Source organism: Salmo salar, chromosome ssa27 (assembly GCF_905237065.1).
Source record: "Salmo salar chromosome ssa27, Ssal_v3.1, whole genome shotgun sequence".
Lineage (NCBI taxonomy): Eukaryota > Metazoa > Chordata > Actinopteri > Salmoniformes > Salmonidae > Salmo > Salmo salar.
Window position 1 is genome coordinate 10,494,545 of NC_059468.1, and position 70,830 is coordinate 10,565,374.

The window sequence follows — 70,830 nt, forward strand, 5'->3', positions numbered from 1 at the left end:
GTGGGTAAAATGAAGAGAGAAGTAGTTCATGTCTAGTTAATGAGGATATTGAGTGATTTTGTTTGTAGGTAAAATGAAGAGAGAAGTAGTTCATGTCTAGTTAATGAGGATATTGAGTGATTTTGTTTGTGGGTAAAATGAAGAGAGAAGTAGTTCATGTCTAGTTAATGAGGATATTGAGTGATTTTGTTTGTGGGTAAAATGAAGAGAGAAGTAGTTCATGTCTAGTTAATGAGGATATTGAGTGATTTTGTTTGTGGGTAAAATGAAGAGAGAAGTAGTTCATGTCTAGTTAATGAGGATATTGAGTGATTTTGTTTGTGGGTAAAATGAAGAGAGAAGTAGTTCATGTCTAGTTAATGAGGATATTGAGTGATTTTGTTTGTGGGTAAAATGAAGAGAGAAGTAGTTCATGTCTAGTTAATGAGGATATTGAGTGATTTTGTTTGTGGGTAAAATGAAGAGAGAAGTAGTTCATGTCTAGTTAATGAGGATATTGAGTGATTTTGTTTGTAGGTAAAATGAAGAGAGAAGTAGTTCATGTCTAGTTAATGAGGATATTGAGTGATTTTGTTTGTGGGTAAAATGAAGAGAGAAGTAGTTCATGTCTAGTTAATGAGGATATTGAGTGATTTTGTTTGTGGGTAAAATGAAGAGAGAAGTAGTTCATGTCTAGTTAATGAGGATATTGAGTGATTTTGTTTGTGGGTAAAATGAAGAGAGAAGTAGTTCATGTCTAGTTAATGAGGATATTGAGTGATTTTGTTTGTGGGTAAAATGAAGAGAGAAGTAGTTCATGTCTAGTTAATGAGGATATTGAGTGATTTTGTTTGTAGGTAAAATGAAGAGAGAAGTAGTTCATGTCTAGTTAATGAGGATATTGAGTGATTTTGTTTGTAGGTAAAATGAAGAGAGAAGTAGTTCATGTCTAGTTAATGAGGATATTGAGTGATTTTGTTTGTAGGTAAAATGAAGAGAGAAGTAGTTCATGTCTAGTTAATGAGGATATTGCTGTACCATCAGGTTGTTAAAAGAACTCCAGCACAGAGAAGAGAAAAGGAGCCTTGAATAATGAAACGATAAATAAACCGCAACATGTCGGCTAAAGCAACTGAATTCAACTGTTATTAATCTTGGCTTTACTAAAGACTTTTAAACCATTTTTTGTTAGAATAGACCATATGGGATTGATTCTAATTTGTTAGTAAGTTATTCTTGTGTTTGTTGCGTTTCCGCTGTTAGAAATGGTCAGAGAAAAGATGATTCAGGCGCACTGTAATAAGCAGGCAGAGCTTGCTCCTCCTACCCTCCCTGATCTCCGTCTTCACGTCATTATCATTAGTAGATAAACATCCATTAAACATCATTAAACAACCATTAATACATTTCAAGTCCCTAAAAATAGAATAGTCTATTGTCCTGCTAATAGCCCGTCATGGGTGGATGGATTGTTGACTCTGCCTGTCGGAGGTGGAGTTCCAGAGCTCGCTGGTGTGCCTGGCATGGATTGTGACTCCCATCTCGTTCCTCGCCCTCTTCAACGCCTCATTCTCCGCCTGGCTCTCCGTCAGTACCGCCTGGCTCTGGACCAATGCATCAGCTGTCGCTCGTATCTCTGCCCTCAGAGAATGTTTCTCTTTCTGCTGGTCTGCCTTCAGTGACTCCATCTCCGTCTTCAAAGTTTGAATCTGATCCGTGAGCACCTTCATCAGAGGAGCGGAATGGTACCGCCCAGAGCCCCCATCCATTACAGTGGGCTATGATAGAAACAGCAGGTAAATGATGAATTACAAGTGACTCCTACACACAAATGCTGAGTACAGAAACACATTTTAACACTCTAGCAAAACGCATCTCTTTGTTGGGAACCATGCGTTTTTCCGGGTGTGCCCCGTTGTCCAGCCCTTTGTCCACTGATCTCCACGGATGGTTGTCGGCATGGTTGTATGCTCTGCAAACACACGTTCACGTTTTCAGTGCACAATTATCGATTTTATTACACAGTATGCCTACACATTGATGGGCTATTTTCTTGTATAGAAAATGCACTGAAACCAAAATACCTTTAGTTTCAGTGATCCTCTCAGCCCCGTCTCGTTTTCAAGTCCTCTGGTGGTTCCAGTCCTAACCCTGGAGCGGGTAGCACCATAGAAAGAAGCTGGTGGTTCCAGTCCTAACCCTGGAACGGGTAGCACCATAGAAAGAAGCTGGTGGTTACAGTCCTAACCCTGGAACGGGTAGCACCATAGAAAGAAGCTGGTGGTTCCAGTCCTAACCCTGGAACGGGTAGCACCATAGAAAGAAGCTGGTGGTTCCAGTCCTAACCCTGGAACGGGTAGCACCATAGAAAGAAGCTGGTGGTTACAGTCCTAACCCTGGAACGGGTAGCACCATAGAAAGAAGCTGGTGGTTACAGTCCTAACCCTGGAGCGGGTAGCACCATAGAAAGAAGCTGGTGGTTACAGTCCTAACCCTGGAACGGGTAGCACCATAGAAAGAAGCTGGTGGTTCCAGTCCTAACCCTGGAACGGGTAGCACCATAGAAAGAAGCTGGTGGTTACAGTCCTAACCCTGGAACGGGTAGCACCATAGAAAGAAGCTGGTGGTTACAGTCCTAACCCTGGAACGGGTAGCACCATAGAAAGAAGCTGGCTCGCTGAAAACTATGTCCATTCGGGCTGTTCTCTTTGGTCTCAATGAAACAATTCTGAGATAAACAGATGCTTTTTGAATGGTAACTGTGTTAAGGGCGGAGTTTGAGGCGGGGTGAGGAGTCCTGGAAAGGTGTGACTCCAGGTTACAATAGGCCATCAGTCTACAGCAGACCTCCCACTGTCCTCACTGGGATTATGCAGTAACACATAATGTAGCATCAGGACCAGGATCTCTATTCAGTTAAGTCAGCAGGGCTTTCAGGAGGAATGGAAACGTTTCCAAAATACTATTAGACTTGGGGGGGATTACGGTCACGGACAGTGATCTTCTCACAAACACTATCGTCAGACTCCTGTGTTACATAGTCCAGTTACAGCTTCTTCTGACAAAGTAGAAACCAAAAAAATGTGTCTTTTTTTTTGAGTGTGAGCGCGGGACAGAGGAAGAGCGATTCTTACGCTGTTGTTTTAAATTCAATCACTCTCTTCTTCTTCCTCCTCATCATTCAGTTCATTCAAATTCAATTGGAATACATTTTGTCTCTCCCGTTCAACAACTCCAAATCGCTTCTGCGTGTGCTCCAAAGGGATAACTTTCACATAACATGATATAGGTTGGTGAAATAATCAACCCTCTACACACTCACCTGTCACCCTCAGGACCTGGGGATCACACCCACGTATAGCTCCAGCAGGCTGACGTTAGAGCCTATTCCCCTGAGAGAGAGTGAAAGAAGACCCGGCTCTACGTATTTGACTAGTTTGTGACTCACTGACTCCGTCCCCCGGTTAGAGGGGACTAGGGGACAGCCGAGGGTGACGGGGGAGTGTGTAGAGAGTTCCCCTGAGAGGCCTGATCAGCTCCAGCAGCAGATCCCACAGGGAGTCACGGGAACTACATCCACACACAGGAGAACATGAACGTGGGGATGAAAAGTGGGAAAGGTAGTGGTTCTGTAATGGACAGAAACAGAGGGAATGAATACACACATACCCAATGACTACAGCAGGGCACAAAGGCACAGATACAGAATGTTCCAGAATACAGCAGTAATGACTGTATAGATTACATATGCCACCTGCAGAGTATTACACCACACAGTAAACTCAGAGGGGCCACATGCAATAGACAACAGTAGTAACGAACTATGAAGAACAATATACACACGTCACACAACTCACTTTGGGCAGCACTCCAACCCTTCCAGAGAAATGAGTGAGTCCAGTTGTTGACGGGCAGAGACAGAGATGTTGCTCTCTGCCACTGCTTGAGGGAGACTGACAGTATTGTTAGAGACAGAGATGTTGCTCTCTGCCACTGCTTGAGGGAGACTGACAGTATTGTTAGAGACAGAGATGTTGCTCTCTGCCACTGCTTGAGGGAGACTGACAGTATTGTTAGAGACAGAGATGTTGCTCTCTGCCACTGCTTGAGGGAGACTGACAGTATTGTTAGAGACAGAGATGTTGCTCTCTGCCACTGCTTGAGGGAGACTGACAGTATTGTTAGAGACAGAGATGTTGCTCTCTGCCACTGCTTGAGGGAGACTGACAGTATTGTTAGAGACAGATGTTGCTCTCTGCCACTGCTTGAGGGAGACTGACAGTATTGTTAGAGACAGAGATGTTGCTCTCTGCCACTGCTTGAGGGAGACTGACAGTATTGTTAGAGACAGAGATGTTGCTCTCTGCCACTGCTTGAGGGAGACTGACAGTATTGTTAGAGACAGAGATGTTGCTCTCTGCCACTGCTTGAGGGAGACTGACAGTATTGTTAGAGACAGATGATGTTGCTCTCTGCCACTGCTTGAGGGAGACTGACAGTATTGTTAGAAACAGAGATGTTGCTCTCTGCCACTGCTTGAGGGAGACTGACAGTATTGTTAGAGACAGAGATGTTGCTCTCTGCCACTGCTTGAGGGAGACTGACAGTATTGTTAGAGACAGAGATGTTGCTCTCTGCCACTGCTTGAGGGAGACTGACAGTATTGTTAGAGACAGATGATGTTGCTCTCTGCCACTGCTTGAGGGAGACTGACAGTATTGTTAGAGACAGAGATGTTGCTCTCTGCCACTGCTTGAGGGAGACTGACAGTATTGTTAGAGACAGAATGTTGCTCTCTGCCACTGCTTGAGGGAGACTGACAGTATTGTTAGAGACAGATGATGCTCTCTGCCACTGCTTGAGGGAGACTGACAGTATTGTTAGAGACAGATGATGTTGCTCTCTGCCACTGCTTGAGGGAGACTGACAGTATTGTTAGAGACAGATGATGTTGCTCTCTGCCACTGCTTGAGGGAGACTGACAGTATTGTTAGAGACAGAGATGTTGCTCTCTGCCACTGCTTGAGGGAGACTGACAGTATTGTGTGACCTGCAGAGTCAAGAGGACGGGGAGATGTCCAGCCCACTAGTAACCTCCCTAGCAACCTATCAGAGCACAGGTCATTCAGATCAGAGAGAGTTTGAGAGGCAGGGTTATGGTACCCTCTAGATCAGTGTTTCTCAGCTGGTTTTGCCCGGGGACCCAAATTTGACAATGACGAGTCGCGACCCAATATTATGGACTGTCGACGATTACCTTTTGTAATGTTGTATTGCAGCTGCCTTCTTGGGCAGGTTTCACTTGCAAAATAGACTGTCTCACATTCTGGTGGTAAAGCAAGTCATTACTCAGCCATATTAACTGAGAAAACATTTATCAGGTCAGGAGAATGAGCCATTTAATTAGGAGACCAGGTCAGGAGTGGCTGTAATACATGATCAGAATCAGAACATCAAAACCAGTCCAATAATGTTAATGAACAGTAACACACCAGTCCTATAATGTTAATGAACAGTAACACACCAGTCCTATAATGTTAATGAACAGTAACACACCAGTCCTATAATGTTAATGAACAGTAACACACCAGTCCTATAATGTTAATGAACAGTAACACACACCAGTCCTATAATGTTAATGAACAGTAACACACCAGTCCTATAATGTTAATGAACAGTAACACACCCAGTCCTATAATGTTAATGAACAGTAACACACCAGTCCTATAATGTTAATGAACAGTAACACACCAGTCCTATAATGTTAATGAACAGTAACACACACCAGTCCTATAATGTTAATGAACAGTAACACACACCAGTCCTATAATGTTAATGAACAGTAACACACCAGTCCTATAATGTTAATGAACAGTAACACACCAGTCCTATAATGTTAATGAACAGTAACACACCAGTCCTATAATGTTAATGAACAGTAACACACCAGTCCTATAATGTTAATGAACAGTAACACACCAGTCCTATAATGTTAATGAACAGTAACACACACCAGTCCTATAATGTTAATGAACAGTAACACACCAGTCCTATAATGTTAATGAACAGTAACACACCAGTCCTATAATGTTAATGAACAGTAACACACCAGTCCTATAATGTTAATGAACAGTAACACACACCAGTCCTATAATGTTAATGAACAGTAACACACCAGTCCTATAATGTTAATGAACAGTAACACACACCAGTCCTATAATGTTAATGAACAGTAACACACCAGTCCTATAATGTTAATGAACAGTAACACACCAGTCCTATAATGTTAATGAACAGTAACACACCAGTCCTATAATGTTAATGAACAGTAACACACCAGTCCTATAATGTTAATGAACAGTAACACACCAGTCCTATAATGTTAATGAACAGTAACACACCAGTCCTATAATGTTAATGAACAGTAACACACACCAGTCCTATAATGTTAATGAACAGTAACACACCAGTCCTATAATGTTAATGAACAGTAACACACCAGTCCTATAATGTTAATGAACAGTAACACACACCAGTCCTATAATGTTAATGAACAGTAACACACCAGTCCTATAATGTTAATGAACAGTAACACACCAGTCCTATAATGTTAATGAACAGTAACACACACCAGTCCTATAATGTTAATGAACAGTAACACACCAGTCCTATAATGTTAATGAACAGTAACACACCAGTCCTATAATGTTAATGAACAGTAACACACCAGTCCTATAATGTTAATGAACAGTAACACACACCAGTCCTATAATGTTAATGAACAGTAACACACCAGTCCAATAATGTTAATGAACAGTAACACACCAGTCCTATAATGTTAATGAACAGTAACACACACCAGTCCTATAATGTTAATGAACAGTAACACACACCAGTCCTATAATGTTAATGAACAGTAACACACACCAGTCCTATAATGTTAATGAACAGTAACACACCAGTCCTATAATGTTAATGAACAGTAACACACCAGTCCTATAATGTTAATGAACAGTAACACACCAGTCCTATAATGTTAATGAACAGTAACACACCAGTCCTATAATGTTAATGAACAGTAACACACACCAGTCCTATAATGTTAATGAACAGTAACACACACCAGTCCTATAATGTTAATGAACAGTAACACACCAGTCCTATAATGTTAATGAACAGTAACACACCAGTCCTATAATGTTAATGAACAGTAACACACCAGTCCTATAATGTTAATGAACAGTAACACACCAGTCCTATAATGTTAATGAACAGTAACACACACCAGTCCTATAATGTTAATGAACAGTAACACACCAGTCCTATAATGTTAATGAACAGTAACACACACCAGTCCTATAATGTTAATGAACAGTAACACACACCAGTCCTATAATGTTAATGAACAGTAACACACCAGTCCTATAATGTTAATGAACAGTAACACACCAGTCCTATAATGTTAATGAACAGTAACAGACACCAGTCCTATAATGTTAATGAACAGTAACACACCAGTCCTATAATGTTAATGAACAGTAACACACCAGTCCTATAATGTTAATGAACAGTAACACACCAGTCCAATAATGTTAATGAACAGTAACACACCAGTCCTATAATGTTAATGAACAGTAACACACCAGTCCTATAATGTTAATGAACAGTAACACACCAGTCCTATAATGTTAATGAACAGTAACACACACCAGTCCTATAATGGTAATGAACAGTAACACACCAGTCCTATAATGTTAATGAACAGTAACACACCAGTCCTATAATGTTAATGAACAGTAACACACCAGTCCTATAATGTTAATGAACAGTAACACACCAGTCCTATAATGTTAATGAACAGTAACACACACCAGTCCTATAATGTTAATGAACAGTAACACACCAGTCCTATAATGTTAATGAACAGTAACACACCAGTCCTATAATGTTAATGAACAGTAACAGACACCAGTCCTATAATGTTAATGAACAGTAACACACCAGTCCTATAATGTTAATGAACAGTAACACACCAGTCCTATAATGTTAATGAACAGTAACACACACCAGTCCTGTAATGTTAATGAACAGTAACACACCAGTCCTATAATGTTAATGAACAGTAACACACCAGTCCTATAATGTTAATGAACAGTAACACACCAGTCCTATAATGTTAATGAACAGTAACACACCAGTCCTATAATGTTAATGAACAGTAACACACACCAGTCCTATAATGTTAATGAACAGTAACACACCAGTCCTATAATGTTAATGAACAGTAACACACCAGTCCTATAATGTTAATGAACAGTAACACACCAGTCCTATAATGTTAATGAACAGTAACACACACCAGTCCTATAATGTTAATGAACAGTAACACACCAGTCCTATAATGTTAATGAACAGTAACACACCAGTCCTATAATGTTAATGAACAGTAACACACCAGTCCTATAATGTTAATGAACAGTAACACACCAGTCCTATAATGTTAATGAACAGTAACACACCAGTCCTATAATGTTAATGAACAGTAACACACCAGTCCTATAATGTTAATGAACAGTAACACACCAGTCCTATAATGTTAATGAACAGTAACACACCAGTCCTATAATGTTAATGAACAGTAACACAAACCAGTGTTTATAATTGAGAAAACAACAGTCATTAGGAATTCTTAATCATCAGTTACCATGTGAATAGTTTCACCACCTTGAAATGTTTTTTAAAGGTGTACGTTTTTAACCAGTACAATCAAATATAATATGAATGTATGAACTAATTAACCATAATAATTAACATAGTGAACAACAACTAATTAACCTGTTTATTTATTGTGTGTGTGTGTGTGTGTGTGTGTGTGTGTGTGTGTGTGTGTGTGTGTGTGTGTGTGTGTGTGTGTGTGTGTGTGTGTGTGTGTGTGTGTGTGTGTGTGTGTGACCTATCAGTGTGAAAACTGGATGGGGTTTCTGTAGTTTGATGAGTTCACTGAAGTCTGGGGAGATGGTTGACAGGGCAACTTGGAGGTCATGCTGGCTGTCCAGTTTGTTTCTGCTTTTAGTTTTCAGCAGGGCCATAGCAGAGAAGCCACTTCCACACAGACAGGTAGTGCTGAACGGCAGCATGGTTCATGACAGGCGAGAGCAGGATACTCTCCCATTACGCTGCAGCACAACTGTGGCAGTGTCATTTCCCGGGAAGCGCATGCTCAGTCCGCCATCAAATGACAGCTCCACCAGCAGATCCTTTTCGTTGCTTGGCAACGGGACGCTTCCTGTCTCCACTCGAAAGGGGTCACGTGTCCAGTCATCTAGTCCCCTGTTCTCCTACGGGAAGTAGTCGCTCTCCTCCGAAAAGTAGTCGCAAAACTTTCCCTGCAGCTCGACCAGATGATGTTTAAGGGTTTTTCTTCAGTGTGTCGCGGTGCGCTATGTTGATCAGATTCTGAGTCTCGAAATCAGCGTTGGGAAACATTGTCAATCCTCCCATTAGAAACATGATTTCCCCAAACAGTAAGCTTCAGCTTGAAGGCATCCACTTTGTCCCTCTGTTCAAATCGATTGTGCCCCCTCCTTTGCATCACATTGAGAGAATTCAGATGATCAGAAATATCCGAGCCATTCCTCACAATGGAAATGTTCATAAAAGCTGCCCAACAGTTTACCCCTGGAGAGCCAGCGGACCTCTGCATGATAAAGCCCCTGCTGGTGCTCGTTCCTCATATCCCCGCAGAAGGCCTGGAAACACCCGCTTAAGAGCTTTTTTTTGATATAGTTGACTCGCTTGATCACATCCTGGAGAGTGGTGTGGAGCTCAGGCACCATGTCCTTCGCTGCCAAAGCCTCCCTGTGTAGGAAGCAGTGGTTCCAGGTCGCACTCGGTGCTCTGTCCAGGATCCTCTTTACTACCTCGGAGTGCTTTCCCGTCACGGCCGCTGCCCTATCAGTGGTCACACCCATCCCAGGCCAGTCCCACGGAGCCCAGGTACATATCCACTGTGTTAAAGACAGCCTCTGCAGTGGTGGTGGTGGGCAAATCACCACTAAAAAAGGAACTGCTCCTCCAAGTTACTATCCCAGACGTGTCTGACATAGACCATTAGAACGGCATGGTTAGCCTCATCTGTGGATTCATCAGGCTGCAGTGCGTAATGGCCATTCGTACCGATGCTCTCTGATGTCTGGCGCGTTATGACCTCAGACAACGTCCTGGATTCTCCTCCTCGCCGTGTCATTGGATAGGGGTGTGGTTTGAAGTGTGTTGGCGGCTGACTCTCCCACGGGTTCAGTGCACATATCGATCACAGCAGGGAGTATGACATCCTCTGCACTGGTGGGGGCTTTTTTTGCACTTAGCAATACGCTGGGAGACAAGGTATGATGCGCAAAGCGCCTTTTCTCCTACCGTTCATACGTTGTTCAGTGAATCTTGTGAGGCCTCCAGACGCTGACATTTCCTTTTAAATAAAAGTCAGCCGTCTTATCTTTGTGGCTTGTATCTTGGTGCCCAGATGCCTTTTCAGTTTGGAGGGTTTCATGCTCTCATTAGCTACCAGCTGGCTGCATAGGACCCACTGCGGTCTACACTCACCCTGACTCTCTTCTATATATGTAAAACCGTATTGGATGGGCGGTGTTCTCTGTTCTGACGGGGACCGGTGTTGTCTGTTCTGACGGGGACCGGTGTTGTCTGTTCTGACGGGGACCGGTGTTCTCTGTTCTGACCGGGACCGGTGTTGTCTGTTCTGACGGGGACCGGTGTTGTCTGTTCTGACGGGGACCGGTGTTCTCTGTTCTGACCGGGACCGGTGTTGTCTGTTCTGACGGGGACCGGTGTTGTCTGTTCTGACGGGGACCGGTGTTGTCTGTTCTGACGGGGACCGGTGTTGTCTGTTCTGACGGGGACCGGTGTTGTCTGTTCTGACGGGGACCGGTGTTGTCTGTTCTGACGGGGACCGGTGTTGTCTGTTCTGACGGGGACCGGTGTTGTCTGTTCTGACAGGGACCGGTGTTGTCTGCCTTGTTGTTGACATTGGAAGCAGCAGTAGATGAAGAGGGAGCCGCCCGTTTTCAAAATGTTACTCTGACAGCTGGCCTACATGAGTTGAATGACAGCTAACTATCCACATGTGCAATGCCTGCAGAACACATCTGCATAGTTATCTGTCAATCAGAGGAAGATCTGTATTATCTGATTGGACGGGTCACATTTAAAACTAAACAATGTTGCAGAATGACATTTTTGTTGGATCAGTGTGTCAAATCAAATGTTTATTGGTCACATACACACGTTTAGCAGATGTTATTGTGGGTGTAGCGAAATGCTTGTGTGTGTGTGTGTGTGTGTGTGTGTCGAGAAATCTGTAATTTCATTGGATCAGTGTGTGTGGGGCGAGAACGATACTGTATTGGTCAGTGAGTGAGCGCAGCGAGAAAACCCTCCGAGTCTGAACGTAGCTAAACATTTCACCTCTGCGGACGCACTGCATCTGTTAAGTCAGCAACAATAAGCGATGCAGCGGTATCCTGTCAAAATAAAGGGTTTGGTGCGGCGGTTAGCTTTCAAAATAATGTTTTTATATTTTTTATATTCTTGCATAATAAGTCTCGTGACCCCTTAAAATCCTCCCATGGGGGTCACAACCCCCCAGTTGAGAATCACTGCTCTAGACTGTCGGGCTGCGGTCCTGGGGGGATGGGGTCCTGGGGGGATGCGGTCCTGGGGGGATGGGGTCCTGGGGGGATGGGGAGTGGGGTGTACAGCTCCAGGCTGTGAGGTGCTGATAACAGTCACCAGCAGGGAATTAGTAACAGATCATCTTCCTCATGTTAGTCTCTCCATCTCTCTCTCCTGTTGTTCCTGACTGAACAGAGGATCCTCTCTCACTTCCTCAATTTATCACTGACATCATCACTAGAGGACAGTCTTCATTTATCAACAGTGTTTTATTCATTGACACACCTGAAAACGACAGTCTTACACAACATCCATTAGTTAGAATAACACTACTGTACTGAACACAGTGTGTATCTTCAACACAGTAGATAGAACCAAGCCAACATCAGCTGGTGTAGAATAGATCCACACTGTCTGAGTCTCCTCATCAACTCTCTGTCTCTGTGGTGAAGGTGTGACATCATCATCACACTGTAGAGGTCTGATCTCTGTTTTATTCCAGTCTGGTTGAACAACTAACACATGATGATATAGATCCCACTGGCAGACTGAATCTGGAGGACAGATGGAGCTGTTGATTTACTGTGTGTGTGTGTGTGTGTGTGTGTGTGTGTGTGTGTGTGTGTGTGTGTGTTATCCACACTGCCCAGCTATATGTTCCCCCTCTGTCCCCACAGTAGAGCTGTAGTCTCCTCAGCCTCCCCGAGTGTCTCTCTGATCTGATGGGACTGTAGAGCTGTAGTCTCCTCAGCCTCCCTGAGTGTCTCTGATCTGATGGGACAGTAGAGCTGTAGTCTCCTCAGCCTCCCTGAGTGTCTCTGATCTGATGGGACTGTAGAGCTGTAGTCTCCTCAGCCTCCCTGAGTGTCTCTGATCTGATGGGACTGTAGAGCTGTAGTCTCCTCAGCCTCCCTGAGTGTCTCTCTGATCTGATGGGACTGTAGAGCTGTAGTCTCCTCAGCCTCCCTGAGTGTCTCTGATCTGATGGGACAGTAGAGCTGTAGTCTCCTCAGCCTCCCTGAGTGTCTCTCTGATCTGATGGGACTGTAGAGCTGTAGTCTCCTCAGCCTCACTGAGTGTCTCTGATCTGATGGGACTGTAGAGCTGTAGTCTCCTCAGCCTCCCTGAGTGTCTCTCTGATCTGATGGGACTGTAGAGCTGTAGTCTCCTCAGCCTCCCTGAGTGTCTCTGATCTGATGGGACAGTAGAGCTGTAGTCTCCTCAGCCTCCCTGAGTGTCTCTGATCTGATGGGACTGTAGAGCTGTAGTCTCCTCAGCCTCCCTGAGTGTCTCTGATCTGATGGGACTGTAGAGCTGTAGTCTCCTCAGCCTCCCTGAGTGTCTCTGATCTGATGGGACTGTAGAGCTGTAGTCTCCTCAGCCTCCCTGAGTGTCTCTCTGATCTGATGGGACTGTAGAGCTGTAGTCTCCTCAGCCTCCCTGAGTGTCTCTCTGATCTGATGGGACTGTAGAGCTGTAGTCTCCTCAGCCTCCCTGAGTGTCTCTCTGATCTGATGGGACTGTAGAGCTGTAGTCTCCTCAGCCTCCCTGAGTGTCTCTCTGATCTGATGGGACTGTAGAGAGAAGCAGAGGAACAGAACATGATGATGATGATGATGAGGATAGTGATGATGATATTGATGATGGTGATGTGTGTTTGATCTTCTCTGCTCTAATGGACCAAAGCTCCCAGTGACTCCCTGTGGACTCTGCTGCTGGAGCTGATCAGTCCTCTATGGGGAACTCTACACACTCACCTGTCACCCTCAGGATCTGGGATCACACCCACGTATAGCTCCAGTAGACTGACATTGTTGAGAGATCATCTTCCTCATGTTAGTCTCTCCGTCTCTCTCTCCTGTTGTTCCTGACTGAACAGAGGATCCTCTCTCACTTCCTCAATTTATCTCTGACATCATCACTAGAGGACAGTCTGAGGCGCCACTGCAGCCTGGGGTTCGATCCCAGGCTGTATCGCAACCGGCCGTGACCGGGAGCCCCATAGGACAGCGCACAATTGGCCCAGTGCAAGCTGACTTCCTGTGTCAGTCGAACAGCGCTTCCTCCGACACATTGGTGCGGCTGACATCCGGGGTAAGAAGTAGGCGTGTCATGTTTTCTGAGGGTGCATGACTCAACCTTTGCCTCTTCCAAGCCCTCTGTTGAGGGTCGGGCCTGGTTAGTACTGGGACGGGAGACCACCTGGGAATACCAGGTGGCGTAAGCTAAAAAAGATATATTTTTAAACTAGTGTTACACAACCCAACATAAGCTGGTGTAGACTAGATACACACACTGTCTCCACATTAAAAGGTCTAATGGGGTGCTTATATTTGTGTAGTGTGAAATGGAGATGTGTTTTTTACACTCCCCCTGAGCCAGAGCCGTTGACAGCTACCCGGGAGAAATTAGGGTTAAGTGTCTTGCTCAAGAGGAGACAGACAGATTTTTCACCCAGTCAGCTCAGGGTTTTGAACAAGCAATCTTTCGTTACTGGCCCAACACTCTTAACCTGCCGCACTGTAGGCGATCTGCCACCCATTACTGTAACTTCCTCTGTCTCTGTGGGGAAGGTGTGACTTCATCACACACTAGGGTTCTGAGCTGGTTCTCGTTCTGTTTTATTACAGTCTGGTTAAATCCTTTTGTTTTCTGTTTAAATAACTATAAATGATAACGGAGATCTTACTGGCAGACTGAATCTGGAGAGCAGCCAGAAGAACGCACAGAGTTGATCATTCTCTGTCTCTCTCGCTCTCTTCCACTCTCTTTCTCTCAGGTGTGCACGTTAACCAGTGGATGTATGGATGTGAGTGGGATGATGAGGCTGGAGCCACAGAGGGGTTTGAACAGTGGGGATATGATGGAGAGGACTTCATAGCATTTGACCTGAAGACAAAGTCATGGATCGCCCCAACGCCACAGTCAGTCATCACCAAACTCAAGTGGGACAGTGACACAGCTCACAATGAGCACGAAAAAACTACTACACCCAGATCTGCATTGAGTGGCTGAAGAAGTATGTGGACTATGGGAAGAGCACTCTGATGAGGACAGGTACAGAGACACATGACATGATCTTACTCTGTGATGTTGCAGGATATAATATCATAATGTATTGGATTTAAGTCATATAAAATTCTACTTTTGAAGAACAAAATTATTATCTTAATCGTTTTTGTAACTGAATCGTTTTTTTGTCATTAACCTTGCGTCCACAATGCTCTCTGTTATTTTCTCTCCCATCTCTATCTCTGTATGTCTGTCTGTCTGTCTATTCCTCCTCTCTATTTCCTACTCTACGTTCTCTCTCTTTCTCTTCCACCCTCTTCTTTTTAACTCCCTTGTTCTCTTTTTCTGCCACCCGCTGTCATTTTCTCTCTCTATCTCCGTGTGTCTGATTATTCCCTCTATTTATTCCCTTCCCGCCCCTTCTCTCCAGTCCCTCCGTCAGTGTCTCTGCTCCAGAAGACCCCCTCCTCTCCAGTGACCTGCCACGCGACAGGTTTCTACCCCAGTGGAGTCATGGTGTCCTGGCAGAAAGACGGACAAGATCACCATGAAGATGTGGAGTACGGAGAGACTCTCCAGAACGATGACGGAACCTTCCAGAAAAGCTCCCACCTGACAGTGACACCTGAGGAGTGGAAGAACAACAAGTATCAGTGTGTGGTTCAAGTCACGGGTGTCAAGGAGGACTTCATCAAGGTTCTGACTGAGTCTGAGATCAAGACCAACTGGAGTAAGAAGCAGAGATTCAAATATACACTATACTCAACCCTCCTACTGAATGTGCCCAATATTCTTAATTTCTAAGTTCACTCATCTGCTTAGTGACGCAACCATTCGGACTGCATGTTCTCCTTAACCTCCTGACCTTTTATTGACATTGACAGAGATGCTGCTTAGAGTACATTTTCGACAGAAGTGTACCATCTAGTACTAATGTCTGAATGCTCTGTTCTGATGATTACAGATGACCCCAACATTGTCCTCATCATTGTAGTGGTGGTAGCTCTCCTCCTGCTCGTCGTTGCTGTTGTTGTTGGGGTCGTCATTTGGAAGAAGAAGAGCAAGAAAGGTGAGTGAGGAGAGAAAGATTATTTTCCTATGTAGGCTACACTGTCACCTCAGGTATTATCAGCAGTGTTTTAGTTAGTTTAGAAGTAGTTTACAATCGAGTGTTGTAGTTAGTGATGGTAGAGGAATGTTTGATTGACTCTGATTCATGTAAATAAAGAGTAATGTTGTATGTGACGTATGCAGCAGGATATGCAGTAGGAATACAGGATTCAGAATACTTTCAAACTGATGTTCTCTTGTAATATTCCAGCAAACCAATAATAACATCACGTTCATCTCTGTGTTTCAGGCTTTGTTCCGGCCAGCAGTAAGTGTTTACCTTCATGTTGTTCTCTATTCTGAAAAGATCACTGATTTGTGATGTGTTGGACTGAATCCATTTTAGAATGAGGCTGTGTCTCTTTTCCTTGTAGATTCTGGTGCTGGTTCCAACTAAGATGTTAACTGATGTAGCTACTTAGTTAATATGGAAGGCTGCATTTACTGTGAACCATGTGTTAGGAACTTGTGAATTAACCTGAACTCATGGATGATCTTTCAATCAGTCTTTTTTTCTAATATTGGGGTTTCATTTCTGTTTTAGCTTCCGACACTGACTCTGACAACTCTGGGAGAGCTGCCCAGATGACTTGAGAGACCTCTCTGCTCTTCTGTAGCATCAGAGTAAGTCACTGAAGGTGTCCTCATATTAATGAGCAAACTGATACAACCATTTCCACACTAGTACACAGTCTGACTGTCTGTACTGTGTTTATGTGTGTGTAACCTCTCTTCTTATGTGTTTTAGGAAGGTGCTGAAGAGGAACGTCTCAAGAACATAACACACGTATACTTGCACACACACACACACACACACACACACACACACACAACACAGGAGGTTGGTGCCACCTTAATTGGGTCGAGCGGGCTTGTGGTAATTGCTAGAGCGGAATGGTACCAAATACATCAACATGGTTTGATCTACTCCGTTCCAGCCATTATTATGATCTGTCCTCCCCTCAGCAGCCTCCTGTGACACACACACACTGTAAACACAGATCCATACATCAACAAAAAAAATCTGCTGTCAAAAATATTATTTGGTGATTTTCATTTGAACAGTTTTACTTTCATTTAATCTATAGTTTGGCTTTTTAAAGTGTTGTAATGTGTTTTGAATTGTTAAATGTTATATTGCCACTGTGTGAGGTTTATCTCGTTCTTACAGGTATACTAGAATCAATGGAAAGGATTAGATTGTTGTGAGATGTTAAATTAAGATTTTAACTTAGATTATTCTACAAATAAAACATAAATTTGCTTGATTTTCTCTTAACTGAAGCCATCAAAACAACCACATTTAAAAGATATTGCTGTAAACCGGAAAAACAACATTATTTTGTGTAGTGTAGCTGCACATGTGTAGGTTTTAGTGGGATAACAGAGTAATTGTGTGACATGTTCGATCTTTGCTCACTGTCTTGTTTAACTGTATGGCCATAAACCTGACAAGGCCCATCATTCACATGTTCCATTTGTAAATATTTCTCTTTTAATGAAAGTGGCTTTATTGCTCTAGTTTTTATGATACGTTTGATTTCTGATATTTTTGGGGGTAGTAGGATGTGTAAAAATAAGTTGGTGATGGGGCAAGTTGAACAATTATTTTATTGCAACTGTTTGCGCTTTTTAATATTATCTAATACAAGTCCAGAAAACAGCATAGTAAAAGTGATCCATTTAAGAGATACATAATGAAGCAGCGAAACAACAAATTAGAGACCAAATTCATGCCTTCTGTCATAATGTTCTTACACTTTCAATAAAGTCTACAAAATTTGAATCAAAGTGTCGTACTGGGCCTTTTAATAATGTTTGCAGTAAGATATGTTTTAAACCGCAAAGGATTTGAAGTGAAACAATATCATTTTGTATATGGGTTTAAGAAGAAGTAATATATATTTTGATGATCTGTATGAAATATGATGGGGTGGCAGGTAGGCTATTGGGAGTGTTGGGCCAGTAGCCGACTAGGTAAAAATCTGTCTGTGCCCTTGAGCATGACACTTAACCCTTATTGCTCCTGTAAATTGCTCTGGGTAATAGCATCTGATGACTAAAATGTCAAATATAAATGTTTGAATAAAATACTTCTTTAAAAAGGGGGATAATCTCTACACTGTTTATTTTGTCCTGAACATTATCATATGGTACAGATTAGGATAAATCACCGCTGGTTTTCATTCTCCATTATCTTCTAATCAGGGACTGATTCAGACCTGGAAAACCAGGTGAGTGACCTCTGGCCAATGAATCAGTGATATGTATTGATCAATAAACAGCCAGACAGAAAAGCTGAAGCAGTACATCTGCCTTCTAGGGCTGAAATGAATAGTGCTATAAAAACCTGTTGTACAGAATCCTGCCTGGCAACATGATATCAACATTGGGTTCATTTTAAAACGGGCTACTGTTGAAATGTAAGACTTTTATGGAATGGTGTTGCTATAAGGGACGCAATTCTCTATAATAACACTGGGACCTATACTACACTCCCCATGTAACTACTGAATAACACACTGAGACCTATACTATACTCCCCATGTAACTACTGAATAACACACTGGGACCTATACTATACTCCCCATGTAACTACTGTATAACACACTGGGACCTATACTATACTCCCCATGTAACTACTGAATAACACACTGGGACCTATACTATACTCCCCATGTAACTACTGTATAACACACTGGGACCTATACTATACTCCCCATGTAACTACTGAATAACACACTGGGACCTATACTATACTCCCCATGTAACTACTGTATAACACACTGGGACCTATACTATACTCCCCATGTAACTACTGAATAACACACTGGGACCTATACTATACTCCCCATGTAACTACTGTATAACACACTGGGACCTATACTATACTCCCCATGTAACTACTGAATAACACACTGGGACCTATACTACACTCCCCATGTAACTACTGAATAACACACTGGGACCTATACTATACTCCCCATGTAACTACTGAATAACACACTGGGACCTATACTACACTCCCCATGTAACTACTGTATAACACACTGGGACCTATACTATACTCCCCATGTAACTACTGTATAACACACTGGGACCTATACTACACTCCCCATGTAACTACTGTATAACACACTGGGACCTATACTATACTCCCCATGTAACTACTGAATAACACACTGGGACCTATACTATACTCCCCATGTAACTACTGTATAACACACTGGGACCTATACTATACTCCCCATGTAACTACTGAATAACACACTGGGACCTATACTATACTCCCCATGTAACTACTGAATAACACACTGGGACCTATACTATACTCCCCATGTAACTACTGTATAACACACTGGGACCTATACTATACTCCCCATGTAACTACTGTATAACACACTGTGACCTATACTACACTCCCCATGTAACTACTGTATAACACACTGGGACCTATACTATACTCCCCATGTAACTACTGTATAACACACTGGGACCTATACTATACTCCCCATGTAACTACTGTATAACACACTGGACCTATACTATACTCCCCATGTAACTACTGTATAACACACTGGGACCTATACTATACTCCCCATGTAACTACTAAATAACACACTGTGACCTATACTATACTCCCCATGTAACTACTGTATAACACACTGTATTTCATACAGGGCAACAAAATATCTAGAATGTTATTTATTCAAAAGCCTATTACATTGTTACCAGAGTATTGTGGAACTCCTACACCTAAATGTAAACAGTACCGGCACATATTCCAGTCCAAGTGAAGCACTTGCTGTAAACAACAAAGGGCATACTGAAATACAGTTGAAGTCGGAAGTTTACATACACTTTAGCCAAATACATTTAAACTCAGTTTTTCACAATTCCTGACATTTGATCAGAGTAAAAATTCCCTGTCTTAGGTCAGTTAGGATCACCACTTTATTTTAAGAATGTAAAAAGTCAGAATAATAGTAGAGAGAATGATATATTTCAGCTTTTATTTCTTTCATCACATTCCCAGTGGGTCAGAAGTTTACATACCCTCAATTAGTATTTGGTAGCATTGCCTTTAAATTGTTTAACTTGGGTCAAACGTTTCAGGTAGCCTTCCACAAGCTTCCCACAATAAATTGGGTGAATTTTGGCCCATTCCTCCTGACAGAGCTGGTGTAACTGAGTCAGGTTTGTAGGTCTGCTTGCTCTCACACGCTTTTTCAGTTCTGCCCACAAATTTTCTGTAGGATTGAGGTCAGGGCTTTGTAATGGCCACTCCAATATCTTGACTTTGTTGTCCTTAAGCCATTTTGCCACAACTTTGGAAGTATGCTTGGGGTCATTGTCCATTTGGAAGACCCATTTTATTATTATACCTTTATTTTAACAAGGAACACAGACTGAGACCAAGGCCTCTTTTACAGCTGGGCCCTGCGTACACATACAGTTTAGGTACAACGATTAAGAAACTACAGAAGACAAACAAAACGATCACAAATAACACAAAAAATACAGCAGCAGATTGTTACATTTACACATAGGTTATTCCCCTAACAGCACAAGAACCTGTATTACCCGAAACAGTTACAAGCAATACAAAAATAAAAATCCTCCAATAAATGTTCAAAAATGGGCAAGGGAGACAAGAGTCTCAAGTTTAAGTTTAGTCTGCAGGCTATTCCATAAGCAAGGAGCGTAACAGGAAAAGGCAGCCATACCCAACTCTGTGGAAATCACATGGGCCTCAAGTGTAATCCATGCTTGAGACCTGGTTTTAGGAATTATAATTCTAATGTTGATGAGTGATGATAAATAAGAAGGTAGTTTATTCAGAAGTACTTTATAGACAAACACGAGAGCATGTTGTTCTCGTCTCATGGACAGCGAAGTCCAACCCACATTTTGATATAAAACACAGTGGTGAGTTCTGTAGCTAGCACCCGTAATAAACTTAAGTGCGTAATGATAAGTAGCATCCAGCGATTTAAGTGTTGATGCCGTAGCATGCATGTAGATAATATCCCCATAATCTATAACAGACATAAAAGTAGCTTGCACAATTTTGTCTTCTATTTGTAGAGGACAAACATGTCCTGTTTCTATAGAGGAAGCCTAGCTTGATTTTTAGCTTTTTACAAAGTTCGTCAACATGCATTACATTTGCGACCAAGCTTTAACTTCCTGACCTGCTGTCTTGAGATGTTGCTTCAATATATCCACATCATTTTCCTCCCTCATGATGCCATCTATTTTGTGAAGTGCACCAGTCCCTCCTGCAGCAAAGCACCCCCACAAAATGATGCTGCCACCCCCGTGCTTCACGGTTGGGATGGTGTTCTTCGGGTTGCAAGCCTCCCCCTTTTTCCTCCGAACATAACTATGGTCATTATGGCCAAACAGGTCTACTTTAATTTCATCAGACTAGAGGACATTTCTCCAAAAAGTACGATCTTTGTCCCCATGTGCAGTTGCAAACTGTAGTCTTTCTTTTTTTATGGCGGTTTTGGAGCAGTGGCTTATTGTGGGAAGCTTGTGGAAGGCTACCCGAAACATTTGACCGAAGTTAAACCATTTTAAAGGCAATGCTACCAAATACTAATTGAGTGTATGTAAACTTCTGACCCACTGGGAATGTGATGAAAGAAATAAAAGCTGAAATAAATCATTCTCTCTACTATTATTCTGACATTTCACATTCTTAAAGTGGTGATCCTTTTATTCGGATTAAATGTCAGGAATTGTGAAAAACTGAGTTTAAATGTATTTGCTAAGGTTTATGTAAACTTCCGACTTCAACTGTAAGTGAACTCTGGCCAATGAATCAATGATATTTATTGATCAATAAACTGCCAAGGAGAACAGAGCAGCTGTAGCAGTACTTCTGTCCTCTTCCATGCTGAAATTGAATAGCCTATCATAGGGTATTCACCAAGACCTGTCGCACAGAATCCTGCCTGGCAACAGATGACATCAACGTTGGTAGACTTGTATGGAATGTAGTTGCTATAAGGGATGTAATTCATTTTTTATCATGAAATGTTGGGACCTACAGTATACTCCCCATGTAACGACTGCACACACTATTCCACTATTCATTTCCACAGTGACTCGTTTATCAAGCTGAGAAAATGAACATAATATGGGAGAAATAGGCTACTTCTGGTGTTATGGCAAATTCATTCCATTAATTAAAAACTTCCTTTGGTAGCACATTTTGCTTGTAATGTTTGATTTGTACAGTGAACTCCTACACTAAGGTGGACATTTACAGAATGGTGCCAACCAAAAGAAACTGGGCGAACACATCCGACTGGTTTGGGACATGTACTGTACTTGTGTTTCAGGAAACAGTTTGTTACGCTTGATAGGACGATAAGGACTTTACTTACTCCTTCAATTGTTGGTTATGAGGTTGTTATTTGACCCTTTTGTATGCTAAAATATTTGACTTAACCTCTTCAAGTCACAAAGTTGTCAAGTCACAATTTATTTAACGTGTATTTCACAAGTCTCAACAGACTACAGAGAAAATAAAAAGCCAGGTTTGTATGACTGGCACTGGGAAATAACTGGTCGATTCTCGTATACCAGGGTTCCCCAACTGGTGGCCCGAGGGTGATTTTTGGACATAAAATACTTGAAAAACACCAGCAAATCAGCTCCAAGTGATTTTAATTTGGGTAATATGTTCCAAAGTATTCCCACGCATAATATAGATACACTGAGTGTACAAAAATCTAGGAACACCTTCCTAAAAACAAATCTATTCATCGGGGAATGGACTCTACAAGGTGTCGAAAGCGTTCCACAAGGATGCTGGCCCATGTTGACTCCAACGCTTCCCACAGTTGTGTCAAGTTGCCTGGATGTCCTTTGGGTGGTATAGACCTACTTGATACAAACGGGAAACAAGAACAACCCAGCGGCATTGCAGTTGACACAAACAGGTGTGCCTTGCACCTACTACCATACCCCATTCAAAGGCAACTAAATATTTTGTCTTGCCCATTCACCCTATGAATGGCACGTACACAATCCATGTCTCAATTGTTTTAAGGCTTAAAAATGATTATTTAACCTGTCTCCTCCCCTTCATCTACACTGGATCTACAGTGATCCACACTGAAGTGGATTTAACACATGACATCAATAAGTGATCATAGCTTTCACCTGGTCAGTCTATGTCATGGAAAGAGCAGGCGTTATGATGTTTTCCAAACTCAGTGTATGTGGTCTGAAATGATTATGTTTTAGTCAAATATACAGTATGTCTGGTCAATTTGCGATTTGTAATTATGTTCTGGCCCCCTTAAGAAAAAATCTAGTCATATACTGTACATTCAACTCAGACTGGTAACAGATGCAGCAAGTTGTGCCAAATGTTTTTTTAAACCTTTTTTCTCCCCAATCGGTAGTTACAGTCTTGTCCCATCACTGCAACTCCCGTACGGACTCAGGAGAGGCGAAGGTCGAGAGCTGTGCGTCCTCCGAAACACAACCAAGCCACACTGCTTCTTGACACAATGCCTGCTTAACCCAGAAGCCAGCCACACCAATGTGTCAGAGCAAACACTGTACATCTGGCAACCGTGTCAGCACCCAGCCCGCCACAGGACTCGCTAGAGTGCGATGGGACAAGGACATCCTGTCCTGCCAAACCCTCCCCTAACCCAGATGACGCTGGGCCAATAGTGCACCACCTCATGGGTTTCCCGGTCACGGCCAGCTGCGACAGAGCCTGGACTCGAACCCAGAATCTCTAGTGGCACTGCTAGCACTGCGATGCAGATGCAGTACCTTAGACCACTGCACCACTCGGGAGGCCCGTGACAATTCATTTGACATAAACATTGTTAGGCATGTTGGATCTCCAGGTTAAACAATAGAGGCCAGAGTATACAGTTTGAAAACAGTCTTTATTTGGAGCAGTGTTGGGATCAGTTGAGAGAGAACACAGTGTGTCTGTGGAAACTGATCTGGGATCAGAACATGCCTTTCCTGTAGCGGTGGATCAGCTCTGAAACGTCCTCCTTACACACCTTTATCCAGCCGTCCTCCTGCATGTGGTACACTGGACAAACACACAGACACAGTTACACATACATGTATTTAAAATACATCAATTAATGTAAAGGTATTGTTTACATTTTAATTTTCCTATGGCTTCAGCATATAATAAATCCTAACGAGATACGATTATAATTCAATATTTAGTTATAACCTCTTACATGGAATTCACACCTGGAATTTACACAGCAAACACCTATCTGTGATTCACATGGTCACACAAGAAATGACGTAGTCAAGTCAAATCAAATCAAAATAGTCACAGAACGAGTATAGGTTTAGAACAAGGTCACTCACGGTTGACCACTCCTCCGGAGTAGGCGTCTCTGTGTGTGGCGTGGGTGATGCCGCGGCGGCCCAGCTCGTACGCCTCCTCAACCGTCATGTCCTCACGGTAGCCGCTGTCAATCACTCCGTACGCATAGCTGCTACCACAACCAGTAGAGAACATACGACCGGAGAGGCGTGTGGCGTTGTCATCCACGTAGTACAAACCAGGGCCCTGGACAGCAAGACACAAATCAATTAAAACTCATCAACAGACGTGACAATTGGAGGCACTCCAACAGTACTCAAACATATTGTGTACGATAAGGATGAAAATGTAGGCTTTCAAATAAACATGCACACTCGTGCACATATCACACACACACATACCACACATACACATCACACACACGCACATTCCACTCCTCACTCTCACCCACCCTGTACCTTATTGTCCCAGCCAACGATCATGCTGCCCATAGACAGCCCCATGCCCCTGTATCCCAGCATCATGTTACACAGCAGCTTAGAGGCTGCAGACACTGAGATCCTCTGCTTGTTCCTCAGTTTGTACAGCCTGAGACACAAAGAGATGGTCAGTCACTGTATGAGACTAGGCAGTCAGAGTGCTAACACACTGGTTTACCTCCTGATACATTTTAACACCCCAGATACCTAAAGGGTCAAGGCATTAATATGGCTTAGTAGCAGACCAAGAAGACCAAGAAAGGGAGAAGGTCTAGATAAGCATTATGGACTAAACGTTAAGTAGATGGTAACCACAAAGTCACTGGTTGATACTGATATGGTTGTGAGGTGATTACTTTATGTCCCATGCATTTGTTATGAGTGTAAGGAAATTGATTGGTACATGTTCTCTTCATCCAACCCATGCCTATAAACCTGACTTACACAGGCAGGCATTGATGACTGTGATATTAACACCATGTAACTGTATAGTGGGACTCAATCCCAAAGACATGCTCCAACAGACCTGCACTCCTTAGCCAGCAGTCTCTCCCAGTACTGGCAGTCAGCAGCACTGCCGGACATGGTCCCCAGCAGGTAAGGGTTGATCTCTATCACCTTGTTAGCCTCCTTCGACGCTACAGGGAAAGACAAATACATGGCAACAGGGTTAGAGAATGTTTACTTTACGTTTGGTTATAGATCTCTGGGGAACTGAGATACATTCTGCATCTGGCGGTGTGGGACGTGTCTACGACTGCTTCTGGAACAGAAATCTAACGGACCAACTCAAAGCTGATCACATCAACCTTCCCAAGGTAAATCACATCAAAATGGATGATCTTACAATCACCACTTGTAGATTTGGTTTAGTACTCACAATACAGTAGGCAGTTATAGAAGAAACAGTAGTATGTAATAGATCCTTTATAGCTTAGATGGTAGAGCACGGTGCTTGTAACACCAGGGTAGTGGGTTCTACTCCCGGGACCACCCATATGTAAAATGTATGCACGCATTACTGTAAATCGCTTTGGATAAAAGTGTCTGCTAAATGACATATATGCAGTATGTATGCTATTACTGGTTTATTACTGTGTATAGGTGTTGTCGGACCAAGACTCTGCGAGGCTGATGGGGTGAAGTGGTTTTGGTTATCAAGGAAAGCTAATCCTTATGGAATGTGATGTTTACCAATGTAGCTGCCAGCTGAGGCCCTGGAGTCCACAGCCACAATGACACCATGGCGGAATGTGAAAGCCAGGGTAGTAGTACCATGGTTCAGATCAATGGACACACCACCTTCACGGCTGCATGACTTGAGGAACCCTGAGGGCTAGAGAGAAAGAGAGCAATATACAGGGGAACTGAGAAATAGATTGATCCACTCGTTTAAAAATGAGTGAGACAGCAGCTTTAGTCAGCATCTTTTCTGGAGTGTGTGTGCGCACATGTATGGTTGTGCGTGGCGTGCGTACAAATGTGCTTGAGGTGAGTTGTGCTTCTTCATTGAACCATGCGTAATTCTATAGTTCACTTCACATCATCATCATCAATGCAAATTGAAAGAAGCTTAAATTTGATTTTGGCACATACCCAAGATCACGCTCTCCTTTAACAATCTAATATGAAGACTAATTGGAGCATTGGCATTTTTTCATTGAATATCATGAATACATTTTCCAATATTTCTTATTAAAAAAAGAATAGGATACTCACATCCACTCCAACGGGAACAGAAAATTGCTTATTCGGTCGGTCGATAAAATGCCCTACTCCTGTTCCAATAATCTGCCCACGAAGTTCCGAGTAGGATTTATAACCACTTACATCGAAAAGGGCCATACTGATTCAATCACATATACGAATGTAGACTCAAATATAACAATATAGGCTATCTCTTCATTAAATTTGAAAGCAAAAATACAGCCTTAGTTTGCTCGGTTGCATCAAGGAAATGTCTTTCCTTACAATGCATACGAAACCGAAAGGGTTTTTAAGGTAACTTCTCATTCGTGATCGTAAAAGTTACCAACACAGTATCTATAGGCTAATGTGTATTTGACATTAGCCTAGCCAAGCCTATAGTCATACTGATAAACATGTGTTAATAGTCTTGGAAGTTTTGCCATAATATATCACAACAATATACAGTAAATTGAGTGTAAATGTATCACATTTGGCCAATCGCAGAGCATTATTTGTGGTATCGTCATCAGTAAATATGGAGACGTACCTGTTAATAGGTTTCATGTGGTAAACATTATGGTGTATTACGTTTCACAATTTGTTCACTATTTGAAACATTTAAAATATCTAAATCCCCTGGAAGGTAGTAGCAGTTATATTCTTCATTGGTGAACCATGGCAAGATTATTAAAAACATACATAAAAATTAAGATGATGTGAGAACTGTGCTAAAAGGGAAAGCTAAAAGTGAGGGAAAACTCAAACACTTTGTTCATGAAAAAGAATGTAGACTTTTTATTCAATCAATCACTTTACAATATTTCACCCACTAGCCTAGGCCTATTACCTGTTCAAAATGTATCGCTGACTACAGTTCATTCAACTAAGATCTTTATGTCACAATGATTTTAAGGCTTTGCATTGTAGTGTCACCTAGTAGTCAAGTCTTGTCATTATCAGGTGTCTTGTATTCATTTATTTTATGTCTGAATATTGTGATTAGCCTCTGTGTGACTGTCTCCAGCCTCTCTGTCGTTTCAGAGTGGTCAGGTTCAGGCAGTATCCATCCGCTGGACTGTCTTCTGCACCACCTCCAGCTCCAGAGGGACTATTTTCTCTGTCAAAATAGACGTTGTACCTGTGCCATACTTGTATCTCTTCCGCCTGAATGAGAGAGGGCGAGAGAGAGAGTGTGAGAGAGAGTGGGAATGAGAGAGAAGAGAGAGAAATGAACCACTGTTTTGACAAACAACAATAAAAAAAAAATCGCAAATATGCTGTCTAGACTAATACTTGAAGCACAATCTGAGGATGGTGACATCATTTACCTCTTGTCTTTGTACTCTGACTCCTGGTACGGCCTGATGTAGTCCACCCCCTGTTTAGTGATGACACAGATATCTATGTTGTTTCCTGAGCCCAGGTCACTCATGATTCCAGAGTGGATGGCATCCCGGACCAGCTCCTTAGCCTCCTCCATCTAGTAGGACACAGGGATTGGGAGTGAGTGAATGGACTGGGATTGGGGAGGTAAGACTACAATACATCCAGCTTAATGTAAACAAATCGAATGCGTTCTTCATGGCGAGTCCAATGACTTAACTCTTGAGACTTGAACTCTATCGACGCGATAGCATATGAACTAAATGTATGACAACTTCTAGGCTGCCTAAGGAAAAGTCACAAACCTCCATATTAGGTTTGAACCTGTCCTCCAGAATCCCCAAAGCAGCCAAGTCGCCAGACCCTACACAAAAACACAATTCAAAGTAAAACACGTATGAATCAACTAAATGTAATTATTTATAGATTATTCATGACTAGTCGATTAATCAACTAATAATGGCCCAAACTAAAACAATATATGGGTGGATGCTTATGTATGCTTGACACAGCAGCAGTCACTCACCCATTGCAAGGTATTGCACATTGTCTATGCTCCCATAGGGCCCCACTGTGTAGAGGTGATTACCGGTACAGTCCACCCCTCCTAGGATTAGACTGGCCCCTATCTGGCCCCGGTACCTATGAGAGAATGATGAGATAGATTATTAACAAACAAGAATTGCAGAATGTATTTCAACAGAATGTAATGTTTAAATGGGCAATCTGCGATTGCTACATCAATTTTTGGACTTTTAAATGAATGATATATACCCATTGATTCTTGAAGAATGTAACTTATAAATGCCTCATGAGCTTATTAGTTCAACTGTCGTACCCCTATCAGAACCCAAAATAGAAGCATTTTTTACTCCAATGTTTATAAACAATGTAATTGTAAACAAACACTGAATAGCCTCAAAACATGGGCCTAGATTCAGTCAGTTCAGCTTTAACCAGCGATAACCGAAAACAGCAAAGCATAGCATAGCTTTTGTTTAGGCGATGTCGGAGGTGTAACTGCGTTGGAGCGGTCAAATCCACAAGTGGTTCGCCGGCGTTATACCCATCGCGAACATTGCCATAGGATGCACAGAGTCGCATTAGTAGAAATCCCATGCAGCCGTGTTACAAGTTCGAACACCGGAATGTGTGACGTAATCTACACCTCGATCAGGCTGACAGGAATCCTTATTATTTGGTTTTATGTTTTTCAATTTGAGCGTCATTATTTCTATAGAGCCTACACTTTCTCGTTCTGAACTTGTAACAGAAATGGTGTGGCTTTGTGACAATAGCCACACGAGCAGCCGCTCACCGAATCGTCAGCTCCAACGCCGTTAAACTTCTGACACCGCCTGAATAGAAACAATGAAATGCGATTGTTGGTTATCACAGGTTAACACTGAACTTATTCAATCTAGGCCATGGTAAAAAAAAGTATAATAATTGACCTCACAGATGGTCAGTCCTTTCATCCACAGCTTTGTCGATTCATTTGAGAGTGGTTACATTTCTCCAGCCACATCCCTCAGCTGTTTACCAAAGCAGTGGCTGGGTAACCGCTTTGTTGTTTTTTAAACTGCAGATTGCCCCTTAAATGCTCTAACGAAGTGTAATGTTTAATACTCCAATGCAACGATTCCCAACTCTGTTCCCCGAGTATCCCCAACAGTACATATTTCTGTTGTGGCCCCGGACAAGCACACCTGACTCCACTTGTCAACTAATCAGCAACCCATTTACAAGTTAAATTAGGTGTGTTTGTCTGGGGCGTCGACAAAAATGTGTGCTGTTGGGGTTACTCGAGGACCGGAGTTGGGAACCACTGCTTTAATGGAGAGTGGTAAAGATACACACACACCTGAATAGCATGTCCTGCAGTATGTTTACTGCCATCACGACACGTGGGTTCCTGCCGCTGTTCATAGAAAAGATGGTGAGGTTGGAGGAGAGCAGGTCGGTGGTCTTCTCTGTATCCGCTGCAGTCCCTGCACCACAGCAGCTGACAGAGGGAGTAGGCAGGAGAGAGGGGAGAGGAGAACAATGGATGTGCGGGCATGGATATCTCAAATAAAAGGGACAACCTCCATTTTTTCACTACTCTTCCACTTCTCTCCTACACACGACAATCAATTCCATTCTAAACATAAGTCACACATTGACTACCCCTTAAAACAGGTGTAGGCCTACTCACTATATATTGGGGGAGATGTAGTGGATCTTGGCACACATCTTATCAGCCACCACTTCACCGGAGGTGGCCCGCGTGTCTGCTCCCAGTACCACTCCCTCCTGCACAAACAAGGCCCCAAAGAACACTCCATTTAATACATAATTAATTTCAATACATTTTGTCCATCATTATTGTCTTTTTTAAGTCAAATATAGATAGGCAAGGATCATGATAAGGTACAGGGAACAAAAATGTAAACACAACATGCAACAATTTCAAAGATTGTACTGAGTCACAGTTCATATAAGGAAACCAGTCCATGTAAATAAATTCATTAGGCCCTAATCTATGGATTGCACATGACTGGGAATATAGATATGCATCTGTTGGTCACAGATACTTTAAAGAAAAAGTAGGGGCATGGATCAGAAAACCAGTCAGTATTTGGTGTGACAATAATTTGCCTCATGCAAATTTGCCTCATGCAGCGTCTCCTTCACATAGAGTTGATCAGGCTGTTGATTTTGGCCTGTGGAAGGTTGTCCCACTCTTTTTCAATGGCTGTGCGAAGTTGCTGGATATTGGCGGGAACTGGAACATGCTGTGGTACACATCAATCCAGAGCATCCCAAACATGCTCAGTGGGTGACATGTCTGTGAGTATGCAGGCCATGGAAGAACTGGGACATTTTCAGCTTCCAGGAATTGTGTACAGATCCTTGCGACATGGGGCTGTGCATTATCATGCTGAAACATGAGGTGATGGTGGTAGATGAATGGCATGACGATGGTCCTCAGGATCTCGTCACGGTATCTCTGTGCATTCAAATTGCCATCGATAAAATGCAATTGTGTTCGTTGTCCGTAGTTTATGCCTGGCTATACCATAATCCCACCGCCACCCTGGGGCACTCTGTTCACAACGTTGACATCAGCAAATTGCTCCCCCACACAACGCCATAAACGCTGTTTGCCATCTGCCCAGTACAGTTGAAACCGGGATTCATCCGTGAAGAGCACACTTCTCCAGTGTGCCAGTGGCCATTGAAGGTGAGCATTTGCCCACTGAAGTCGGTTACGATGCCAAACTAAAGTCAAGTCAAGACCCTAGTGAGGACGACGAGCACACAGATGAGCTTCCCTGAGATGGCTTCTGACAGTTTGTGCAGAAACTCTTTGGTTGTGCAAACCCACAGTTTCATCAGCTGTCAGGGTTGGCTGGTCTTAGACGATGCCGTAGGTGAAGAAGCTGGATGTGGAGGTCCTGTGCTGACATGGTTACAAGTTGTCTGCGGTTGTGAGGCTGTTTGGACGTACTGACAAATTCTCTAAAACGAGGAGGCTTATGGTAGAGAAATTAATATTAAATTATCTGGCAACAGCTCTGGTGGACATTCCTGCAGTCAGCATGCCAATTGCACGCTCCCTCAAAACTTGAGACATCTGTGGCATTGTGTTGTGTGACAAAACTGCACATTTTAGAGTGGCCTTTTCTTGTCCCCAGCATAAGGTGCACTGTGTAATGATCATGCTGTTTAATCAGCTTCTTGATATGCCACATCTGTCAGGTGGATGAAAATGTTCACTAACCGGGATGTAAAACATTTGTGCAGGAAATTTGAGAGAAATAGTTGTTTTGTGCATATGGAACATTAATGGGATCTTTAATTTCAGCTTATGAAACATGGGACCAACACTTTACATGTTATATTTTTGTTCAGTACAGTGCTTGACTTGGGCTTGTGCTCACCGGAGCTGAGTACAAGCACCTCAAATGTTCTACTGCTTGAGCTCCTGTTCCTCTTATAGAATATTATCTCAAAAGTATTGTGGAGCTCCTGCACCTAAATATAAAGAGTACCTACAGTATGTCAGTCCAAATCAAGCACAGGTTCATTATATTATGTTAAATGAACTTAAAATATATGAAATGGGACCAAAATGAAATTCGGCCCACTATATGTATCTCCACTTATTAGAGATGCCTTCCCATTTCAGTGGACATCACGCTCACCTTGCACACTAGTCCAGCTATGGTGGTCCCAGTCTTCATAGGCTTAAGTGTCTTGGTATGTCCTCCCTCAAGCAGGCCCTCCAGAGCAACATTTCTGTTTGATGAAGATATAGACCAATCAAATACACAATACCAATACAGTGTACCACAAAATCATACAAAGAAAAGCCCTATCTAATGATGACCAGATCAATAACATTGCAATCATCTGATTAACACATAGAAGTATGACTTTCATTAAAAGAAAATGCAGAAAGAGTCAAATGCAGCCTTTAAAATGATTTAGTCTTGCGGGTCTTTTTATAAAACATATTTTCATAGATTATACGAGTTATTACTTTCACTTTTGATATAGCCTTGGTATGAGAATAGATCAATAATTACGATTTACAAAACAAACTCAATATTATTATCTTTAAAAATAAAAGGGAAATCATACCTGGCGACGTTCTCGAAATTAAATCCCGATGTAGGTATTTCGAGAACATTTGATAGCGCCATACCTGAAAAGGGTTATTTTGCACTCAATTGTAAGATTCTGACTTCCCTACAACCCTTTGCACGTCGCACGAGGTCGCAATATTCTCGATCTGATGTGACCCTACAGTATGTGACTAAGGAACGCAGTTTTATCCCTCTTTTTCATCGGCGTTAATAATGGAAAGACACTTAATGGACTCTCAAATCAAAGGAGTTAGCACAGGCGTAAGTAAATTGTTTTTTTAAATATATTTTGTATCTGATAATGTTATACATTTTCCTAAATTGAAACAGCGATATACAGTAGCCTACATTTTGGGACCAATTTACCCTCAGGATTTTAGTTCTAGGTTGCCTTGTTGATTTTGTCATTAATTCATCTCGGTACACTAAAGCTGAAATTCATCTAAAACGTTTATACATTTAACTTAATAATAATAATAACTTCATATTTTCTGAAGAACAAAGGGCTGAATTTACTTTCGTTTTCGAGTCATTCATCTGCAACTCAAGCTCAGGGTAGAAATTAACCTACGTACACGCTCCCAAAATCCCAACTACAGCCCATCCATTGACTGTATAGACCAAGGGTGTCAAACTCATTTTGCTCTGGGGGCCGCGTTCAGATTTTAACAAGGTCGGGAGGGCTGCACTGAAAATTGGTTATATTTCTATTGGTTATAAAAAATAGTCCTCTAGCCATCGAATTTCGCATGCTCCCTGTATGAAAGTGTATGAATGTAAGTCATTTCTACACAGTTTCGATTTGGTTTTAGTCATTTTAAAGTATATTGACTTTTTAAACACAAACCACCCGGATTGGACCCTCTCACCAGCTGGATGTTTAACACCCCTGGTAAAGACCATATTCACAAGGAGGAAAATAACCTTAGATCAGATATAATAAATGTCATAAATATACAGTGAGGGAAAAAAGTATTTGATCCCCTGCTGATTTTGTACGTTTTCCCACTGACAAAGAAATGATCAGTCTATAATTTTAATGGTAGGTTTATTTGAACAGTGAGAGACAGAATAACAACAAAAAAATCCTGAAAAACTCATGTCTAAAATGTTATAAATTGATTTGCATTTTAATGAGGGAAATAAGTATTTGACCCCTCTGCAAAACATGACTTAGTACTTGGTGGCAAAACCCTTGTTGGCAATCACAGAGGTCATGCGTTTCTTGTAGTTGGCCACCAGGTTTGCACACATCTCAGGAGGGATTTTGTCCCACTCCTCTTTGCAGATCTTCTCCAAGTCATTAAGGTTTCGAGGCTGACGTTTGGCTACTCGAACCTTCAGCTCCCTCCACAGATTTTCTATGGGATTAAGGTCTGGAGACTGGCTAGGCCACTCCAGGACCTTAATGTGCTTCTTCTTGAGCTACTCCTTTGTTGCTTTGGCCTTCTGTTTTGGGTCATTGTCATGCTGGAATACCCATCCACGACCCATTTTCAATGCCCTGGCTGAGGGAAGGAGGTTCTCACCCAAGATTTGACGGTACATGGCCCCGTCCATCGTCCCTTTGATGCGGTGAAGATGTCCTGTCCCCTTAGCAGAAAAACACCCCCAAAGCATAATGTTTCCACCTCCATGTTTGACGGTGGGGATGGTGTTCTTGGGGTCATAGGCAGCATTCCTCCTCCTCCAAACACGGCGAGTTGAGTTGATACCAAAGAGCTCCATTTTGGTCTCATCTGACCACAACACTTTCACCCAGTTGTCCTCTGAATCATTCAGATGTTCATTGGCAAACTTCAGACGGGCATGTATATGTGCTTTCTTGAGCAGGGGGACCTTGCGGGCGCTGCAGGATTTCAGTCCTTCACGGCGTAATGTGTTACCAATTGTTTTCTTGGTGACTATGGTCCCAACTGCCTTGAGATCATTGACAAGATCCTCCCGTGTAGTTCTGGGCTGATTCCTCACCGTTCTCATGATAATTGCAACTCCACGAGGTGAGATCTTGCATGGAACCCCAGGCCGAGGGAGATTGACAGTTCTTTTGTGTTTCTTCCATTTGCGAATAATCACACCAACTGTTGTCACCCTCTCAACAAGCTGCTTGGCGATGGTCTTGTAGCCCATTCCAGCCTTGTGTAGGTCTACAATCTTGTCCCTGGCATCCTTGGAGCGCTCTTTGGTCTTGGCCATGGTGGAGAGTTTGGAATCTAATTGATTGATTGCTTCTGTGGACAGGTGTCTTTTATACAGGTAACAAACTGAGATTAGGAGCACTCCCTTTAAGAGTGTGCTCCTAATCTCAGCTCGTTACCTGTATAAAAGACACCTGGGAGCCAGAAATCTTTCTGATTGAGAGGGGGTCAAATACTTATTTCCCTCATTAATATGCAAATCAATTTATAACGTTTTTGACATCTGGATTTTTTTGTTGTTATTTTGTCTCTCACTGTTCAAATAAACCTACCATTAAAATTATAGACTGATCATTTCTTTGTCAGTGGGCAAACGTACAAAATCAGCAGGGGATCAAATACTTTTTTCCCTCACTGTATGATCATACAAATATATAATTTTTATTATATCTTATATATATATCTTACATCTAACTGATTATACATGCTCTGCATTTGATCTCCTACAGACCACCATCTTGGCGGTGACGTTCAATGGAGGGGTTATCATCGGCTCAGATTCCAGGGCGTCCATTGGAGGGTAACATGCTGACCACACCGCTCATGTTACATGCGCGAGCGACGCAAAATAAATGTACACATACATGTTATTCAATGATTGCATCCAAACTGCTCACGCACGTCAACAAACGTCTGCGTAGCCAGGCGCTAAAATAGAGCTTGGTTCTATTTGTGATACTTGACCTGCTGCAAGTCCCGCCTCTCCCATCTCCTCATTGGTTTTTAGGAGCATATACCCACGTGGGTGATTGAAAGATGAACTGAGGTCCACACTCCAGTCCAGTCGGTGCTGGTAATGCACCAAGTTGGTTGCCAACCGCCACAAAAAGTCTAATGAAAAAGAAGAAGACTGAAGGAGGAGAGATTACTAGAAACTAAGTCAGTTTACCCTTTTATCTGTGGATTAATTGTCGGAGTAGAGGACCTTGTGCATTTCAGGTAAAATAACAACCCAATGTTTATATCCCAGGACAAATTAGCTAACAACAGCAAGCCAGCCATGAATGTTTAATGCTTTTCAAGCTGGCCCCAAATGAATATAGTTGGTTCAGAATTAGTTTTGATATTTCAACCTGCATTGTCCTGATCGCGTCTGGTGCGGATGAACAAAATCAAGACGCACGCGTGCGCCCTGTCTAGTCTGCATGTAAGGAGGATCTTCAACACCTATTAACACCTACACCCAAGTTAATCATATTGCCCCTCCTTTCCTCAAGACATGTCTTTATGATCAAATACGTCTGTGACACGCAACATATTAAATAAATCAGCCATCATTTATAGCAATATATACATTGGAATGTGTCACCAGGAGTCTATCTAATGTGTCTCTGTCTCCACTTCACTCACAGGAGCTACGTGTCCTCTAAGACCATCAACAAGCTGATCCAGGTCCATGACAGGATATTCTGCTGCATCGCCGGCTCCCTGGCAGACGCTCAGGCCGTCACCAAGGCTGCCAAGTTCCAGATCTCCTTCCACAGGTATAGACCACCCTGTCCCTTTCCCTTCTCTGTCCCTGGCCTTGTCTGGATCGACATAGCTCATGATGATTGATGTCAAACTATTGAAGCTTGACTGATGTGTGATTGATTTGTATTATTATCAGCAACAGGGAGACCTCCATTTTAGAGGTGGTCTTAGTAGTAATGTGCAGCCTACGTTTACATTTTAGTCATTTAGCAGACACTCTTATCCTGAGCAATTTACAGTACCAATTAGGGTTAAGTGCCATGCTCAAGGGCACATTGACAGATTTATTTTGACCTAGTCAACTCGGGGATCAAACCAGCGACCTTTCGGTTACTGGTCCGAAGCTCTTAACCGCTAGGCTACTGCCTCTTGAACTACAATAGACATAGAAACAAACTGTGGAATAATCTTGATGCTGAATGATGACACCCATGTCTTTTCTGTGTCTGCCCTGTGTGGTAAGTATCCAGATGGAGTCCCCTCCTCTGGTGAAGGCCGCAGCGTCCGTGTTGAAGGAGCTGTGCTACAACAACAAGGAGGAGCTGCAGGCCGGCTTCATCACTGCAGGCTGGGACAGGAAGAAAGGGCCACAGGTGAAGCCCTGGGGCATAACAAACAGTCAAACAGACATATAGAATAGAACACAATAGAATAGAACACACATGATTTCTGACTGTTATCTCACCTGTAGGTTTACACAGTGGCCCTGGGTGGTATGTTACTCAGTCAGCCGTTCACCATCGGAGGATCAGGCAGTACATACATCTACGGTTACGCCGACGCCAAATACAAACCTGACATGAGCAAAGAGGAGTGCCTACAGTTTGCTAAAAATGGTAAAAGTTGATTTTCCCTTTAGGCTTCCTTGTTTTATCCAAATTACACTGTTTTTATATAGGATAAAAGATGTCAGATTATGAATAATTTTTTATATTTTTTATTGAAAACATCTTCCAGTGGGACAAGAGAGTGATTGTAGGATGGGTTTGCGATGGGATTATTGGCACTGGAACACAACAGATCTGTTTCCCGAAAATGTGGAAGGATATGGTTCCATACCCATCTCTGCCTGCCATCTGACCTATTTTCCTCTCTTTCCTCCCTCCCCCTTCTTTTTCTCCTCTTCACCCCACCTAGCTCTTGCCCTGGCTATGGGCAGAGACAATGTCAGCGGGGGCGTGGCACACCTGGTAGTGATCACGGAAGAGGGGGTGGAGCATGTTGTCATCCCTGGAGACAAGCTGCCCAAGTTCCATGACGAGTAGTGACACTTCAATCAGCCAATCAGCTGTGACACTCTGTGAGAGGAATTTGGAACCTTCACCCAACCATTCACTGTTGTTCATACTGTACATGCAGCATTTGGTGTTCATAGGCCTAACTATTCACATCGGTTTTGGGACTGTGGTTAGAAATAAACACTACTGATTTCCAAGAGTACAATGTGAGAATCTTCTCTGCTCCTGCCTATGTGTTTTCTAATCCACACTGTGTTCATTTTGTTTCTGTGCTTTATATATTTGTTCATCTAATGACCTTTGTATGGAATCAATAAAATCAAAGTAAAAATATCTTTACACTGCGTGTAAGTGTGTTTGATTAGAAATTTGTCAATCTGACAGTCCCCACTATAATTGATTAGGCTATTACTGAGGGAATACGCCCTATTTACTTTGAGGCATCACTAGCAATAGATTAGTAAATATGTTCAAATCAAATTTTATTTGTCACATGCGCTGAATACAACAGGTGTAGTAGACCTTACAGTGAAATGCTTACTTACAAGCCCTTAACCAACAATGCAGTTTTAAGAAAAATAACAGTTAAGAAAATATTTACTAAATAAACATGTGTAAAAAATGTCAATAAAAGAGCAACAATACAATAGCAATAACGAGGCTATATACAGGGGGTACCAGTACCGAGTCATTGTACAGGGCTACAGGTTAGTCGAGGTAATTGAGGTAATATGTACATGTTGGTAGGGGTAAAGTGAGCCTGTTATAACTAATTCGTACTTAAACCTGTGTTTACATGACAACAACATACAAATCATTACAATTAGTAAATATTGGTACAATTTAAAACTGTTATATGATGAGTGAGAAAGTTACAGGCGCACAAATATGATACCCCCAAGACATGCTAACCTCTCACCATTACAACAACGGGAGATTATCGTTTTATATTTATGCCTCTGTAACTTTCTCACTCATCATTATTCACAATTAATTCAGGACTATCAGTAATCATGATAGCATCCACATTAATGTAGAAGTGTTTAGAAACATATTCTATTCTTATTTACAATAAAAGTGACTCCAAAATGACACAAAACATTATTTACCATTAATTTCTATTGGGCACTAAATCATCTGTAACACATCCAAAACAAACACCAAATGCATCCAAACAACAAGTTTGTAGAGTGACAACTTGATGTAGTCATTGCGTGCTAGAAATATGGGATCACACTACTTAATTTTAGACTACTCTACTACACATATAACTTAATCTGTCCCAATACTTCTGGTCCCCTAAAATGGGGGGACTACGTACACAAAGTGCTGTAATTTCTAAACGGTTCACCCGATATGGATGAAAATACCTTTAAATTAAAGCGGAAAGTCTACACTTTAACCTCATAGCCATAGTACCATTTCAATTCCAAAGTGTTGGAGTACAGAGCCAAAACAAGAACTAAATATTGTCCCTGACCCTAAACTTTTGGAGCTCTGTATGTTTTTTGTGAAATGATTTCAGCCTCTCACTGACAATCTAACTTTCACTTTCATTTTCTTCTGGAAAATGGTGGACCAGACAGAAAGGTATGACGGGTCCTTTCTCAAATATCTTTAGTAGTTGATTCTAAACACAACATTCTAGTTTAATAGCAATCGTTCGCGTATGTCCTAAATGAGGCGTCCTTTGGTTTTAAATTGCATGTTTTCTTTTTCTTTCCATTTCGCATTGAATCAAAAGGCTTCTCACACACCGTGCTCACTGAACAGGTATCAACGCGACCAGCCACTTATTATCTATCGTGCGCAAAAATAAAGTGCTTCAAGATGTTAGAAGAATCATCAGAGCCAGGGTGGCTATCTGAAGAAGTAAAAACCGGGGTGAGTATGATTTGATGACATGTATGGAGGTGGAAATGATATCAGCCTATAATGTTGGGGTGTTCATTCTGTTTTTTCTTATTTATTTGTATTCATGTATAAATATCATCTATTGCCTTTTCCAAATGTGAGTCAGTCTCAAAGTGAATTCACTTGTGTTGAGTCATTCAATTGAGTCATTTAATTATGCCCTCAAGACAGTTTGGAAAGCGCTTAATCAAAATTGTGTCTGTGCTTTCCTTTCAGACCACCATCATTGCTATTGAGTTTGATGGAGGGGTGGTGCTGGGCTCTGACTCTCGTGTGTCTGCTGGGTAAATCGCTGTTCCAAGTCTTTGAAAGCCAATAATTTACTATGAACATTCAATAAGTGATGGTCCTCCCTCAACCCTCCATTTTTCCTCCATCCATCCTCCTTCTTCTCTCCATCCCTCACAGGGAGACTGTGGTGAACCGGGTGATGAACAAGCTCTCTCTCCTCCATGACAAGATCTACTGCGCCCTGTCAGGCTCGGCTGCGGACGCCCAGACCATCGCTGAGATGGTTAACTACCAGCTGGATGTGCACAGGTATTACCCGTGTTACCCGCTGCATGGCTATTTATTGTGGTCGACAATAGCTCTAGTGCTATGTAAACACATTTGGTTGAGTTAAATGTATGGAAAAAGTTAACAGGCCTTCACTGCGCATTTTCTCATGTTCTCATGCCTTTATACAGTAGATTCAGTTAAAGAATTCTGCTATTAAGCTGTGGCTTATGTGACTTGTGACCTCTTTAACTCAGCATTGAGGTTGGAGAGGATCCTCAAGTTCGTTCAGCTGCCACTCTGGTGAAAAACATCTCGTACAAGTACAAAGAAGAGCTGTCAGCACATCTCATTGTTGCCGGGTGGGACAAGCGAGGAGGGGGACAGGTCAGTCATTAAATAGAAATGCCATGTCTAAAAAAGCTACTGGTGCAGTGGTCTAAGCTACTGCATTTCAGTGCAAAAGGTGCCACTGTAGTCCCTGGTTCAAATCCAGGCTGCATCACATCCGGATGTAATAGGGTGGCGCACAATTGGCCCAATGTTGTCCGGGGTAGGCCGTCTTTTTAAATAATATTTTTTTCTTAACTGGCTTGCCTAGTTAAATAAATGTTCAATTTAAAGAAATCTGTATTTATTTCTTTAATGTGTTTATTTCAGAAAATGTTCTTGCATCTGGAACATTTTAACTGATCCCTGAAGGTCAGAAGAGGTCATTTTGAATTCAATTGACCATTTTGTAATAGTTTTGAGTGTATGCTCAAATGAACTTTTAGTACAATTAGTACAGAATCAAACTCACAGTTGCATCAAACTCACAGTTGTTCACTAATCTGCATAATATTTTACTTACTTCAGAGTTTGCTAGGTTGTTGTGCTTCCCTACTCATTGTCCCCTCCCAGGTGTATGTGACCCTGAATGGCCTGTTGTCCAGACAACCCTTTGCGGTTGGCGGCTCCGGAAGTGCTTATGTCTATGGGTTTGTTGATGCAGAGTACCGGAAGGCCATGAGCAAAGAGGACTGCCAACAGTTTGTTGTCAACAGTGAGTGACCAAAAGTATACTTTTAAAATACTCATATGTATTGATATACCGGTATGACCTAAACAGCATGAATTAGACGCTATTAAGATATTATGTCATTTGTCAATAACATACTCTCCCTCTTTCGTCATACCTCCTCTCGCTTAGCACTTTCATTGGCTATGAGTCGAGATGGTTCCAGCGGAGGCGTGGCCTACCTTGTCACTATCGATGAAAAGGGTGCGGAGGAGAAATGCATTCTGGGCAATGAGTTGCCCACTTTTTATGATCAGTGAAAACTGAGTTGTGAAAACAGTAACACTCAAGTTGATGTAGTTATGAAACAGTGAATGAACATATGGCCACCTTACGAACAAACAGTACTATTCAATCTACACAGGAAATAGAATGTTTGCATAGGGGTATATATCATGCTGGCACAATGTTAAATATTCTCATCCCCACATCACTACACATACCATTTTTAAATGATTTATAATAGTTAAGCCCTCTGTTGAAGACACTGATTTTATTTTGGGTACCTGGGGACCTCATGCTGGACTGTGTCTTTGGGTGGTTCACAAGTCAATAAACCATCTCTCAATTAAACTTTCCTTGGATATTTCTCTGTAGGTTTTTTTCAACCCCAAAACAACTATTCAAGAAGTGTTCTGCCGGCATCAAAAGTTATGGTAATTTTTGTTATTACCCGTATATAAGCCATGCACTGGTAAGGCCATGGAAATATTCGTAGCAAATTGTATTCAGTTTAGGTAATCATGAGTCATCAGTTACCAAGTGGATATGAAGTCAGAAGGTTTCATTTATCAACTCATTGTTGACTTTTGTGTTCATTAAAATTGGACATTTATAGGCTAGCCTATGACAGACCTACATTAGCCTACTTAGGTTCTCCTAGTTAGTGGTCAAGATCAAATAATAGACAATATATCAACCATATCTATGGTTTTAATGAGGTCACAGACATGGCCAAGTATATCTGTAAACTGTGGGAACTGTTACCTCACATGAACTCCAAATTGTGCCAAAGTGGGGCACGCTCAAGAGCCCACATGTATACACTCTTAGAAAAAAAGGCTTCCAAATGGGTTCTTCGGTTGTTCCATTTACATTTACATTTTAGTCATTTAGCAGACGCTCTTATCCAGAGCGACCTACAGTAGTGAATGCATACATTTCATTTCATACATTTTTTTTTCTTCCTGTTTTTCCTGTGCTTTTTGGTTCCAGTTATAACCTTTTTTAGTTCCAGGAAGAACTCTCTTGGGTTCCATGTAGAACCCTCTGGAAAGAAATCTACATGGAACCCAAAATGGTTTTACCTGGAACCAAAAAAGGTTCTTAGAAGGGTTCTCCTATGGGGAGAGCCCTTTTAGATTCTAGATCACACTTTTTTTAAAGAGTGTAGGATAAAGCTAAGTGTGCGAGCATTATTGTCTAGCATTTATTATGGCACAGAATACAAGCTAAATGGAAAAGTGCATAATATTGTGGACTAGAATTCCCCCTCTGGTTAGGGCATATCGGAAATTGAAACTGAAACTAAAACGTAGCCTCTGAAAACAACTGAGAAATTTATTTCAGTGGAAAGGTTCTTCACGAATTCGGGGACTTGCCATCTCTCACCTTTAAATTCATAGATTATAGATTAAAACAAATTTTAGACTATAAAAATGATGCTTAGAATGTGCGCGTTCGCTATGGCTGTAGGTCTATGCATTGACATAACCACATTTTGCGCACCGTGTTTTGGCGAATCTATTTCTGAAACTGGACCAATAACATTTGGTACTTTCGGAAATGCGGTGCGTCTATGGGTTGTAGCGGGGATTCGATTAGTTCTACTACTCGGTTTATCACTACTCACACTAGGATCGATAAAACCCGTATTCAAGCGCTGGTTAGCGGTGCACTGTTTCCTTGCCCCGGTCTATGAGACTGGGCGACTGATGCTGTATGGAGGTTCACCGGAGAGCGCGTATGGATCGTTGGGGGGTCCAAGTTTGTGGCTGTTGTGTACCGCGGCAGCAGCTGCAGCAGCCTTATTTTGGGAGACAACCTTCCCTGACAGCAATGGAGAAAGTAACGAGAAACAGAAGACGCAGAATGCACGAGTGTTGTTCATGAGAGTCCTCATCTTCTACAGACCTGACACCCTCCTTTTGGTTGGGGCATTTATATTCCTGTCACTGGCTGTCCTCTGTAAGTATTTCATTGTTGTTTTGACAAAATTACTGAGTATTATATGATGATGATGGTGAGTATGATGAAGATGATGATGGTGATTATGAAGATTACAATGATAATGATGGTGGTGTGTGTTTTCAGGTGAGATGTTCATCCCATTCTACACTGGAAAGGTGATTGACATCTTGGGTACCCAGTACAAGTGGAATAACTTTCTCACAGCAATCATCCTCATGGGTCTTTACTCTTTGGGAAGGTAAGTTGATACAACAGAGAGCTTCTGTTTTTCACCACTACAGTCTTTATCAATTTCGCACATTGCATATTGTAGTGTGTATAATGTATGTATGTAAAGGTTATTGAATACACTGATTTCGCTGCTGCAAGTGAACATTATTTAAACACTGCTGTAGCTTATGGTGTATGTTTGTTTCAGCTCTTTCAGTGCAGGCTGTCGAGGAGGCCTCTTCATGTGTGCCATCAACAGCTTCACCTCTCGAATGAAAGTAGAACTGTTTGGGGCCCTGGTGAAGCAGGACATTGGCTTCTTTGAGACCATCAAGACAGGTAGAGACACGTGTATGATTATCCCAAACAGTAACTAATGATCAGTATGCAATCTGTTGTCTTGCTTGAATGTGTGGCACCCTTGTTTGTTCATGAAATTACTGTAATTTAAATGCACTTTCTACTTAACTTCTTTTGTCGTCCAATGGATGTGGCTGAATGTGTCTTGAAGACCCCACTTGTTTGTTCTCATATGTGCCTTGGTTGTTCATCCTTTCACCTCAACTCTCGTAGGTGACATCACGTCCAGGCTGTCCACAGACACAACTCTGATGGCCCGGGCGGTGGCCCTAAATGTCAACGTCCTACTGAGGACCCTCATTAAGACCGTGGGTATGCTGTCGCTCATGATGAGCCTGTCCTGGAAGCTCACTCTGCTCATGATAATGGAGACGCCCATCACCGGCCTGCTGCAAAGTGTCCATGACAACTATTACCTGGTATGGTACACTGTATCTAGAACCTAAAAGGGTTATTCGGCTGTCGCCATAGGAGAACCATTTGAAGAACACTTTTTAGTTCCTTTTTGAACCCCTTTGGTTCCAGGTAGAACCTTTTCAACTAGGTTCTACCTGGAACCCAAAAGGATTCTACCTGGAACCAAAGGGGTTATTCTATGGGGACAGCAGAAGAACCCTTTAGGAATCCTTTTTTCTAAGAGTTGTTTGTATCCAGATCAGAAGGTCCTGAAATGATATATTGGTCCCTGCAATGATTCACTGAAATTATCTAATGCAGAAGGCCCTGACATTTTTGGTGTGAATATACAGTACATGAGAAGGTGACTGCTAAATGTACTGGGTAACCGTATAAAATAGAGTCCAGTAAATGTTATTGAGGATTGATTGTTCCTCAGAGGCTCTCTAAGGAGGTTCAGGACTCTATGGCCAGGGCGAACGAGGCAGCAGGGGAAACAGTTGCGGGAATCCGGACTGTACGAAGCTTCAAAACTGAGCGACGTGAGGCTGGTCGTTATAACGACAGGTTGATGGACACCCACAATCTCAAGACCAGGCGGGACACCGTCAGGGCAGTCTACCTGCTCCTGAGAAGAGTGAGTATGCAGGGATCACTCCCTGTCCCCCTTATACTCAGAATACTTAAATGCTTCTTATTTGATCAAGAATAAGGCAAACTGCCGGTCAACAGTTCTTGTGATCTTCAGTGCACGTACTGTGTATTTGTGTGTTACAGCTAACAGCGCTGATAATGCAGGTGGCCATGCTGTACTATGGTAGACTGTTTATCCAGCGAGGTCAGATGAGCACTGGGAACCTGGTCTCTTTCATCCTCTACCAGTCTGACCTGGCAGACAATATCAGGGTACGCTAATGCTACTTTATCTTTGTGTCTCAGCCCCATCCATCACAGTGAGACTAATGTCTTATCAACAACCGTTAATGTTCCATCGACCATTAAGAGGTGAATAAATATTACAAGTTTAATGGCAATGCATTTAGTACATCATGTAAAAGTTGCTAAAGAGATGAGAAATATCAATGTTAGGGAATACAAAATACATATTTTTAATAGTGTAAAAACTGTTAGTCTAAAGACCAACATGTATTGACACAATTATGTACAATAAAACTGCCCTCTGCCCTCTCAGACTTTGATTTACATTTTTGGCGACATGCTGAATTCAGTGGGGGCAGCTGGTAAGGTGTTTGAGTACCTGGACAGAGAGCCCCAGGTCAGCACCAAGGGGACCCTCCAACCAGAGACCTTGACTGGACATGTCCACTTCAACAACCTCTCCTTCTCCTACCCTACCCGCCAGGAACGCAAAGTACTGCAGGTAAAGCTCACCTGGGAGGAGGGTAAAACACAAGGCAACCCTACCGGGCAGTTTCATCATCACCACATTTTTGCCTTTCCTTGTGCCATTGCTGAGGTAGTGTGTCATTGGCTCTCTGCTTGTGTTAGGGCTTTTCTCTGGAGCTGAGGCCGGGTCAGCTGACTGCTCTGGTGGGGCCATCAGGGGGGGGGAAGAGCACCTGTGTCAGTCTGCTGGAGAGGTTCTACCAGCCTCAGCAGGGAGAGATCCTATTGGATGGACTGCCACTGCAGAGTTACCAGCACCACTACCTACACAGGAAGGTAATATAGACAGCAACCAGCACCACTAGCAACACGCCTGAACAGCAAAGTCATAAGACTATACCTACACAGATATAGCCACTTTTACATCTCTAGAGAAAGCATAGCAGTCAACATAACTTACTTTACAGTGCCTTTATGGCTACCAACTTTACAAGAATCTTCGCAGGAGATGAAACACTGCATTTGTTTTGATTGGCTGATTGGTGATTGGTTTTGCCCTACCAGGTGGCCCTAGTGGGCCAGGAACCTGTTCTGTTCTCTGGGTCCGTCAAGGACAACATTGCCTACGGTCTGGCAGACTGCTCTCTGGAGAGGGTACAGGAAGCTGCTCGCAGAGCCAATGCCCACAGCTTCATCAGCCAACTGGAGAAGGGTTACGACACAGGTACACTGGCCCACCTATGACAAATAGGAATATTATATACAGTACCAGTCAAAAGTTGGGACACACCTACTCATTCAAGGGGTTTTTCTTTATTTTACTATTTTGTACATTGTAGAATAATAGTGAAGACATCAAAACTATGAAATAACACATATGGAATCATGTAGTAACCAAAAAAGTGTTAAACAAATCAAAATATATTTCAGATTTTAGATTCTTCAAAGTAGCCACCCTTTGTCTTGATGACAGCTTTGCACACTCTTGGCATTCCCTCAACCAGCTTCACCTGGATACTTTTCCAGCAGTCTTAATGGAGTTCCTACATATTCTGAGTAGTTGTTGGCTGCTTTTCCTTCACTCTGCGGTCCGACTCATCCCAAACCATCTCAATTGGGTTGAGGTCGGGTGATTGTGGCGGCCAGGTCATCTGATGCAGCACTCCATCACTCTCCTTCTTGGTCAAATAGACCTTACACAGCCAGGAGGTGTGTTGGGTAATTGTCCTGTTGAAAAACAAATGATAGTCCCACTAAGCGCAAACCAGATGGGATCGGCGCAGAATGCTGTGGTAGCCATGTTGGTTATATGCCTTGAATTCTAAATAAATCACTGATAGTGTGACCAGAAATGCACCCCCACACCATCACACCTCCTCTTCCATGCTTCACAGTTGTAACCACACATGCGGAGATCATCCGTTCACCTACTCTGCGTCTCACAAAGACACGGCGGTTGGAACCAAAAATCTCAAATTTGAACTCATCAGACCAAAGGACAGATTTCCACCGGTCTAATGTCCATTGCTCGTGTTTCTTGTCCCAAGCAAGTGTCTTTTTCTTATTGGTGTCCTTTAGTAGTGGTTTCTTTGCAGCAATTCGACCATGAAGACCTGATTCACGCAGTCTCCTCTGAACAGTTGATGTTGAGATGTGTTTGTTACTTGAACTCTGTGAAGCATTTATTTGGGCTGCAATCTGAGGTGCAACTAATGAACTTATCCTCTGCAGCAGAGGTAACTCTGGGTCTTCCTTTCCTGTGGCGAGCCAGTCATAAGAGCCAGGTTCATCATAGCGCTTGATGGTCTTTGCGACAGCACTTGAAGAAACTTTCAAAGTTCTTGACTTTTTCCGGATTGACTGACCTTCATGTCTTAAAGTAATGACGGACAGTCGTTTCACTTAGCTTATTTGAACTGTTCTTGCCATTATATGTACTGGGTCTTTACCAAATAGGGCTATCTTCCGTATACCACCCCTACCTTGTCACAACACAACTGATTGGCTCAAACGCTTAAGAAGGAAAGAAATTCCACAAATTAACTTTTAACAAGGTACACCTGTGAATTGAAATGCATTCCAGATGACTACCTCATGAAGCTGGTTGAGAGAATGCCAAGAGTGCAAAGCTGTCATCAAGGCAAAGGGTGACTACTTTGAAGAATCTCATATATAAAATATATTTAGATTTGATTAACACATTTTTGGTTACTACATGACTCCATATGTGTTATTTCATAGTTTTGATGTCTTCACTATTATTCTACAATGTAGAAAATAGTAAAAATAAAGAAAAACCCTGAAATGAGTAGGTGTGTCCAAACTTTTGACTGGTACTGTATATCACTGCTGGATGACCACAAGGAGAGACTTGATACATTTACTGTCTGTCTGTCCATCTACTAGATGTAGGAGAGCGGGGAGGTCAGCTGTCCGGCGGTGAGAAGCAGCGTATCGCCATCGCCAGAGCTCTGATCAGAGAGCCACAGGTCCTCATCCTGGACGAGGTCACCAGCGCACTGGACACGGAGAGCGAACACATGGTACGGCATCCCTCCTCACATTAACCATATAGCTTTAGCCTTCCATCGTTCATACTCTCAATATGGTTAGTGCTATTGGTTTCACGTAGAAACTACGTAGATATAGCTAGCCTTTACATTCTCAATAGGGTTAGCGCTAGCTAGCAGTTTCACTCAGTTCCCTCTATCTCAGGTCCAGGAGGCCCTGGCTAGCTGCCCCTCTCAGACCCTGCTGGTGATCGCTCACAGGCTGAAGACCATTGAGAGGGCGGATCAGATCATTCTGATTGACCAGGGGACCGTCCAGGAGCAGGGCACTCACCAGGAGTTGATGGACAGGAAGGGGAGCTACTACAAACTAAGAGAGAGACTGTTCACGGAAGACGACACGTCACATTGACCAAAACAATGCTACTGTTTGAACTGTAAATAGTGATGTCATTTTCTCACTCTCCAATACTCACAACCTCCTAATATACTGTAAATTGCAATTTGATGTAAATATTGGATATTGTTATAGATTGTCTTTTTCATAAAAGATGGGCACTTCTGTTGGTGATATTTTGAGTTGTTTTGATTTCATTTTATTGTCTCGTTCTTCCCTTCACTTTATTTGATTTTGTAAAAAAAACAAAAGGAAATGTTTGATTAATAAATAGAGGGGCAGTGTGTGACCCTCGTTATAAAAACATGATGTTCTGGAGCAAAGGTCTATTATATTGCCTATCGAAGAGAAGAAATCATCTATTAAACATTTTAACCTCTCGCTAAACCACCTCTAATTTAATTTGACACTCGTTTTACATTTCCTGAACACGTCCATATCCATTGTTGTGAATGCTTTTGTCTAAGTGTAGTATCAGTGTGACAGACTTGCCGGCAGCCATTTTGTGGCGAAGTGTAACCTAAGCATTGGTTTAGAGATAAAATGTTTGCTGGTATTTTTATTGTGCATGAGCTTTTGTCTTCTTTTTGTGGGTTGTCTGATCCACATGAGTGTGTATATGAGCACATTTTATTGTGGTATGGGATGAATATTTGTTATTTTACCACACAGAGCACAAAGTCTTGGAAAGTCCCTAGAGGCCCGTCCCTTTTTATTTTTTCAGATGTTTTTGGCAGTCTGCCTGGCTGCACCATGGCTAAAGCCACAACAAGATGTCAGTACTCCACCTCCCACTACCAGAGGCTAATAACACATAGTACACATCACCATGAAATGGCGGCAGTCGAGTCTCATACCAATATTGAGCATTTCCTTTTGAGAATCCTTAACACTAATCTGGAAAACCCTTGCAGGTGTTTTCATGTATTCACTTAGTCAGTGTCTTTGCATTGTCAATTAGACATACAGTATTGTCTCCTCTCCTGTCCCTTTAGGTTGGTGACTTATTAACAACAATCCACCTACCCACTGCCAAGGAGGGAGGGAGGGAGAGCACAAATGGGGAAATACCAGCAGCCATTTCATCTCAAGACCTCCTGGCATCCCAAAATGGCCGACATCTTGATCTATATCTGACATGGGTGAAGTGGCAATTGTGTAACCACTCCATGCCAAATCAGTTGGCTTGCAATCACACCACGTTGGTAAGTCCCTTCTGCCTTTGCTTTCGCTTTCACATTAGTACACATCACCAAGAAAAACCAAGCCAAGCCCCGGGTCTTGTGATTGCTTATCTGGTTGTACCAAGGACACCTTATCTGGTTGTACACCGACTTGCTCTGGTGTAGTTATTTGAGAATAGTCTTAGCAAATGAAGCACAACTTCCTAGCCTCATCGCCAGCATCCCCTTAGGAAACACATGTTGATGGTGAGTCACCATGTTGACCTGACAGAGAAGAGGATATCAAACATACTGGTGGTAAACGAATAGCAGAGGTAAACTGTTTTGAAAGGTGAAACTAGAGTAACCAGTTTGCAGACACAGAGGTGGCACACACCAAACCAAACTAGGCAGATGATCTAAGATCTCTTAGACTAGGCTGTACCATTTACTGAATTTGTTGTACATGCAGCAGCCAAAGTCCATTTCAATACCCAAGAATACTGATACAGTATATTGATATTGGAAGTGTAACAATCATGAGATACATGACATTCGTGAGATAACTGTGATGTAGCCATATTCATCAATTTCAACGATTTTACTGAGTTACAGTTCTTATAAGGAAATCAGTCAATTGAAATAAATAAATTAGGCCCTAAACTATGGATTTCACATGACTGAGCAGAGGCGCAGCCATGCCCACCCACTTGGGAGCCAGGTCCAGCCAATCAGAAAGGCTTTATTACAGACAGAAATACTACTCAGTTTTGCATGCTCCCTCAACTTGAGACATCTGTGGCATTGTGTTGTGTGACAAAACTGCACATTTTTTGAGTGGCCTTTTATTGTCCCCAGCACAAGGTGCACCTGTGTAATGATCATGCTGTTTAATCAGCTTCTTGATATGCCACACCTGTCAGGTGGATGGATTACCTTAGCAAAGAAGAAATGCTCACTAACAGGGATGTAAACAAATTTGTGTACAAAACTTGAGAGAAATAAGCTTTTTGTGCATATGGAACACTTCTGGGATCTTTTATTTCAGCTCATGAAACATGGGACCAACACTTTACATGTTGCGTTTATATTTTTTTTCAGTATATTTTTTATGTAATATATATCTTAAAAATATATTTTCTCAAGTTTGCATTGTCAGTTAGACATACAGTGTTGTCCCCTCTCCTGTCCCATAATTTTGGTGACTTATCAACAATCCACATACCAACTGACTATATGGGTACCAACAATGAGGGAGGGAGCAGGGATAGAGTGCATGCCATGCATACACATACAACATGCATAAGTCCCCTTGCACAAAAGTTTCAAGACAATTCAGTTGACAAAAGTAGAGGCTGAAGACTGCGACTACCATCAGTCCACACTGAAATACATCACTGTCCTACCTTCAAATCAGCAGTATATATGATTGAACCTAATTAAGGCAAGTTTAGAACCTGTCTTGCTCTGTTGTGTTGGTTTGTGACCGTTGGTGTCCCTGAAACCTAGAGAGAGGTTCCCTCTCCCACAGATGCTGTGGAGCTAGTGTAACAGAGGGAAAAAAGCTCACACTACAGCAAGCTTGAAATGTCTCGGCTGGGGCCACTCAAGCAGGACACCTTAAGTGGCTCAAGCAGTTGGTAATGTTGTCAAGCAGGGTGGTCACGTGTGTTGCGACGCAGAACATCCTTGGTTCAAGCCAGCAGTTAGACAGCAGGGAGGGTAACCATTAGCAGCACACTGACCTGTGAAACTGGCACTGCAGCTGATACAGAGAAGACCATTGATACAGTATGCTGCGCTCAAATCCGGCCCTGCAATCCCTGGTTGATCAATGGATGCTGCATGTTACGGGACTTTACTTTCAGGTGACCTTCTAGTCTACATCATAATGTTTTGTCTGACAGAGGTTGATCTTATTAACGAAGGGATACAATGGACCTCTGAACGCACTAGTGGGTGTTATTCTTATGCGGTGTTTCATTCTAATTGATTTGAGTCAGCTTCCATTTACAGAAGTGTACGCCTCTGGCTGCTGTTGAAAATGTTGTATTTGGGTTCAAAAGATACTGTGATAAACTGTTCCTTGTCTACTTTTCACTAAAAGAACAGGACAGTGAAAACAATTTATCTATTAGGCTTCTTAACCATGTCAGTCTATTTTGGAGTGCAGGCACAGCGGTCAGAACAGTGCCATGCTGCTTTTGGTGGAGTAGACTGCACAAGCCCACATATCTTCACAGTGGGCCCCTTTGGCTCAGTCAACAAGGCCCCATTCACCACCATGGGTTTGTATTAATCTTCACTATTATTCTTATCAATTTGAATGCTTTCCCTGTGACATTGAAGAGTTGTTAGATACACGAAGATGGTATTGTGTTTTACATAATGTAGTATGTAAACATTATTCCCTTGTCACGTCCTGACCAGTAAAAGGGTCATTTGTCATGGTAGTATGGTCAGGGCGTGGCAGGGGGTGTTGTTTCTGTGTGTTTTGGGGTTTGTTTGTTTCCAGGGGATATGTTCTAGTTTTCTTTTTCTATTGGAAGCCATACTTAGGCAGCCTGTTTTTCCTGTGTTTTTGTGGGTGGTTGCTTTCTGTATAGTCTGTGTACCTTGCAGAACTGTTGATTGTCGGTTTGTTGTTTTCGTTTAAGTGTTCACTCTAATAAATTACGAAGATGAGCACTATACCTGCTGCGTTTTGGTCACCTTTCATCGACGCCTGTGACATCCCTCCTGAGTTTGAATGAAGACAATTGTAGAGGAAAGAGTGAGGACATCTTGGTAGATGAAAGATAAAATAACATGTCTGGATATATTCGTATGGTTAGCATGATTTTGTTCAGTTTGAGATCTGATGACCTTGCAGCATTGGCTGTTTTCGAAGATCGTTATACACCTAATATGAATGTAACTTTACCTATATCTATTCACGGGAGAATAACATTAATAGTGCAAATGTAGGCCAACTAACTCCCTTTGTGCCTGTGTTTATCTTCTCTAGGGCCAGTGGGACGATTTCGTCCCACCTACGTAACAGCCAGTGGAATCCCGTGGCGCGTTATTCAAATACCTTAGAAATGCTATTACTTCAATTTCTCAAACATATGACTATTTTACACCATTTTAAAGACAAGACTCTCGTTAATCTAACCACACTGTCCGATTTCAAAAAGGCTTTACAACGAAAGCAAAACATTAGATTATGTCAGCAGAGTACCCAGCCAGAAATAATCAGACACCCATTTTTCAAGCTAGCATAGAATGTCACATAAACCCAAATCACAGCTAAATGCAGCACTAACCTTTGATGATCTTCATCAGATGACAATCTTAGGACATTATGTTATACAATACATGCATGTTTTGTTCAATCAAGTTCATATTTATATCAAAAACCAGCTTTTTACATTAGCATGTGACGTTCAGAACTAGCATACCCCCTGCAAACTTCCGGTGAATTTACTAAATTACTCACGATAAACGTTCACAAAAAACATAACAATTATTTTAAGAATTATAGATACAGAACTCCTCTATGCACTCGCTATGTCCGATTTTAAAATAGCTTTTCGGTGAAAGCACATTTTGCAATATTCTAAGTAGATAGCCCGGCATCACAGGGCTAGCTATTTAGACACCCAGCAAGTTTAGCCCTCACCAAAGTCAGATTTACTATAAGAAAAATGTTATTACCTTTGCTGTTCTTCGTCAGAATGCACTCCCAGGACTTCTACTTCAATAACAAATGTTGGTTTGGTTCAAAATAATCCATAGTTATATCCAAATAGCGGCGTTTTGTTCGTGCGTTCAAGACACTATCCGAAAGGGTAAAAAAGGGTGACGCGCCCGACGCGTTTCGTGACAAAAAAATTCTAAATATTCCATTACCGTACTTCGAAGCATGTCAACCGCTGTTTAAAATCAATTTTTATGCCATTTTTCTTGTAAAAAAGCGATAATATTCCGACCGGGAAATCGTGTTTTAGTACAAAGAGAGAGAAAATAAAAACATGGTGTCGCCCCGTGCACGCGCCTCAGTCTGATGGTCCTCTGATAGACCACCTACCAAAGGCGCTAATGTTTTTCAGCCAGGGGCTGGAATTACATCATTCAGCTTTTTCCCGGGTTCTGAGAGCCTATGGGAGCCGTAGGAAGTGTCACGTTACAGCAAAGATCCTAAGTTTTCAATAAACAGAGCCAAGAAGCCCAAGGAATGGTCAGAGAGGGCACTTCCTGTACAGAATCTTCTCAGGTTTTTGCCTGCCATATGAGTTCTGTTATACTCACAGACACCATTCAAACAGTTTTAGAAACTTTAGGGTGTTTTCTATCCAAAGCCAATAATTATATGCATATTCTAGTTTCTGGGCAGTAGTAATAACCAGATTAAATCGGGTACGTTTTTTATCCGGCCGTGTAAATACTGCCCCCTAGCCCTAACAGGTTATTTTGTTAGGAGGAGGAGGCCAAGCAGTTTGTGCGGGACGCCATAACATCTGGCATCATGAACCAGCTGGCATCATGAACGACCTGGGCTCTGGAAGTAACGTGGACCTGTGTGTCATCAAACATGATGGAATAGAGTACATCTGAACTTTTTGAGACCTCCAGAAGCCAGAGGTGGCCCCGACTACTACTACACTCTTTTCTCACTATTTAGATAAAACATCCATAACTGGTTACCAGTTGCTGTAATTTATTTAGTTTCAACCTCCAGTATATAACATCATAAAGAAACCCCATATGACAATTATCATGGTTGCCTGTAATGTGAAGAAGAAAAAAATTCAAGCACTGCAAATGGTCATTATACACTGAAGAAAAATATAAATTTGGCATGTAAAGTGTTTCATGAGCTGAAATAAAAGATCCCAGAAATGTTTGTTACTCGGATATACTGTCTGAGTCCGTTCAGCCAGTTGGGTTTTCAGTTCATTTTCTCTCTGGGAAGAAGGGCAGGGGTGTGTTTCATGATTAACTACTCATGGTGTGATTGTGATAACATACAGGAACTCAAGTCCTTTTGTTCACCCGACCTAGAATACGTCACAATCAAATGCCGACCGAATTACCTCCCAAGAGAATTCTCTTCGGTTATAGTCACAGCCGTGTATACTGTATACCCTCTCAAGCCGATACCACGACGGCACTCAAAGAATTTCACTGGATTTTATGCAAACTGGAAACCACATATGCTGAGGCAGAATGTATTTTAGCTGGTGATTTTAACAAAGCAAATTTGAGGAAAACGTTACTGAATTTTTATCAACACATTGACTATAGTACTCGCGCTGCTCAAACACTCGACCACTGCTACTCCAACTTCTGTGATACCTACAAGGCCCTCCCCCTCCCTTCTGCAAATCTGATCACGACTCGATTTTGCTCCTCCCTTCCTTCAAGCAGAAACTCAAACAGGAAGTACCCGTGCTAAGGACAAATCAATGCTGGTCTGACCAATCGGAATACACGCTTCAAGATTGTTTTGATCACACGGACTGAGATATGTTCCGGGTAGCCTCAGATAACAACATAGACGAATATACTGATACGGTGACTGAGTTTATCAGGAAGTGTTGTAGGAGATGTTGTACCCACTGTGTCGATTTAAAACCTACCCTAACCAGAAATCATGGATAGATGGCAGCGTTCGCGCAAAACTGAAAGCACGAACCATCGCATTTAACCATGGCAAGGTGACTGGGAATATGGCCGAATACAAACAGTGTACTTATTCCCTCTGTAAGGCAATCAAACAGGAAAAACGTCAGTATAGAGACAAAGTGGAATCGCAATTCAACGGCTCAGACACGAGACCCATGTGGCAGGGTTTACAGACAATCACGAACTACAACGGGAATACCAACCCCGTCGCGGACACCGACGTCTTCCTACCGGACAAGCTAAACACCTTCTTCGCCTACTTTGAGGATAACACAGTGCCACCAACGTGGCCCGCTACAAAGGACTGTGGGCTCTCCTTCTCCATGGCCGACGTGAGTAAGACATTTAAGCGTGTTAACCCTCGCAAGGCTGCCGGCTCAAACAACATCCCTAGCCGTGTCCTCAGAGCATGTGCAGACCAGCTGGCTGTAGTGTTTACAGACATATTCAATCTCTCCCTATCCCAGTCTGTTGTCCCCACATGCTTCAAGATGTCCACCATTGTTCCTGTGCCCAAGAAAGCAAAGGTAACTGAACTAAATGACTATCAAATCAAACTTTGTTTGCCACATGCGCCGAATACAACAAGTGTAGACTTTACCGTGAAATGCTTACTTACAAGCCTCCAGTGCAGTTCAAGAAGAAGAAAAGAATAACCAAGTAGGCTAAAATAAAAAGTAATAATAAAAAGTAACACAATAAGAATAACAATAACGAGGCTATATACCTGGGGTATAGCCAGAATTTTGGGGGGGATAGGCCTAGAAAAATTTGGATAGGCATTTTTTCTACTTGTTTATTACATTTATTTTGCGATGTGCACCGTATATTATTTGGTAATACAATCGTTTTATACTAGTGCATAGTACTTGGAGCAACCTCGTTACATATACAAATAATTACGTATCTGCCAATTTTACAGGCAGTTTTCGCTGCCGTGATGCGCTCACATCCCAATTACTAATATCATGCTTAATCATCATCTCTTCAGTTAGCTTGAGAACTTTATCAAAGTCTCCCCCTGAGTTATCTCTGAATGTAGAAAAGCTGCTTTTGAGGATTTCAATTACACCAATACAGTCCGTCAGAGATAATGTAGAGCTTTGTAATCCCTTTGTAGCAAAATCACTAGTGTCAAACAATTTACTAAACGTGACTAACAGGAATAAAAACGTATTGTTCTGGACTTGTTGTAAGAGATTTGTTTTAAGAGGGCATTGGCTTCTAATTTGGTTTGTCCACAAGCCTCTGAAAAATCAGCAAGAACCTCTAAAATGACATTTAGCAGTAATAGCACTTTACTCACAGACCCAGATTTTGAACTCCAATGTACATCCGTGGATCTTTCTAGCTCGATACATGGTATATCCGGATGCCACTTTTTCTATACTTCTATGAATCGAGCATGTCTGTGGGATCCACTCATAAATGTGTGTAGCTGTGTCAAAAAAAGTACTCACATGTCCCCGACACTTTTGCCGCGGTGCACAGAACCAAATTCAAACAGTGGGAGTTGCAATGCACATACACCGCTTGCTTAAATGTTTGCTTTAGTAGGACATGTATGCCTCTGTTCCCTGACATGACTGAAGCGCCATCGAAACAAAAACCCACGCACAGAGTGGGATCCAACTCCAGGGGTTGCAACACTTCAAGTATTTTCCGAGAAATTCCTTGTGCAGACAAATCAGCGGTTTCCATAAACCCAACAGCTCTTTCTTTAATCATTCCAGCATGACTGTATCGGATGCACACAGCAATAAGTTCTTGTTTAGATTGATCTTTATATTCATCTGCTAGTATGGCAAAATACGTGGAAGGTGCAGAATGAACTTTATCTTTTATCCTGCACAGTAACACTGATGCTGCACACTCCAGTAACTCGTTCTGAATTTTGGGGCTCATAAGCATGGCATTGTGAGGTGGCTCATTAAGCTTGTTTTGTATTTCTGAGTCATACTTTCAGATGAAATTGAAGATTTCTAAAAAGTTACCTTTGTTGATTGCCTCTTCGGTTTCTATATGCCCTCTGAGTGGAATATACTGCTTTTCACACATTAGAACAATATCTATGTCTGCATCACCATGTATTTGGTTCAACACAGTCCCACGACTTCTAGGCCCATGGGTTGCCTTGTAGGATTCAAATTTTGCAAGAGCACTAGCATATAATTTGCTATTCTTGTGTTTGCAGCAAATATTTCTTGTGAGTTTCCAGTTTTTAAATCCATCTCGTACAAATCTGAATTCGACATTTGCCCCAGGAAAGTGCATACAAAACTTACAATAAATTGCATCTTTTGCTTTACTATACTCAATCCACACGAACTGGTCATACCACCTTGAAGAGAACCAGCGTGATTTGCCATTTATCATACTTGAAGGGAACTTTGCTAGCTTTGTTTGACAGGCTGGTTCATCAACGGCAGACAAATCTGTCGGTGGACCTACTGCAGGTTCACCCTCGCCTGCAGCATCAATAACGAGAGGAGGCGGTAGGGTAGGCAAGCATGCCTGGCTCAACGTGGCATTGGCGGTTGTGATGGCGACTGCGGTTGTTTCTATCCTGGCGCCACCTGTTAATGTCTCATTCTGGAAGCTATCGGTAGATTGATCCAAATTATTTTATTTTTCCTCCAGATGTCTTTTTTTGAAAAACCTAGCGATCGACATTTGGTTTGCCATTGCTAGAACTACTAAATTACCTTAGCTGGTGAGTCAATTCGAGTAAGCTAGCGTGGTAGAGCTTGCTAGCTTATGCACTACAAAGTTTATCCACGTGAGTTGCCAGGTTGTTCAGGTAAATCACCGTAGAATTTAAAAAAAGATGTAACCAATAGTCGGAAGCCAACTTGATTGTCGCGGACAATCAAGTTGCTTCTTTGTTACATTATATTAAAATTACCCATAGAAAATAAATCTCACATGCATTTCTTTTAAAATTCGAATAAAATAAATACAAATAAAAATGTATATTGAATAATAATAATAATTGTTTGGGGGTATAGGCCTGAGATAAAACCAGGCCTACCCATGGCTATGCCATTGCTATATATAGGGGGCACCAGTACCGAGTCAGTGTGCAGGGGTACAGGCTAGTTGAGGTAATCTGTACATGTAGGTGGGGGCGAAGTGAGGTAACAAACAAACAGCGAGTAGCAGCAGTGTACAAAAGGGAGGGGGGGTCAATGTATATTGTCCGGCGGCGATTTTTATGAATTGTTCAGCAGTCTAATGGCTTGGGGGGTAGAAGCTGTTGAGGAGCCTGTTGGCTCTAGACTTGGCGCTCCGGTACCGCTTGCCGTGTGGTAGCAGAGAAAACAGTCTATAACTTGGGTGACTGGAGTCTGACAATTTTATGGGCTTTCCTCTGACACCGCCTATTATATAGGTCCTGGATGGCAGAAAGCTTGGCCCCAATAATGTACTGGGCCATTCGCACTACCCTCTGTAGCACCTTACGGTCAGATGCCGAGCAGTTGCCATACCAGGCGGTGATGCAACCAGTCAGGATGCTCTCGATAGTGCAGCTGTAGAACCTTTTGAGGATCTGGGGACCCATGCCAATCTTTTCAGTCTCCTGAGGGGGAAAGGTTTTGTCGTGCCCTCTTCACAACTGTCTTGGTATGTTTGGACCATGATAGTTCGTTGGTGATGTGGACACCATGGAACTTGAAACTCTCGACCCGCTCCACTACAGCCCCGTCGATGTTAATGGGGGCCTGTTCGGCCTGCCTTTTCCTGTAGTCCACGATCAGCTCCTTTGTCTTGCTCACATTGCGGGGGAGGATGTTGTCCTGGCACTACACTGCCAGTTCTCTGACCTCCTCCCTATAAGCCGTCTCATCGTTGTCGGTGATCAGGCCTACCACTGTTGTGTTGTCAGCAAACTTAATGATGGCGTTGGAGTCGTGTTTGGCCACGCAGTCGAGGGCGAACAGGGAATACAGGAGGGGACTAAGTACATACCCCTGAGTGGCCGCAGTGTTAAGGAACAGCGAGGCAGACGTGTTGTTGCCTACTCTTACCACATGGGGGTGGCCCGTCAGGAAGTCCAGGATCCAGTTGAAAAGGGAGGTGTTTAGTCCCAGAGTCCTAAGCTTAGTGATGAGCTTTGTGGGCACTATGGTGTTGAACACTGAGCTGTAGTCAATGAACAGTATTCTCACATAGGTGTTCATTTTGTCCAGGTGAGAAAGGGCAGTGTGGAGTGCAATTGAGATTGCGTCATCTGTGGATCTTTTGGGGCGGTATACGAATTGGAGTGGGTCTAGAGTGTCCGGGAGGATGCGGTTGTGAGCCATGACCAGCCTTTCAAAGCACTTCATGGCTACCGACGTGATTGCCACATTTAGGCAGGTTACCTCCGCTTCCTTGGGCACAGGGACTATGGTGGTCTGCTTGAAACAGCGTTATCACACAGTCATCCAGAACAGCTGATGCTCTGATGCATTTTGCTTGCATCGAAGCGAGCATAAAAGGAATTTAGCTCATCTGGTAGGCTCGCGTGACTGGGCACCTCGCGTCTGGGTTTCCCTTTGTAGTCTGTAATAGTTTTCAAGCCCTGTCACATCCAACGAGCGTCAGAGCCGGTGTAGTAGGATTCAATCTTAATCCTGTATTGATGCTTTGCTTGTTTGGTGGTTCGTCTGAGGGCATAGCGGGATTTCTTATAAGCGTCCGGATCAGTCTCCCGCTCCTTGAAAGCGGCAGCTCTAGCCCTTTAGCTTGATGCGGATGTTGCCTGTAATCCATGGCTTCTGGTTGGGATATGTACGTACAGTCACTGTGGGGATGACGTCATCGATGCACTTATTGATGAAGCCGATGACTGAGGTGGTGTATTCCTCAATGTCATTGGATGAATCCCGGAACATATTCCAGTCTGTGCTAGCAAAACAGTCCTGTAGTGTAGCATCCGGACCATCTGACCACTTCCGTATTGAGCGAGTCACTGGTACTTCCTGCTTTAGTTTTTGCTTGTAAGCAGGAATCAGGAGGATAGAATTATGGTCAGATTTGCCAAATGGTGGGCAGGGGAGAGCTTTGTATGCATCTCTATGTGTGGAGTAAAGATGGTCTAGGATTTTTTTCCCCTGGTTGCACATGTGACATGCTGGTAAAAATGTGGTAAAACTGATTTATGTTTGCCTGCATTAAGTCCCCGACCACTAGAAGCGCCGCTTCTGGGTAAGCATTTTCTTCTTTGCTTATGGCCTTATAGAGTTGGTTGAGAGCAGTCTTAGTGACAGCTTCGCTTTGTGGGGGTAAATAGACGGCAATGAATAATACAGATGAGAACTCTCTTGGTAGATAATGTAGTCTACAGCTTATCATAAGGTACTCTACCTCAGGCGAGCAATACCTCGAGACTTCTTTAATATTAGACATCGCGCACCAGCTGTTATTGACAAAAAGACCCACACCCCCACTCCTCCAACTCAATCATCAAGTTTGCAGACGACACAACAGTAGTAGTCCTGATTACCAACAATGACGAGACAGCCTACAGGGAAGAGTTGAGGGCCCTGGGAGTGTGGTGCCAGGAAAATAACCTCTTACCCAATGTCAACAAAACAAAGGAGCTGATCGTGGACTTCAGGAAACAGCAGAGCGAGCAGCCCCCTATCCACATGGATGGAACTGCAGTGGAGAAGGTGGGAAAGTTTCAAGTTCCGCATCGTACACCTCACTGACAAACTGAAATGGTCCACCCACACAGACAGTGTGGTGAAGAAGGCACAACAGTGCCTCTTCAACCTCAGGAGGCTGAAGAAATTTGGCTTGGCACCTAAAACCCTCACAAACTTTTACAGATGCACAATTGAGAGCATCCTGTCGGGCTGTATCGCCGCCTGGTATGGCAACTGCACCGCCCGCAACCTCAGGGCTCTCCAGAGGGTGGTGCGGTCTGCCCAACAAATCATTGGGGGCAAATTACCTGCCCTCCAGGACACCTACAGCACCCAATTCCACAGGAAGGACAAAAAGAAAATCAAGGACAATAACCACCCGAGCCACTGCTTGTTCACCCCACTATCATCCAGAAGGCGAGGTCAGTACAGGTGGATCAAAGCTGGGAACAAGAGACTGAAAAACAGCTTCTATTTCAAGGCCATCAGACTGTTATTTAGCCTTCACTAGCACATTAAAGGCTGCTGCCCTATATACATAGACTTGAAATCACTGGCCACTTCAATAATTGGAACACTAGTCACTTTAATAATGTTGACATATTTTGCATTACTCATCACATATGTATATACTGTATTCTGTCCTATTCTACTGTATCTTAGTCTATGCCGCTCTGACATTGCTCGTCCAAATATTTATATATTCTTAATTCCATTCCTTTACTTTAGATTGTGTGTATTGTTAGATATTACTGGTTAGATATTACTGCACTGTTGGTGTCACGACTTCCGCCGAATTCGGTCCCTCTCCTTGTTCGGGCGGTGTTCGGCGGTCGACGTCACCGACCTTCTAGCCATCGCTGATCCATTTTTCATTTTCCATTGGTTTTGTCTTGTCTTACTTCACACCTGGTTCCAATCCCATCAATTAAATGTTGTGTATTTAACCCTCTGTTTCCCCTCATGTCCTTGTCGGTGATTGTTTGTTTGTATATATGTGCAGGTTATGTCCTGGTGCGCGACAGGTTTTTTGTGCCCACCTTTATTATTTTTGTACATTTTGATTTTAGGAGTTTTGGAAGCTTTTTATAAAATACTCCGTGTCTACCAAATTCGTTCTCCTGCGCCTGACTTTCTTGTGTCATGTCCTGACCATAGAAAGCTGTTATTTCCTATGGTAGAGTAGGTCAGGGCGTGACAGGGGTTTTTCTAGTTTAGATTTTCTATGTTATGTTCTAGTTTTTGTATTTCTATGTTGGGTTTTGTTTGGGATGATCTCCAATTAGAGGCAGCTGGTCATCGTTGTCTCTAATTGGAGATCATACTTAAGTAGGTGTTTTTCCCACCTGGGTTTGTGGGAGATTGTTTTTGAGTATGTGTATGTTAACTCTTCGTCACGGTTTGTTGTTTTTGTTTATTCAGTTTATTTTGTATGTATTGCATAGTTTCACAGATCAATAAAATATGTGGAACGATAATCACACTGCACTTTGGTCCGCTTCATCCTACGACAACTGTGACACCTTGCCACCAGCACGCACCCATTACAGTTGGAGCTAGAAACACAAGCAAAAAGCTTATTTCTCAAATTTCGTGCACAAATTTGTTTACATCCCTGTTAGTGAGCATGTCACCTTTGCCAAGATGATCCATCCTCCTGACAGGTGTGGCATATCAAGAAGCTAATTTAACAGCATGATCATTACACAGGTGTACCCTGTGCTGGCGACAATAAAAGGCCACTCTAAAATGTGCAGCTTTGTCACACAACACAATGCTACAGATGTCTCAAGTTTTGAGGGAGCATGCAGTTGACATGCTGACTTCAGGAATGTTCACCAGAGTTGTTGCCAGATAAATAAATGTTAATTTCTCTACCATAAGCTGCTGCCTCCAACGTTGTTAAAGAATTTGGCAGTAAGTCCAACCGGCCGCACAACTGCAGACCACGTGTAACCACGCCAGCCCAGACTTCCACATCTGGCGGGGTTATGATACGGACAACAAATACAATAGCATTTTATTGATGGCAATTTGAAGGCACAGAGATACTGTGATGGGATTCTGAGGCCCTAGTAACTAACTATACTGAACAACCCGTGCAGTATAGTGTGTATACCAGTATTTCTTAAATGAAAAAACAATATTGATGTATTTCAGGCATACTATTTTTTTTATGCAGTAATGGTAATAGTGGCTACACAGTATGGGGACAACTGCCTGGAGAAAGTGTTTTGATTTTGGCTACATAAAACACATTCATTTGAAAATAGTACTAAGCCACTGAACCAACATGGGAACCACAACCCTGTATGACAACATATGACATCATACAAAAGTACATTTCTGGTTGGTTAGAAAACGTGATCCTTCACCTGAGTAAATCAATGGTTACTGGAAAGATAAAATCATTGGACTGGTTAATCTGTGATTGCTTTATAGTTGTTTTGCCAGTCACACCTTGCCTGACAGGTTCTTCTATAACTGCCATATAGGCAAGTCCCATTTTTGGATGCAGTGCAACTTCCAACCCTCAAACAGCCCTTGTCCTTTATTGTGTTTTATTCTATACATGTTGACTAGGCATATCCCTGCCATAATTGAGGGATAGGGAAGGGAATAATTATTATGGCATAGGCGGTTGTTTTTTATGGTGCTACTATTAGGTTTTATCACCACATATTTATAATAATGAAAACAAAAAATCCACTTGCACCCCTCCCCTCCATCACTACCACTCCAGAGACATTTTTTATTTTTATTAAAATGTGTTGTTTAAGAAAACTTTATGCCACCACACCACCCTATTGATGGGATGTTAAAAGTAAATGGATACGGGAAGGTAACCTGAATGGCAGTGATGTGCCTAGCAACGTCTAGGTATAGGCATTGGCCAGAGCACAAGTCGGCAGTTATGGAAAGGGAGTGAATGGGCACTGTCCCGTTGGAGAGGTGTAATCCTAGCCAACATAGTTAGTCTATGATTAACCACTATAATGCAGCTCTCAAATAAGATATGAAATATAGCAACAACAAAAAATGCATTGCATTTATAAAATATGTAGGTTGTAATTGAATCTCTTTCTAATTTGAGATTTACTTTACGCATTATTGTTACGATTTAACAAGAACAAGCCATTTGGTGACCTGTCTCATTCGTACCCAAAGCATAACAAAGTACCGTTGCGCGTCTGCTCATTTCATGGTGTTAGTAGCCTAGCAGTAACATTTTCAGTTTCGATTTCAAAGCGGAGGAACAGTGAAACTCAGTAGCTTCAGAATACTACAAAATGGCTCTTCTCGACGTTTGCGGGATATCAGATTGGGTTAAAGAGGACGGATTCAACGCGGAACGAGCGTCGGTGGATAAAGTCAATCACTTCAAATTCGCTGCTCAGACACCAGAGTTGGCGGTACCCGTTGGAGTTGATGTAAGTAACACCTGATAATTCGCGTGTGGGATTTGTCACATCAGCTGTTTCCTATGGTGATGGTTGAGTTTACAAGATAACATCATTTTGAATAACCAATTGGCTTTACCTGGCAGTTCTTTACATCTGTCAAAGTAATTGGAAGCTGATTTTTCATTAATGTAGTAGTAAAGTAAGAGCGTGGCAGGGAGGCGAACACGGGTCGCAAGGCAGACACCATACACATCGCGCCAATAACGTTCAACGTGACCCTCTTGATGGGAGATGGAACAACATGGCACATATAGCAATGAGCGGTTCTGTGATTGTATTCACCAGTGGTTCTGTGATTGTAAGCTTGATCAAATATGTAGGCTTACTGTTAGACTAATGACCATGCATGATAGAAAAATGGCAATTGAAAATGTTAAAAGAAGTTTATAAAAGGCCTAGACCTTCTGCTGGATTAGCTACTTCAATCGGAATATGGGAGTCAGCCCTATGTGTGCATTACAATGACAATATCTTGTAGCTTTTGACAACAAAATCTACTTTGTCGACTGTGTTTCCACAGCCAGCAGAGTTTCTTAGGCCTCTGGTTGACAGTGAAGAAGGGGTGGATGGGGTGAAGATTAACCTGGAGCATGGCACTACTACTCTGGCTTTCAAGTTCCAGCATGGGGTGATGGTGGCTGTTGACTCCAGAGCATCTGCAGGATCTTACGTCAGTAAGTGACACACACACACACAGGCATGCACACACACTCACACAGGCATGCACACACACTCACACAGGCATGCACACACACTTGGATATACGTTTGAAAACATTTTAGTTGGGTGGAGTGATTGATGGAGGGAGGGAGGGGGTAGAAAATTGAGTATGAAAGAGAGAGATGGTCAAATACAATAAAGAACAAGTATGTTTTGTGAATCTACCGTGGCATATGTGTAATGAATAACCCCCTTTGTGTTTAAGGCACTCAGATGTTTAAGAAGGTGATCGAGATAAACCCCTTTCTACTTGGGACAATGTCAGGCAGTGCTGCCGACTGTGTCTATTGGGAGAGAGTCTTGGCCAAGGAGTGCAGGTGAGAGAAGATGGTCACGTTATAGTGATAGCTTACTCTAAAATCAAAGCTTGTTAGACATTTTTAAACATCAAAACTCAACTGTGGTCTAGTATTGAGTCCATGTCCCATGTTTTGTTAATCAAACTATATCCCTCAATCCCAAAACAATGGGAAAGATGGGTACTGTCTAATTTCCTTTTATTTGGTACCTATCTTTTCCATCCTACACGCTTAGAAAAAAAGTGTTATTCGGCTGTCCGCATTGGAGACCCTTTTTGGTTCCAGGTAGAACTCTGTAAAGCCGAGATGATCAACTAGATTCAGCCACAGGGCTATTTTTTGTTGAACATAGATAATATTTGATATTATATTTGAATAAAAAGTAATTTCAAACCTTGCATTTGTATACCATCACGTGTTTCTCTATTATGCTTGGTAATACTTGGGAACAGATTTCCAAATTTAAATAACTTGTAGCTAATTTTCTGGTGTTTTTACAGTCAAACAATGAAAATACTATATCAGTGGCAATCGGTGCTGTTTAAGATGAGGGAGTACGATTATTTTTTTTGCGAGCATGGCCTTATTTATATTACAGCATATTGGATGACTGTCATTCATATTCCATTCACCCAGCTCAATGTAACATCAATATGTTTAGGCTACTACATGATAGTCACATTTTCCCTAAACCCATCATGAGGTTGCTACAACCTAGCCAATGAATGATAGTTTAGAACATACAGTTGAAGTCGGAAGTTTACATACACTTAGGTTGGAGTCATTAAAACTCGTTTTTCAACCACTCCACAAATTTATTGTTAACAAACTATAGTTTTGGCAAGTCAGTTAGGACATCTACTTTGTGCATGACACAAGTCATTTTTCCAACAATTGTTTACAGACAGATTATTTCACTTATAATTCACTGTATCACAATTCCAGTGGGTCAAAAGTTTACATACACTAAGTTGACTGTGCTTTTAAACAGCTTGGAAAATTGCAGAAAATGATGTCATGACTTTAGAAGCTTCTGATTGGCTTATTGACATCATTTGAGTCAATTGGAGGTGTGCCTGTGGATGTATTTCAAGGCCTACCTTCAACCTCAGGGCCTCTTTGCTTGACATCATGAGAAAATCTAAATAAATCAGCCAAGACCTCAGATTTTTTTTTTTTTGTATACCTCCGCAAGTCTGGTTCATCCTTGGGAGCAATTTCCAAACGCCTGAAGGTACCACGTTCATCTGTACAAACAATAGTACGTAAGTATAAACACTATGGGATCACGCAGCCGTCATACCGCTCAGGAAGGAAACGCATTCTGTCTCCTAGAGATGAACATACTTTGGTGCGAAAAGTGCAAATCAATCCCTGAACAACAGCAAAGGACCTTGTGAAGATGCTGGAGGAAACAGGTACAAAAGTATCTATATCCACAGTAAAACGAGTCCTATATCGACATAACCTGAATGGCCACTCAGCAAGGAAGAAGCCACTACTCCAAAACCACCATAAAAAAGCCAGACTACGGTTTGCAACTGCACATGGGGACAAAGATCGTACTTTTTGGAGAAATGTCCTCTGGTCTGATGAAACACAAATGGAACTGTTTGGCCATAATGACCATCGTTATGTTTGGAGGAAAAAGGGGGATGCTTGCAAGCTGAAGAACACCATCCCAACCGTGAAGCACGGGGGTGGCAGCATCATGTTGTGGGGGTGCTTTGCTGCAGGAGGGACTGGTACACTTCACAAAATAGATGGCAACATGAGGGAGGAAAATTATGTGGATATATTGAAGCAACATCCCAGACATCAGTCAGGAAGTTAAAGCTTGGTCTCAAATGGGTCTTCCAAATGGACAATGACCCCAAGCATACTTCCAAAGTTGTGGCAAAATGGCTTAAGGACAACAAAGTCAAGGTATTGGAGTGGCCATCATGAAGCCCTGACCTCAATCAGATAGAACATTTTGTGGGCAGAACTGAAAAAGCATGTGCGAGCAAGGAGGCCTACAAACCCGACTCAGTTACACCAGCTCTGACAGGAGGAATGGCCCAAAATTCACTCAACTTATTGTGGGAAGCTTGTGGAAGGCTCCCCAAAAACATTTGACCCAAGTTAAACAATTTAAAGGCAATTCTACCAAATACTAATTGAGTGTATGTAAACTTCTGACCCACTGGGAATGTGATGAAAGAAATAAAAGCTGAAATAAATCATTCTCTCTACTATTATTCTGACATTTCACATTCTTAAAATAAAGTGGTGATCCTAACTGACCTAAGACAGGGAATTTTTACTAGGATTAAATGTCAGAAAATGTGAAAAACAGAGTTTAAATGTATTTGGCTAAGGTGTTTGAGGACTTCCGACTTCAACAGGTCTATATAAATGTGAGTAATCAAGGTGACAGACATTGACACATTCAATATCGCCTTGCACAATCTTGCCTGCATCTAGCTTATCTAGAGAGGGATCTTTAGTACAACAGTTGCACACTAGAGTTTCTATTGGACAAATTCAGGTATGTTTATCCCTGTTTCGTTCCGTTTGATTCCATTTAAGTTTCTTTCAACAGAACTGGCAGAATGAATACACCCCTGATCACACGTAAACACAGTTGTCTTTCATAGCAGCCACATACAACATAGCATGATCCCTTTGATCGTTGGATAATTCCTTCACACATCTACGCACTCTCCTCCTCTCACCTTTTCCCTTCGCTTGTGGACTTCAGTGCACAACACATCAGCTGTCTAGGACCAGGCGACAAAACCTTTCCAAGCCAAACCTTCATATCATAACCGCTATACACAGCCTATATTGTTGTTACCATATTAGCTAACGTCAAGTCAACATAGCTACTAGAACGAACGCGTTAGTAAACCTGCTACAATCATGTATATAGTGTACAGTAAGCAAGCAGTTTATCAGTTACACCGGCAGGCCCCGGTGACAATAAATTAATAAAACCAAAAGTTTACCCTGACTTGGAGTTCCAGTGTTGGATAACCATAGCCAGCTAGCTAACAGAGCATCCCTGTCTGTTTGAGCCGGGTGTTTGAGTAAGCTAATCTCGCTAGCTGAGTTCCCTAGCTAAGTAAGTGAAAGTTAAAAAAAAAAACTAAATATAGCTCTCTCTCTTTCTCTCTTGCTTCCCCTTATTTTTTAAAGAAATTCATTTGTTCAAAACTGTTCAACTATTTTCTTTCTCTGAGTCAACCACTCACCACATTTATGCACCGCAGTGCTATCTAGCTGTAGATTATGCTTTCGGTACTAGATTCATTCTCTGATACTTTGATTGGGTGGACAACATGTCAGTTCATGCTGTAAGAGCTCTGATAGGTTGGAGGACATCCTCCGGAAGTTGTCATAATTACTGTGTAAGTCTATGGAATGGGGTGAGAACCATGAGCCGCCTATGTTTTTGTATTGAAGTCGTTTGTACCCAGAAGAGGACGGAAACTAGCTGTCCTCCAGCTACACCATGGTAAAGGGGATACCTAGTCAGTTGTACAACTGAATGCTTTCAACTGAAATGTGTCTTCTGCATTTAACCCAACCCCTCTGAATCAGAGAGGTGCGGGGGGCTACCATAATCAACATCCACATCTTCGGCGCTATGGGAACAGTTGGTTAACTGCCTTGTTCAGGGGCAGAATGACAGATTTTTATATTGTCAGAGCTGGGATTTGATTCAGCAACCTTTCGGTTACTGGCCCAACGCTCTAACCACTAGGTTACCTGCCACCATGGTGCTACCCTACAGAGTGCTGTTGAGGCTACCGTAGACTTTCATTGCAAAACAATGTGTTTTAATAAATTATTTGGTGATGTGAATATATTTTGTATAGTTCACTTTTTTTGTTTCACAAAAAAAATCCTGAAATTCACTGAGAAGGATGGTCCTCCCCTTCCAATTCTGAGAAGCCTGTTCTATGTAGAATATATATCTGTTTAATTTTTACTAAGAAAAATTAGGGGGCCAAACAAAACCATCCGTGGGCCCGCTAGTTGGGGAACCCTGGTGTAAAGAGCTCTACATGGAACTTAAAAGGGTTCTACCTGGAATTAAAAGGGTTTTACCTGGAACTAAAAGGGTTTTTACCAGGAAACAAAAAGGGTTCTTCAAAGGGTTCTCCTGTGGGAATAGCCAAAGAATTCTTTGAGGTTCTAGATAGCACCTTTTTTTCTATGAGTGTATATTTTTCAATTTTCCTTCAACCCTCCACTTCATTTAAGGATATACAATCTGAGGAACAAGGAGAGGATCTCAGTATCTGCTGCCTCTAAGCTCCTTGCCAACATGGTGGTCAACTACAGAGGGATGGGTCTCTCCATGGGCACAATGATATGTGGCTGGGACAAGAAGGCAAGTTAAAGTTATGCCTTTCAGGTTGCTAGGTTTGTGTACCCCAGTGTTAGAAAATATTGTCTAGTCTATTATTAACAAGTAATCAATGATATAGTCAATCGGATGGGTTTGTTTTGTATACGTTTTGACTACGAAGTTTGCTCTTTTAGTGGGTAATTAACAAACACTCATTAGTTGAAATTGTATTGTCAGCCTGCTACTAATAGACATTCATGATTATTATTCTTGTTATTATGATTGCAGGGTCCTGGGCTGTATTACGTTGATGACAATGGTCTGAGACTGTGTGGAAACATGTTCTCCACTGGGTCTGGTAACACCTACGCCTATGGTGTGATGGACAGCGGCTACCGATATGACTTGTCTGTTCCAGAAGCCTATGATTTGGCACAGAGGGCCATCTTTCATGCAACACACAGAGATGCTTACTCTGGGGGAACAGTCAACAGTAAGTCTGAGCTTATTACCTGGTTTATAATGGTGGTGGTGTGTGTGTGTTTGACTTTGTCTTTGTTCTTTGCAGTGTATCACATGAGAGAGACTGGTTGGATCAAAGTTTCTCAAGAGGATGTTGGCGACCTGTACCACCGCTTTTACAATGACAAGAAGTGAATCTGGCCCGTTGTAACTATATTCACAGTCACATCAATACCATACAATACATCATGAACATAGTCAAATAAGTATGTCAAATCATAAGGATCATGGGGCCATGACCTTCTCTCAGGCAACATATGGCAGTCACTGTCTTCAATAAAATACTTTTTGTTAGAGAACTGTCATAGTCATTTTTTAAACATTGTGGTTATGTGTATAAGACAACTATTTTCTTTCAAATATTGAAATAACTAAAATATTTAAAATTGTCTTTCAAAATACATGTTCACATTTAGAATACATTTTCTTCTGGCACAGAACTTTTTATTTTTATTTTTTTACAATAGACTCTCTTTGGATCTTACAGATATTTGGAAAAAACAGGGCTGACATGACATTTTTGTTCCTCAAGAGGTCTAATAACCTTTTCATACTACTGAGCTGAACCAAACCGAGCTGAACTGCACTGGCCTAGTTATGCATTTGGTTACGCATCCACCATAGATGCTGGAACCATTCTGAAAAGGACAATATGAAAAGAAAATATCTGAGCCAGTACAGTTCAGGTCTGCATGATAGTGTGAAAAGGGTACGTGACACAGGCAAAGCCATAGATTTATGAGAACAGATGTTATTGTTCTGATACAGTATATGTACCTCATTTGTAATCTACTAGCATTGTATGTTTATCCAAGATCCTGGGGCGTACACCAGTACGGTTTTCATTGAATATTGGAATCTGGCATGAACAATAACATGGACATGGACACTAGTTAAGCAGGATGGACAGATACTGGAGATAA

At 42.2% G+C, this 70,830-nt stretch overlaps 7 protein-coding genes across 8 annotated transcripts; 5 read left to right on the forward strand and 2 right to left on the reverse strand.

Moving 5' to 3' along the window:
- Positions 1-14,446: 14,446 nt before the first annotated feature.
- Positions 14,447-17,575, forward strand: LOC106588401 (BOLA class I histocompatibility antigen, alpha chain BL3-7). Its single transcript, XM_045709561.1, is given in 7 exon segments — positions 14,447-14,647; positions 14,650-14,724; positions 15,110-15,409; positions 15,644-15,748; positions 16,040-16,057; positions 16,334-16,413; positions 16,542-17,575. Coding segments are annotated over 6 exon segments (729 nt in total). The 5' UTR covers positions 14,447-14,466; the 3' UTR covers positions 16,384-16,413; positions 16,542-17,575.
- Positions 17,576-23,695: 6,120 nt separating this feature from the next.
- On the reverse strand, positions 23,696-26,648 carry LOC106588400 (proteasome subunit beta type-8). The gene is made up of 6 exons (XM_014177342.2): positions 26,320-26,648; positions 25,795-25,936; positions 25,127-25,238; positions 24,580-24,709; positions 24,163-24,367; positions 23,696-23,869 (listed from the first exon to the last, which is right to left on the reverse strand). The coding sequence occupies exons 1-6, from the start codon at positions 26,443-26,445 to the stop codon at positions 23,781-23,783; spliced, it is 804 nt and encodes a 267-aa protein (XP_014032817.1). The 5' UTR covers positions 26,446-26,648; the 3' UTR covers positions 23,696-23,780.
- Positions 26,649-27,060: 412 nt separating this feature from the next.
- Positions 27,061-32,586, reverse strand: LOC106588398 (proteasome subunit beta type-7). The gene is made up of 8 exons (XM_045709832.1): positions 32,302-32,586; positions 31,863-31,956; positions 29,870-29,967; positions 29,537-29,677; positions 28,199-28,314; positions 27,978-28,036; positions 27,618-27,769; positions 27,061-27,453 (listed from the first exon to the last, which is right to left on the reverse strand). Exons 1-8 carry the CDS (start codon positions 32,361-32,363, stop codon positions 27,342-27,344), a joined length of 834 nt encoding a protein of 277 aa, XP_045565788.1. The 5' UTR covers positions 32,364-32,586; the 3' UTR covers positions 27,061-27,341.
- On the forward strand, positions 32,295-37,546 carry LOC106588399 (proteasome subunit beta type-6-A like protein-like). The gene is made up of 6 exons (XM_014177341.2): positions 32,295-32,567; positions 34,954-35,024; positions 35,857-35,988; positions 36,441-36,570; positions 36,669-36,813; positions 37,115-37,546. The coding sequence occupies exons 1-6, from the start codon at positions 32,520-32,522 to the stop codon at positions 37,240-37,242; spliced, it is 654 nt and encodes a 217-aa protein (XP_014032816.2). The 5' UTR covers positions 32,295-32,519; the 3' UTR covers positions 37,243-37,546.
- Positions 37,547-38,522: 976 nt separating this feature from the next.
- LOC123730988 (proteasome subunit beta type-9-like) lies at positions 38,523-41,265 on the forward strand. 2 transcript variants are annotated; one of them, XM_045709833.1, is made up of 7 exons: positions 38,523-38,805; positions 38,960-39,099; positions 39,346-39,413; positions 39,538-39,669; positions 39,885-40,014; positions 40,531-40,672; positions 40,820-41,265. In XM_045709833.1, exons 2-7 carry the CDS (start codon positions 39,046-39,048, stop codon positions 40,945-40,947), a joined length of 654 nt encoding a protein of 217 aa, XP_045565789.1. In that variant the 5' UTR covers positions 38,523-38,805; positions 38,960-39,045; the 3' UTR covers positions 40,948-41,265. The 2 variants fall into 2 exon arrangements, with proteins under 2 accessions (XP_045565789.1, XP_045565790.1); XM_045709834.1 differs by lacking the exon at positions 38,523-38,805 and having other exon boundaries at positions 38,812-39,099.
- A 966-nt stretch (positions 41,266-42,231) lies between these two features.
- On the forward strand, positions 42,232-48,477 carry abcb3 (ATP-binding cassette, sub-family B (MDR/TAP), member 3). Its single transcript, NM_001140074.1, is given in 11 exon segments — positions 42,232-42,874; positions 43,001-43,115; positions 43,296-43,426; positions 43,661-43,866; positions 44,283-44,480; positions 44,621-44,749; positions 45,036-45,224; positions 45,353-45,526; positions 45,755-45,914; positions 47,597-47,733; positions 47,906-48,477. Coding segments are annotated over 11 exon segments (2,175 nt in total). The 5' UTR covers positions 42,232-42,345; the 3' UTR covers positions 48,113-48,477.
- A 15,092-nt stretch (positions 48,478-63,569) lies between these two features.
- Positions 63,570-70,201, forward strand: LOC123730958 (proteasome subunit beta type-8). Its single transcript, XM_045709692.1, has 6 exons — positions 63,570-63,994; positions 64,548-64,701; positions 64,953-65,064; positions 69,298-69,427; positions 69,674-69,878; positions 69,954-70,201. Exons 1-6 carry the CDS (start codon positions 63,854-63,856, stop codon positions 70,040-70,042), a joined length of 831 nt encoding a protein of 276 aa, XP_045565648.1. The 5' UTR covers positions 63,570-63,853; the 3' UTR covers positions 70,043-70,201.
- The last annotated feature ends 629 nt before the right edge of the window (positions 70,202-70,830 follow it).

Bases quoted from the DNA above. Each gene is read 5' to 3' on its own strand.
- LOC106588400 (XM_014177342.2), bottom strand. From the start codon at position 26,445: ATGGCCCTTTTCGATGTAAGTGGTTATAAATCCTACTCGGAACTTCGT. The intron at 25,937-26,319 runs GTGAGTATCCTA...CTTTCTCTCTAG, and splicing joins CTGTTCCCGTTGGAGTGGAT to CCCTCAGGGTTCCTCAAGTC. The intron at 24,368-24,579 runs GTACAGGGTGGG...CTTGCTGTCCAG, and splicing joins TCGTTGGCTGGGACAATAAG to GGCCCTGGTTTGTACTACGT.
- LOC106588398 (XM_045709832.1), bottom strand. From the start codon at position 32,363: ATGGCGCTATCAAATGTTCTCGAAATACCTACATCGGGATTTAATTTC. The intron at 28,037-28,198 runs GTGAGTGACTGC...GTTTTTGTGTAG, and splicing joins TGTGCAATACCTTGCAATGG to GGTCTGGCGACTTGGCTGCT. The intron at 27,770-27,977 runs GTTTGTGACTTT...GTGTCCTACTAG, and splicing joins GGTTCAAACCTAATATGGAG to ATGGAGGAGGCTAAGGAGCT.
- LOC106588399 (XM_014177341.2), top strand. From the start codon at position 32,520: ATGGAAAGACACTTAATGGACTCTCAAATCAAAGGAGTTAGCACAGGC. The intron at 32,568-34,953 runs GTAAGTAAATTG...GATCTCCTACAG, and splicing joins TCAAAGGAGTTAGCACAGGC to ACCACCATCTTGGCGGTGAC. The intron at 36,571-36,668 runs GTGAAGCCCTGG...TCTCACCTGTAG, and splicing joins ACAGGAAGAAAGGGCCACAG to GTTTACACAGTGGCCCTGGG.
- LOC123730988 (XM_045709833.1), top strand. From the start codon at position 39,046: ATGTTAGAAGAATCATCAGAGCCAGGGTGGCTATCTGAAGAAGTAAAA. The intron at 39,670-39,884 runs GTATTACCCGTG...TCTTTAACTCAG, and splicing joins TACCAGCTGGATGTGCACAG to CATTGAGGTTGGAGAGGATC. The intron at 40,015-40,530 runs GTCAGTCATTAA...GTCCCCTCCCAG, and splicing joins ACAAGCGAGGAGGGGGACAG to GTGTATGTGACCCTGAATGG.
- LOC123730958 (XM_045709692.1), top strand. From the start codon at position 63,854: ATGGCTCTTCTCGACGTTTGCGGGATATCAGATTGGGTTAAAGAGGAC. The intron at 63,995-64,547 runs GTAAGTAACACC...GTGTTTCCACAG, and splicing joins CGGTACCCGTTGGAGTTGAT to CCAGCAGAGTTTCTTAGGCC. The intron at 64,702-64,952 runs GTAAGTGACACA...TTTGTGTTTAAG, and splicing joins ATCTGCAGGATCTTACGTCA to GCACTCAGATGTTTAAGAAG.